A 72,089-nucleotide genomic window follows, 5' to 3' on the forward strand; every position below is an offset into this window, starting at 1 on the left:
AATTTCCAAAACTAAACATAGAAGACCAATTCCTTTTCCTTCAATAGATCAGTTCCAAGCAACACAGAGGGGGAAAATACTGAGAACGACATAAATGCAAGTAAACAAGGCTCCAATTAAGCACATTCCATAATCAAAGTTTACCAGTGGGCATAAAATTGGAATACAACCTAAAACATTTTGGAATAAAAAGATAGAACGAGCAATTTATAAAGCAACAGGAATACACAAAACATGAGATAAAAGTGAAGGAGAAAATGTACAAACCGAGGTCAGTTCCAGCTTTCAGTAAAGTTAGGGTTTGCCTACTACAATCAAAATTCCTTCTATAGAACAATAATTTGAAGAAAGAAAAACAAAAATGAGTTTAATAACCTCACAGAATGCTCGATGCGTGTGGGGAGATCTTGAACAAAAAACATAAAAGAACTCGAGAGAAGTGAAAAGCTTACCCTTTCTTAAGTTCTTCTACAGATAAATGGAGCAATGTTTCGAAAGTTCTTGAGATTTTGTTCCTCGCTATGGTCCCAAAAAACATTTAAAAAGAAAAACAAACAAGCAGAAATCCGTAATTCTGAAAAAGAAATTAGGGATTAGGGTGGAGAAAAATTTGTGTGTGTGGGGGGGGGGTTTATAAAACTTTGCGGCGTTTTTCAAACCAAACGCCACTAACGGCTCAACATAAACGTTCCAAACTATTGCGGCATTTGTTAGAAAAACGCCAATAAAAAATGATTCTATTGCAACATTTATTTAGAAACGCCATTAAAGTATTAGGTTTTATCGGCGTTTGTCTAAAAATGCCATAATATATGTACTCTATTGCGGCGTTTGTTTAAAAACGGCACTAAAGAATGATTCTTTTGCGGCGTTTTTTTAGAAACGCCACTAAAGTAGGACTTTGTTGCGGCCTTTGTTTTAAAATGCCACTGAAGTACTTATATGTAGTGGCGTTTGTGAAATAAACGCGGTAAAGTATGAGTTTTAGCCGCATTTATGGGAAAACGCCGTCAATGTTACTATTTTGTGGCGTTTTGGATTAAAATGCCGGGATATGTATAAATTTAGTGGCGTTTGCTTTGAAAACGCCGCGACAAACGCCGCTATATACCTATTTTACTGTAGTGAATATCAATGAATTGCACCACACCAAAAGAATTAGAAAATGGTGCACATCTAGATATAGCGATAAAGCCGTTGGGAGATTTATTAGTACTTCTAAATGAGTTTGTACACATCCTTGTCAAGCTCTTTTCTTATTTAATATCATTTCACATGTTTTTGGATAAAGATTTATATTCTCTTTCCATTAAGAAATAAATTAAACGAATAAAAGATAAATTTATAATAAAAGTATTTATTTTCTCAGTTAAATTTTGTTATTATAACTTCTCTATTTAATTTATTCTGAATTTTGATGAAAGGTTTGCAATAAAAAAATTACTATACAACTAAATATTTACTCAATCAATTAAAACATTCTGTGGCGTTAACAATTACTTACATGAAGATTGTTAAGTTAATTCAATAACAATCAAAGAATTATTTATTAATTCAAAACTGATATTTTATGAATCTAGATTTGGAAAAGCAGGGGTGGAAATCACAAAACGAGTTTAGTAATCATCTAAAGTACGAATCAACGAAATTTTTTTAAAGATTTCAAGGCTTTGTACTATGTTGATAGAAACAATAAGGTTATGCTAGGCATACGAGGTTCAACCCTTCTTATTAGGATGGAGAGTCGCAGTCAGTTAAACTTCCATCGTTAAATGATGATGTTAAAGATGAAAGATACTTGGGAAAAATTCTTGGGAGAATTCTTCCAAGTAGGAGAAAAAACACTCCAAGAAGAAGTCTCATCTTCTTCTTTTTTTATTGGTGTTCATATACCAACTCTTTTTGCATGCTAGTGTCAAGTCTATGATTATCAATGCTATGTATAAGCCAGCTAAGTATAAAATGGCCGCCACCAGTTAGTAGGTTTGGTCCTAGTAAATTTCGCAATTTTATCAGTGTTCTCGTCGATGACTCTCTGGACTGGTGTCAACGTATTTCATGCAAGTATACACATACCATTCAAGTAATGAAATAAAGACTTATAAAGCATCAAATGTCAAACCCACGTACACTAGTTACCTAAAAATCACGACTAATGCAAAAAGTTAGAATTAACAAATGAATTGATTAATGTGATGGAATCGTTAGAAGCAAAAAAATTACAAAATCAGAATTGGATTCAAACATTTGAGGACATTTTCATGATAATAATGAAAGAACTAATAGTATTGTATTACTTAAACTGAAACTCTTAATAATACTAAGACAATTCAAATAATGCAATAAATTATACATCATCATTTGACATAGCATCTTCGCATTCCCGTGTCTGTGACGACATTATACAAGAACTCAAATTTTCAGTGCCTCTAGTGGTCACCTAGTACTTGAAGAGATGGTGTCAAAACTTGCGGCACTCGATAATGCTCTTGCAATTATCGTATGAAATTCGAAGGTTTTTTCCTTCGATGTGATGACAATGCTATTAGAATTGTCACTCTACCTTGATCTCCCTCGATGCTCAAAACTAATTAAAACAAGAAAGGATGGAAAGCTTTAAACAAAATTGAAACTATATTAATAATAAATAAATAAATAACATGTAGATGTTTAACAAGTATCCAATCAATCAACTCTTAATAAAAAAAACAATTATATAAAGGTTTAACAAATGACAAAGCTAAAAGAGAAAACTATCTTAAAACTGTCTGGTCTAACTTGCTATTTCAGATCCTAGCTCATGGCCAGGCAATCACTCCGCGTCAGTGAGATCAGTGGGAGAAAAAAGAAGAAAAAATATAAAGTGGATGAAAATTCCAAAACCAAAATTCATCCTATCACATCAAGTACATGACTGGGTCTTAATAAATTAGAGATGTCAACATAGTAATCAACGGAGTAATTTCTTTGAATTTAAAATATAAAATAGCAACTCTAATAAATTTACCAACTTTTCTTTATGAAATCTCGTAACTAACAAACTCTAGTTTACATTGCATCGAACTGCAGAAGCATTTTCGTACAATCTATTGTGGTGACCAAGTCTTATTCTTCAGCTACCATGAACACACAATATTACGCAACTCTGTCATGACATTGAACTTTAGTAAAATTAGACAAGAAATATTCAAAATTTACTTTATTAGATGTAAAGTGAATTATGATGAAATATGGTGATAAACCTACATATTTACACTAAACTAGCCTAAATCTACGCAAATTCCCAGGTGTAGAGTCAAATTTTATATGTAAGATTTAGGAAATATACCTATGTCGGAACGGTCCTTAAGTTTTTTGAGGTCATTTCGGGGAACGATCCAACTTAATCTTGGGAAAGGTTGGGTTTTAAAATAAATGTAAAAATAATTAAATTTAGAGTCGTAATCTATCTTGGGGTTAAGTTGGTCGAATACCTAAAAATATCTTTTAAAATAATTTTAAGAAAAACAATTTTAAAAGATAAAAAATGATATACGTTTTACCATAAATTCGTTTTGAAAAGGGTTCAAGGTTCAAGAGTCGATTACGTGTGAAGAAGGATTAGCACCCCCACAACGCCCGAAATCGGTACCTAAGCGGTTATATGTCATCTAAATATTGAAATTGGCAAATTCAAATATACATTTAAATTATAATCCTTTTTTATAAAAATATAAGGGGTATTATTTTGTACGAAAAATTCTCGAAATACCTTTCTTGTCAGTTAAGGGGACATTTCCATTTATTCCCCATACAAAATAATATTGCCCAAATTTTTAGATAAAATACATACATTAATTTCATAAAAAATAAATGCATTCGAATATATAAAATATATTATTTTATTCGAACAATTCTTGGAAACACATTCTTGTCTGTTAAGGCGCGTTTCTATAAATTCTTCGATTAAAATAATATTTGAAAATATTACAATTAGCAAGAAATTAACAAAATTGTAAATGATGGATCAAAATAATAAATATGAAAACTTTAGGGATTAAACTATAAAGCTAACAAGATATTGAGGCAGCTATTGCAAATTAAATAAATAACAAAGCATATAATACAAGAATCAAATATTACAAGCATTGACAGTGTAATAAACCCATACGTTTGGGACCAAAATCAAATAATTCAATATTACATGCCGAAAATTAAAACAACCAAAAGTGCATAGCTTACGGTGACCAAAATACAACACACGTAAAAAGGACAGACTAAATCATAAATTTAAGAAACACGAAATAGGGCTAAAATAGAACATGCAGAAAATAAGGAGCTCGAAATATAAAACGAAAAAACTACATTGAGTGACTAAAATAAAATATTACAAAACATGAGACCCTTCTCTCTTAAATAACCCATGTGTTGATTTTCTGAAAACCCTAAGGCCTTAAAATGACGCCTTTTTGAGTGGGGTTTAAATACCCCCTTATAGCTTTTGGGGAAAATCTAAGCCCCATTTCATCCCTCAATCAAAAATAAAGAAAGAAAAAGAGAGAAAACTATCTCAAATTACTCTCATCGGGGAAGAAAACAACCTCTCGACGGTGGTGGCCCACGGTGCCCGGAGGAAGTGAAACCCTCCCAAAAGCTCCCTCTCCTCTTCATTAACTCATATTTGAGTCCTGATCACTGAGAAAACCCCTAGAAGCCTAGATCTAAGGATTTACCTTCGGGTAACTCAAACCTCCAACGACTTCTTGGCTTCCTAGTGACCGATGACAAAGGTAGACTTTCTACTCTCTCATTTTCTTCTTCTCTCGAACCTAACCCCACTTCGAACCCCACTATTTTCGAACCGAACCCTTTTTCTAGTTCTCTTTTTTTTAATATGGTTCGAACTTTTTTTCCAATTCCCCGAAAATCTTCTCTTATTGTTCGATTTTTTCCCTCTCAAACTGAATGCTCTCTGTTTTTTGTTTCTATCTCCCCCCCCCCGAAAAATAATGCTTCATGTTGTTTTTATGGTTGATTTCAGACAATAACAATGGGTTGTTGGTAGGGGCATGGTTTCTTTGCTAATATCCCAGATTTGGAGGGATTTTCGATTTTTATATTGGGTTTTTTTTCAGATTTGGTTGTTGATTGATTTGTGTTTGCTACTGTTGATGTGAAATGATGATGATTGAACAGTGGCGATGATGGAAAGGAGCGGTCGAAACAGTGGCAGCGAAATCGACGACAGAAGACGACACTCATGGCTAACAGCGACGGCGGTTGAAACCTTAGGGTTCAAAAACCCTAAAACATATGGGATAAAGTTTGGGCTAAGTTCATTTGTAATTGGGTTGGTTTGAGCCTAGATCATTTTGGTCTGTAAAAAATATATAATATAAATTAATAATATAAATAATAATATTAAATATTAATAATAACCTGGACAAAAATGGGTATCTACAACCTACACATACAACTATAAATTCACTCAAATGGACACAAATTTAAATATTTAATCACACATATTATAAATGAGTTTACAATATATCTCGAATATTCGAGTAAATATGTTAATATGATTAGGGTTATTCTTAATTTCCAATATTTTTATTAATTAAAAGTTGATATTATGTGAATCTAGACTTTAAAAATCATGGGTGGAAAGTAGCAAACAAGTTTAACAATCACCTTAAGTGTTAATCAACGAAAGAATTCTAAAGACTTCAAAACATTGTACTATGTTGATGGGAACAAGGTTATGTCAGTCGTGGCAGGTTCATCCTTTCTTATTGCCGTGAAGAGTTGCAGTCAATGAAACATTGATCGTTAGATGATGATGTTAGAGATGAAATATATTTAGAAAAAAATGTTGAGAGAATGCTCCAAAATAGAAGAAAAAATACTCCAAGAAGAAGTCCATTCTTCTTTTTCTTATTGGTATTTATATACAGACTCTTATTGGTATTTATATACAGACTCTCTTTGCATGCTAGTTTTAAGTCTACGGTTATTATTGCTATGTATAGGCAACAAACTGTAAAATTGCAGCCACTAGTTAGCAGGTTTGGATAAATCTCGTTTTATCAATGAGCTCGTCGAGGACTCTCTTGACTGCAATGAATCCCTCCAAATGTCATCATAGTAGGTTGGCGATGCATCACGTGACGTATTGAATAGTGTCGCGGTATTTTGTGTAAATATACACATTCCATTCAAGTAACAAAGTGAGGACTTGTAAATTGTATCGAACGTCGAACCTATATAAACTAGTTACCTACAAATTAGATATAATGCAACAAGTTAGAATTAACAAATGAATTGATTTATGTGATGGAATCATTAGAAGTAAACAAATAACAAAATCGGAATTGGAATCAAACATTTGAGGACATTGTCGTGACAATAATGAAAGAACTAAGGGCATTGTACTACTTAAGCTAGAACTCGTAATAATACCAAGACAATTCAAATAAGACAATCAACTATACATCGTCATTTGACATTGCATCTTTGGATTCCCCTCTCTATGGTGACATCATACAAGAACTTGACTTTCCAATACCTCCACTGCTCACCTAGTACTTGGAGCTCTCGATTTCTCGATAATGCGCTTGCAACTCGAGTATGAAATCTCAAAGCTTTTTCCTTACATGCGATGACAATCCTATCAGAATTGTCACTCTACCTTGATCTCTCTCCATACTCAAAGCTAAGTAAAACAGTAAACGATGGAAAGCTTTGAACAAAATTGAATTTATATTAATATAAAAAATGATTCACTGTTTAACAACTATTCAATCAATCTGTACTTAAGAAAAAAAAAACAACTAAATAAAGCTAAAAGGGAAAACTTCCCTTAAATTATCTCGTCTAGCTTGCTATTTGTGATCTTAGCTCGTTGCCAGCAATCGCTCCACATCAAGATCGACTGGAAGATGCTCACTTCAGTGAGATCCATTAGTGAAGAAAGATGATAAATGTCGTAACCGGTTTTCGTCCGGGCACGAAATATTTATTTGGCGGGAAAATTGATGTGAATAAATGGTTTTGAAAATAATTTGGGAGTCGCCATCGGCCTTTTGGGTCAGGTAGGTCGAATACCTAAAAATTATTTTTTAAAAGATGTTTTAAGAAAACATCAATTAAAAATGAACTGATCTGCGTTTATAACCAAAAATTCTTTCTTTTTAATAATAAAAAGGGATTCGTGGTCGGTTACGTTTAGGGAAGGATTAGCACCCCTACAACGCCCAAAATTGATACTTTTTAATTATAAATTGTCTCTATTATTAAAAAATTTTAAAAATTCAAAATATATTTAATTTATAATCCTATTATTTCGAAATTAAAAAAAATATTTAAAAATATCAAAAAAGGACTTCTAGGTGCCTTAAGACAGCTCTTTTCTTTGATATTGATAAATATTAATTATAAATAATATTTTAATAATTTTTGATTTTAAAATACCAGAATAGGACATCCAGTTATATTAAGATTGTCCTTTTCTTCTTCATTGAAAAATAAATATTAAAATAATTTATTTAAAATAAATATTTATTTATTATATATATATTTATGACTACATAATAAAAATATTTAAATATATAAACAAGTAAAATAAAAATACAATTAGAACTATATATTTAAAAGCAATAAAATAAATAAAAATATTTAAAATTATTGACTAAATTATAGTAAAATTAAAATTAAAAACCTAATTCATAATTAATCAAAATTATAGGGATTAAACATGCTATTTCTTTATTTAATAATTTAGTGACTAAAATAAAACTATATAAAATTCGGATATTAGATTAAAATAAATTAAAAATATGAACTCAGGATTAAAATATTATTTATTAAAATTAAGGGATTAAATCTGTTATTTATCCTAAATATATTATTTTAATATAAAGGACTAAAATAAATAAAATTAAAATTTAAAGATCAAATTAAAAGTATTATAAACTTGATTTAGTGACTAAAATGGAAATTTTACAAGTTTAGATGGCTTCGGACGGGGTTTAACTATTATTTAATTACACGCATAGTCCTTCCCGAAACGACGTCGTTCGGGAAGGCTATTTAAGGTCCATAATGGCTGGCCCGAAGGGCCAGCTCTCTCATTTCTCAGTTTACTCTCTCTCTCTAAACTGAGAAAGTTTTAAAACTCTCTCGCCTCTCTCTAGTTTCCCTCATCGGAGGGAAGCCGGTCACCGGGCGGCAGCCGTCTGCCGCCGTGACCCTCACCGCCGGCCACCGCATAAGGTGGCCGGAAAATTTTATTTTTACACCAGTAGATAGATCGGACCGTCCTAAGGACGGTTCCGGTGCTCTTTTCTCCTAAAAAGCTCCCAATCGGAGCAAATCTAAGAAAATACATTCGGTTTTCGAAGGTTGTTGGTGACGTTTGGAGGGTTCCGGTGGTCGTGGCTTCCTCGGTAAGCTTCTCTCCTCCCTTTTCTTCTATTTTTGGTTGATGGTTGTTGTGATTTGGTCTCTGTTTTTGTATCTTTTACTCTCGGTTTTGTCTCTCTGGGGTCTGTTGTTCTCCTCTCCTTGCTCGCAGATGGGGTGATGGCTTTATAGCCATCACCGGTGTGGTCATCGGACCGGGTAATAGACTACCCTTCGGTGAGTCACCGGACTACCAGTTGTGACTCACTACTAGAGTAGCAACGTGGGTGGCCATCTGGGTCTTCTGGAGGCGGCTGGAAGCTGTTGAGGCGGCTGGAAACCATTGAGGCGGCGGCACACGGGATTAGGGTTATGAAACCCTAACTGAAACCCTAAATGTTTTGGGTTTTAGTTTGATTTGGGCCGGAAATCTGGCTTGTAATTTTTTATTATTATTTATAATATTTAATGTATTTAATAATAATAATAATAATAATAATAATAATATTTATAATAATTATAATAATAATAATTATAATTATAATAATAATAAATAAATTAATATGGGTAAAAAATTAGTATCTTTAGCTGCCCCTCTTTGCTCATTCTTGTGTTAACAAGAATAGGGCAAAGATGAAAAGATAATAAAATTTTTTATCCATTTGGCTTCACTTGATTATTGTTGAATAGATTCTTCTCTTTCTTCATATGAGTTCTTCTTATTATGAACTTTCCACTGAGGATGATGTTGACCTCTTTCCTTCTGTGACAGAGTCAAAAGGTTGAATAAGCTCTTCTTATTATGAACTTCCTCTTCTTCAGATGAGTTCTTTTTATTAAGAACTTTCTCTGGAAATTTTAATCCATCAAGTGATAGATTTGAGCGAAAGGTTGAATAAATTCTTCTCATTATGAATTTCTTATTCCTCTTCAGATGAGTTCTTCTCATTATGAACTCGAACTGGAAAAGATAATCCATCAAGTGATAGATTTGAGCGAAAGGTTGAATAAATTCTTCTCATTATGAATTTCTTCTTCCTCTTCAGATGAGTTCTTCTCATTATGAACTCGAACTGGAAAAGATAATCCATCAAGTGATAGATTTGAGCAAAAGGTTGAACAAATTCTTCTCATTATGAACTTCTTCATCCTTCTTCAGATGAGTTCTTCTCATTATGAACTTTCTCTGGAAAAGCTAATCCATCAAGTGATAGATTTGAGCAAAAGGTTGAACAAATTCTTCTCATTATGAACTTCTTCATCCTTCTTCAGATGAGTTCTTCTCATTATGAACTTTCTCTGGAAAAGCTGATCCATCAAGTGATAGATTTGAGCGAAAGGTTGAACAAATTCTTCTCATTATGAATTTCTTCTTCCTTCTTCAGATGAGTTCTTCTCATTATGAACTCGAACTGGAAAAGATAATCCATCAAGTGATAGATTTGAGCGAAAGGTTGAATAAATTCTTCTCATTATGAATTTCTTCTTCCTCTTCAGATGAGTTCTTCTCATTATGAACTCGAACTGGAAAAGATAATCCATCAAGTGATATATTTGAGCAAAAGGTTGAACAAATTCTTCTCATTATGAACTTCTTCATCCTTCTTCAGATGATTTCTTCTCATTATGAACTTTCTCTGGAAAAGCTGATCCATCAAGTGATAGATTTGAGCAAAAGGTTGAACAAATTCTTCTCATTATGAACTTCTTCATCCTTCTTCAGATGAGTTCTTCTCATTATGAACTTTCTCTGGAAAAGCTGATCCATCAAGTGATAGATTTGAGCGAAAGGTTGAACAAATTCTTCTCATTATGAATTTCTTCTTCCTTCTTCAGATGAGTTCTTCTCATTATGAACTCGAACTGGAAAAGATAATCCATCATATGATGAATTTAAACAAAAGGTTGAACAAATTCTTCTCATTATGAACTTATTCTTCCTTCTTCAGATGAGTTCTTCTCATTATGAACTTTCTCTGGAAAAGCTGATCCATCAAATGATGGATTTAAAGCTTTGCTAAAAATCTTTGGAATTCCTGTTAAAAATTCATTATGGATGAAAATGAATGAAAATGCACCTATTTTTGCAAACACCTAAATATGATGCATGAATGTTGAGTTATTTGATTTCAGATTGGTGAACTGAGTATTTCTTCAGTTGTAGAAACCCAATAAATCTTTCTTCTTCAAATCAGAGAATCTATCATCTTTGACAAATGTAGATGTAGATATAATGTCAAAAAACCTCTTGAGAATAAAACTCAATAGTATAGGCTCTTGAAAAGCTTGCCTTCATGTGACATGTTGATTCTGATAACAACTCATCTGATTATGAAATGTTCTTTCAAGATGATTTCACAGATATCGATAGTTCTTTTAATATCGAGAAATCTTGAATTCTGATTCTGATGAGGAGAATAAACTGTTATACTTGACAAAAATGGGATTCTCAGAGGCTGAAACTACAATAGCTATGGAGAGATGTAGTTCAGATTCATCAATTGCAGAATTGACAAATTTTATATATGCTGCTCAAATGACTAAGGCTGCTGACGCATTTCTTCCGGTAAAAGATGGAAAGCCATTATGCAATGATCCCAATTACAAGTAAAGACGAATCTTGTGCTATGATTTTTGGGAAAATAATAAACAGAAGAAGCTTGAAAATAAGCTTCTTAATGAAGACGATCATGCAGTTCATCTTTTAATTCCAATGATTGGTTCTGTATTTCCTACCAAACCAGATCAGATAACTCAAAGAACATTTCCAGAAGATGCTATTGAGTCTCCTTATTTCTACTATGAGCAAATTCATCTTCCAAATTCAATGATTGGTTCTGCCAAACCAGATCAGATAACTCAAAGAACACTTCCAGAAGATACTATTGGCACATTCATCTTCTAAATTCAATGATTGGTTCTGCCAAACCAGATTAGATAACTCAAAGAACACTTCCAGAAGATGCTATTGGAAAATTCATCTTCTAAATTCAATGATTGGTTCTGCCAAACCAGATCAGATAACTCAAAGAACACTTCCAGAAGATGCTATTGGCAAATTCATCTTCTAAATTCAATGATTGGTTCTGCCAAACCAGATCAGATAACTCAAAGAACAATTCCAGAAGATGCTATGAGTACATTCATCTTCCAAATTCAATGATTGGTTCTGCCCAACTAGATCAGATAACTCAAAGAACACTTCTAGAAGATGCTATGAGTACATTCATCTTCAAATTCAATGATTGGTTCTGTCCAACCAGATCAAATAACTCAAAGAACACTTCCAGAAGATGCTATGAGTACATTCATCTTCCAAATTCAATGATTGGTTCTGCCCAACCAGATCAGATAACTCAAAGAACACTTCCAGAAGATGCTATTGGGCACATTCATCTTTCCAAATTCAATGATTGGTTTTACCAAACCAGATCAGATAACTCAAAGAACACTTCCAGAAGATGCTATTGGGCACATTCATCTTTCCAAATTCAATGATTGGTTTTACCAAACCAGATCAGATAACTCAAAGAACACTTCCAGAAGATGCTATGAGCACCTGGCATTTGTTCCAGTTAATGTTTGGACTGTAATATCACAATACTTATTCGATGTAAAGCCAGAATTTGTAGATTCGAAGCATTTTCATGCTACTACACTGAAAAGGGCTATATTCATAATTCTGTCAATTAAGAACAGATTTTCTCTTATTCTGCTTCCTCCATGTGCTGATGCTTTTCCATTGACAAAGAAATGATGGCCTTCATTTGAGTGTCCAGAAGTATGTTCTTAATGAGTGCTGAAAATGGAATCTAGTATGGATTGGAAGGAATAAAGTTGCTCCACTTGAACCTGATGAGGTGGAAATACTTCTAGGTTTCCTTAAAAACCATACACAAGGATCTGTATAGAGACATGTTTCCCAGTGATATCAATGTCTTGTTTCTTTTTGCTGGAATCAGTGATGCAAAGATCGTCTTCTACTGTCTTAGTATATCTTTGAAAACAGAGGTGCAAGAACTGAATGGTGATCGATTGGAGCAATTGATGAGTAGATTTGGCGGATTCGACCTTGTTGTCGGTAGCATCCTGTGTAACAATCTTGATGTTCATGGCTTTAAGATGGTGATGATTTGCTTACTTTGTATTCCATGCTTTTAAAAGGTATTAACATAAAGTGATATTCAAAAATCTTCAACTTATTTCAAAATTATGTTAATTCATAGACGAATAAATTGAATTTTCGAAAATAAATTGAATCTCAAATAAATTGAATCTCAAATAAATTGAACTTGAAATAGATAAAATTGTATTCAAAATTTATGAAAAACATAAGATTGATAAAAATTCAAATGTCTCAACAAATTATTAGCATAAGTATTTCTAAATTAATCAAGTTGACACAATTTAGAGAAATGATGTAAGCTTTTGTCTGGAAGATCTCAAACGTTGTCGAAATGCTTGTAGATGTGAAGTTTCTCCCAAACTGTCAAAATCTTAAGAGAGTTCAATTGCCAGATGCCTAATATCAACTTGCATTTGAGCCGCCTTTTTAGGTTTTCAACTCAAATCCTTCCTTTGGTTACAAGATGCCCTTTGCGGGTTTTCACCTTGACCTCCCCTTTTTCTTTTTTCTTTTTCTCTTTTTTTCTTTTTTCTCTTTTTTTTCTTTTCTTTTTTTCTTTTCTTTCTTTTTTTTTCTTTTCTTCAAGCATAATATTTCTTGACAGAATCCGAATTTATTGGATTTCTCAGAATTTTTCCATCCATTTCTGCCAAGATCAATGCTCCTCCGGAAAAGGCCTTTTTCACAACGTATGGCCCTTCCCAATTAGGCATCCATTTCCCGCGGAAATCTTTATGTATAGGCAAGATTTTTTTAGTACTAGATCACCCTCTTGGAATTCTCTTGGATGTACTTTTTTGTCATGAGACTTTATCATCCGTTTTTGATACATCTGTCCATGGCAAATAGCTTTCAATCTTTTCTCCTCAATAAGGTTCAATTGATCAAATCTAGTTTGGATCCATTCAGATTCATCCAATTTTATTTCTCTCAATATTCGAAGCGATGGAATCTCAACTTCAATTGGTAAAACTGCTTCCATCCCATAGACTAAATAAAACGGTGTTGCCCCAGTAGATGTTCGAACAGTAGTTCGGTAAGCATATAAAGCAAAAGGTAACTTCTCGTGCCAATCTTTGTAAGTTTCAGTGGTCTTTGTAATGATTCTCTTGATGTTCTTATTTGCTGCTTCAACTGCCCCATTCATCTTTGGACGATATGCCACTGAATTTGCATGTTTAATCTTAAACTGCGCACAAAGTTCGGTCATCATTTTGTTGTTCAGGTTCAGAGCATTATCTGTAATGATCCTTTCTGGTAGACCATATCGGCAAACTATCTCTTTCTTTATGAATTTGCAGACTGTGGACCTCTTAATATTGGCATATGAAGCAGCTTCAACCCATTTGGTAAAATAATCAATTGCCACAAGGATGAAGCAATGTCCATTCGATGCTTTTGGTGTAATTGCACCAATGACATCTATTCCCCACATAGAAAATGGCCAGGGTGATGTCATTACATGTAAAGGAGATGGGGGTACATGAATCTTGTCTGCATATATCTGGCATTTATGACATTTCCTTGCATAATCAATGCAATCTGTGTGCATGGTAGCCCAATAGTATCCATATCTCATTATTTTTCTGGCCATGGAAAGACCATTTGCATGTGTTCCACATATTCCACTGTGTACTTCTTCAATGATGCTTCGAGCTTCGCTGGTATTTAAACATCTTAATAGCATTTGATCATTGCTTCTTCTATACATAATCTCGCCATCAAGAAAATATCCAGCAGCCATTCTTCTCAAGGTTCTTTTATCAATTTCTGATGCATTTGGTGGATAACTTTGATTTTTGATATATTGCAGAATATCATGATACCACGGTTTACCATCTACCTCTTCTTCCACACTATAACAATGTGTAGGAATTTCATATACTTGCATTTTGATTGGCATCATATCAACTTTCTTAGTTGCCTGAAACATAGCAGCTAATGTAGCCAAAGCATCTTCCATTTGATTTTCTTCTCGAGGGAGATAATTGAAGGTAACTCTCTCAAATTCTTTCACTAATTCGAGGGTAAAATTTCGATATTCCAACAATTTGGGATCTTTTGTTTCCCATTCTCCTCGCAATTGATACACCACTAACGATGAATCTCCATATATTTTGAGACATTTGATTTTTCTTTCTATAGCTGCTTTCAATCCCATGACACAAGCTTCGTATTCTGCCATGTTATTGGTGCAAAAGAACTCTAGTCTACTTGTAAAGGGATAATAAACATTTTCTGGAGAAATTAACACTGCCCCGATTCCTCGTCCCAAAGCATTGGATGCTCCGTCAAAGTAAAGCTTCCAAGATACAGATGTGTCATTTGTTCTGACTTCTTCATTCATGGATATACATAACAAATCTTCATCAGGAAAATTGAAACTCAAAGGTTGATAATCATTTGATACACGACTGGCCAGAAAATCAGCTATTACACTTCCTTTTATTGCTTTTTGGTTGACATATACAATATCAAACTCAGATAATAACATCTGCCATCTAGCCATTCTGCCTGTCAAAGCTGGTGATTCCATTAAGAATTTCAAAGGATCAAGTTTGGATATCAACCAAGTAGTATGGTATAACATATATTGTCTGAGTCTTCGAGTAGCCCACACCAAAGCACAACATAATTTTTGTATTGGTGGATATCGAATTTCACAATCAGTAAATTTCTTGCTCAGATAATAAATAGCTTTTTCTTTTCTTCCAGATTCATCATGCTGTCCTAGTACACATCCCATCGAATTTTTGAAGACCGTCAAGTAGAGAATTAATGGTCTATCAGGCATTGGTGATACTAAAATAGGGGCATTGGATAAATATTTCTTAATAATATCCAAAGTTTCTTGACATTCTTCATTCCAAACTTCAGGGTTGTTCTTTCGAAGTAGTTTGAACACTGGATCACATTTGTCAGTTAATTGAGAAATGAACCGAGATATATAATTTAATCTTCCCAAAAAGCCTCGAACTTCTTTTTTTGTATTGGGTGGTGGAAGATCTTGAATTGCTTTTACTTTATCTGGATCAATCTCGATTCCTTTTTTGCTGACCACAAATCCCAAAAGTTTTCCAGAAGTTACCCCGAAAGTGCATTTAGCGGGGTTGAGCTTTAATTGATATTTCCTCAATCTTTGGAAAAGCTTTCTCAGATTTTGAATATGTTCTTCTTTAGTTCGGGATTTGGCAATCATGTAATCCACGTATACTTCAATCTCTTTGTGCATCATGTCATGAAACAAAGTTACCATGGCTCTTTGATACGTTGCCCCTGCATTTTTCAATCCAAATGGCATTACTTTATAACAGAATGTGCCCCACATGGTTATAAATGTTGTTTTTTCCATGTCTTCAGGATTCATTTTTATCTGATTATATCCTGAAAAACCATCCATGAATGAAAACCATGCATGTCCTGCAGTATTGTCCACCAATGTGTCTATGTGGGGTAATGGAAAGCTATCTTTTGGACTAGCTTTGTTGAGATCTCTGTAATCCACACACATTCGAACTTTTCCATTTTTCTTTGGTACGGGAACAATGTTGGCTATCCATTCTGGGTATTAGATGCCTGTAGGAAACCTGCATTGATCTGTTTCACCACTTCTTCCTTGATCTGCAACAACATTTCTGGCCTCATTCGTCTGAGCTTTTGTTGGACCGGTTTATATTCTGGATTGATTGGAAGCTTGTGTATCACTATATCTGTGCTTAAACCAGGCATATCTTGATAAGACCAGGCAAAGATATCTTTGAACTCTTGAAGGAGATTTGTCAATTCTTGTTTTATCTGGACTGTCAGAGTAGTACCAATTTTCACCTCTTTTATTTCTTCATCTGTTCCCAAATTCACAGTCTCAATCTCTTCTTTGTGGGGTAGAATTTGTTTGTCTTCTTTTTCTACCAATCTTAATAGTTCAGTAGGAACATCACATTCCAGTTCATCCTCACACCCATTGATTTCTTCCAGACATATAGGTTGCTCTAAATTTATCTCTTGATTAAATTTAGGAATAAACATGCTATTAACATGGTGACACCTATAAATTTAAGTCGAACATATTTCCGAAAGAATATAGTAAATTTATGAAATAAATAAATGTATAAATGTAAGAAAATATAAAGAATGATTGCCATCTGAAAATTTTAAAGAAAATTCCTTATATTTAACATAATTTCTTTTACAAGATAACAAAAAGTTTTCATATTTTTGAGCTAAACATAAAGATTAGTTCTGAATATTACTCTGCGTTAATATTAAAAACTATAGGAAGATCTTCAGTGGTCTAATTTTTGAGTGTTTCTCCAGGAAAACATGGGCAAATCCTATCCAAGTATTTGCCAGTCTTGTTGTCATTCATGATCATGTTGATAAATAATCCATTCATAGCTTCTTTAACTATGTTTTGATCTTTCGTCAACTTTTCTTCTTTAAAGGCTTCAACAAGCTGTTGTTCTACATTAATCGTTCCCCCTGATCTGAATGTGGTCTTCAACTGTGGGAAAAACATGTGTTCCCAAAGGATTTCTCCCCCTTTCAACCTTGTCTTTCTGTCTTCACATCTTCTTTTCATCTCTTTGTTCTTTTGCTGAAAATTGGGCTTAAATCCAAGCCCAAAACGATCCTTCTTCATCTGTATATTGACAGGAACTGAAATCCCTTGAAGATTCTTTCCTAAACCTTTCCCAGCTTTAGCTCCGATGCCTAAAGTTTGTTGTACCGTCATCTTTGTGCAATCAGACCATCTGGGATATGGAATTTTGCTTCCTTCTGCAATAAAGGTTGCATTTACAAATTCAAGAGCTCAGAAAGAGCATTCAAGAGCATCATCATTGGTGTCGATATATGGAACATCACTTGTTACCGACGCAATGATTTCTTCTTCAGCTCCTACGCATATTAGTTGTCCATTAACAACAAATTTCAATTTTTGATGTAATGAAGAAGGAACGGCTCCTGCTGAATGAATCCATGGCCTCCCTAATAGACAATTATATGTAGGGTGGATGTCCATCACCACAAAGTCAATATTGTACACGACTGGTCCAATTAACAACGGTATTTCCATTTTCCCAAGCACCTCTTTTTTAGTACCATCAAATGCTCGCACTACATTCTGATAACTCTTCATGTGTGATTGATCCAGAGGCATTCTTTGAAGTGTGACTAGAGGCATTAAGTTGAGAGCGGATCCATTGTCAATCAATACTCCTGGCAACACATGACCATGACAATGTGTCGTGATGTTCAAAGCTTTTACTGACCCTATTCCGCCTTCTGGTATTTCATCATCTGTGAATGTTATGTAATTGTCAGCGGCTATATGTCACACAATTCTGTCAAGTTTATTGAGGGATATATCTTCAGGGATAAATGTTTGATTGAGAATTTTCATCAAAGCATTTCTATGTGCTTCTGAATTCATCAATAGATCAAGAATAGAAATTCTCGCTTGTTGTTTGTGTAGTTGTTCAACCACACTATACTCACTATGTTTCAAGAATTTCAAAAATTCTTGAGCTTGTTTTTCTGTCACAGGCTCATTAAATGCTGGAAGGGATTCATCCTCAAATACCTTCTGAGGTATTGACATGGCTTTTCCTTTTGCTTTCACTTGTTCTGAAGCATTGGATGTTTCGGGAGAGTAACATCTCCCACTTCTTGTAAAGAAACCGACTTCGCTCACTGCTTCAGACTTCGATGTTGTACCCAAACTCTGTTTTTTCTCTTCTGTTTTTTCTAGAGAAACAGATCTTCCTACCATTGAAACATTGGTAGTATAATTCCAAGGTACCCTGCGGGTATCTTTGTATGAAAATGGTAGAGGAGTGGTGATAACTACTTTCGGCTTTATTGGTGCAGGAATTGCCGTAGATGATTTCACATTAATGATCACAGGATCATTTATTCTTTGATTAGGTTTAGAATCCTCTGATGAGCAAACATCATCTTTTTTTTCCCTGGTTCTTCTTCAAAGAATTCTATTTCTCTGTTGTTCATCAATTTTTGCACCAAATCCCTAAACTCAGGACATAGTTGAATTTTATGCCCTTTCTCCTGATGATATTCACAATAATTCTTGCCTTCATTCTGCTTTAGCCTGAATTGTTGTGGAATTATACCGGCTAAAGAGAGTTGTTGGAATACCCAAACAAAAGGAGATTTTATTTCAGAAATATCAGTTTTTGCTTTCTTTCTGTTCTCTTCCTGAATTGCATTCACGTTTTTATCTCCATGATTTGGCAATGGATGATTTGATGCAGATGGTGTATTGAATTCCAACTTTCCAGTGTTGATCAAATTTTGGACCACCCTTTTGAATGCCAAACAGTTTTCAATAGAATGACCCGTGATTCCTTCATGGTAAACACAGTGTGCCTTTGTATCATACCAAGGAGGGAATGGTGGTTGCATGGGAACCAAAGGATAGGGTCGTATGACATCTGCTTTTAACAGCGAATCATAGATCTCCGCATATGGTACTGGTAAAGGTGTAAAAGACAACCTTTCATTTTCTTTTCGAGATCCTCTGGACTCTGTTCGATTAGTGTTTGTTTCCTCTTTCTTAACCCTTGGCTGGGTTATTGTAACACTTTTCGATGAATCCTTGTTGTAAGAGTTTGCATTGTTGACTTCATTCTCTTTTTTCCGGTACATAGGTCTTTTGGAACTAGACCCCTCATTTGATTCAATTTTGCCACTTTTCAAGACATTTTCAATGAGTTCTCCAGAAATGACCAAATCTGCAAAATTTCTGGTTGCATTCCCCATTAGATGATTTAAATAAGGAGCCTTCAATGTATGGACAAACATTACTGTGGCCTCTTTTTCTGACAAAGGTGGTTGAACTTGGGCTGCCGTGTCATGCCATCTCTGGGCATACTGTCTGAATGTTTCATTATTCTTTTTCTCCAAATTTTGGAGAGTCCATCTATCAGGAACCATGTCTGTTACATGGCGGTACTGCTCTAAGAATGCTTTAGCCAGATCTTTCCAGGATCTAATGTTGGCTTTGGTCAATTGAGTATACCATTTTAAAGCCGGTCCTGTCAAACTATCCTGAAAACAGTGAATTAACAATTTCTCATCCTTCACATATCCTGCCATTCTTCGACAAAACATAGTAATGTGGGATGAAAGGCATGTAGTACCATCATATTTATCAAATTCAGGAGCTTTGAACTTGATGGGGATGATTAAGTCTGGAACCAAACTCAACTCGCTGGCATCAAACCCATAAAATGATTCAGTTATTTCCACGGATTTCATTCGTTCTTCTAAGCTCTTGATCTGTCTGGTCAATTCTTCATTTACTTTTTGTTTCTCATTCAGCTCATTCAAATCTGGGATTAAATGTTCAGTATTCATATCCCCTATTTTCACATCTGATATAAGCGGATTTTTGCTTGAAGATGCAGGATCCACTTGTTGATCTTCATGTGGTTTGGCTTCTTGTAATGCAGATGTACAAGCATTGATTTGTATAGGTGTAGTACCAGAATGATAAATTGGTTCTGGTGGAAAACCTAGAGGATACATAGGTTCTTGGTCGAAAGATACAGGATTTTCATGCATTTTTCCAATGATAGCCTGCCTTTTAAACATGTCCTCTATTTTCTGCATCATACTGTCTTGTGAATTTGCAATATTGGCTTCAATTTTCTCCAGCTTCATTCTCATTTCTGCTTGTTCTTTATTATGTTGTTCCTCAATACGTTGTATTTTATCCTCCATAATTCTCTTAGTAGCTTGTCTAGTACCGTAGTGATGTTGTATTTCTCTTTTGGCCAGAATAACTGCGATTGAAAAATCTTTTAATATTATTCTTTCCAAATTTTAATTAATAAATTTTATCTTAATAAATAAAATAAAAAAACATATTCATAAAGAAATTTATGAAATGAATGATGAATGTATGCAAAATGTATGTATGCAAAAAGATATTGATCCCAAAAAGTTAACTGTCATAGAACAACTTTCATCGGCATACAAAAGTTTCTTTATAATAGTTCATAACTACAGATAAGGCGTAGCTTTCCTATTAAGCTCTATAATTTCTTTCATTAACCATGACACCTTCTTTCCGCACTTAGAAACTGGATCAACGTGATGCTCAATTATTTTGGCTTCAACAGCTAGTTCCCCAACATATCTAGCAACTTCACTCATTTGTACCATGGCCTCGAACACCATATTACTTCTTTCTTCACTTCTTTCAACATAGAAATCAGTTGACTTTTGTCATTGTTCATTCGTTCCTTCAAGAGTTTGCTCTAACTCAGTGATTCTGACTTGACAATTATGTAGAATTTTTTCAAGATCTCTAATGCGTCTTCGCAGTGAAGCATTTTCCTCATTACTTTCTTTGAGATCATTAGGTCCTAGACGAACCTTTTCTTGAAACAACGATTCTTCAAGTTGCAAAATGTAAGCATTAAACTCTGAGTTTTTGTTTCTAGACTGATCCAGATCTTCTTCAAGTTTTGTTCGTGCTTCTTGCGTTCTTTGATTAAGCTTCTGGATTTGAACATCCTTGTTTCTGCATCTTTGCATCCAATTGCTAGCTACTTCCTGCTCTACCTCAAGTCTGGTGTTGAAATTTTTTCTTTCTAGCTCCCATTTTTCTTTTTCAATATTGGATTCTTCCATCTTTTGGCCTCTGACTTCAAGTTCAGCAATCAACTGGTTCATTTCAGATTCAAATCCCTTGAACATGATATTTTCTCACCTTCAAATTTATTAAAGATGTCATTCTTCATCTCTTCTAAATCTTTGGCTCGATCTCTTTCTCTTCGCATTTCATTCATGATCTCACGGTGTTCAGCCTTGTGTTTTATAATTCGCTCTCTTCTGTCGACCTCAAAATCTTCCATTTTTTGCTTTCCTTTCTCAAGGCTTTTGAGTAGATGGCTATTCTTCCCTTTCAGATGTTCAACTCGACTTTTCTCGATGTTCAATTCTCTGGTCATTTGTATTGTTGCCTGGCTTGATCCTGATGCTTTCCGGGATTTATATAACTCCTGGTAATTTTTTTGTAATGCTCTGAATTCATCATCAACTTTTTCTTTATCTTTTCTCAACATTGCACATTGTGATGAATGAAAGTCAATGTCAACACCCAACATAGCTTTATCTTGTCTCATTTGCTCTAATTCTTTCGACCAGCCTTCTCTTTCTGTTTTAAACTCAGCTCTCAGGATTTCAATCTCTGATGGAACCACCTTAATGCGATCTTCCATAGAGATATCCTCTTTTTGATCTGGTAGAGGAATATTTTCATTTTTCCTGGCAGATCTCCATTCTTCATAATCAGGAGTTAGCATTTCTTTTGCTGCTTTAGCTCGGATACAAAAAGTTGTTTTCCAAGCTGTAACGACTTCCATGATATTTCTTTTATAATTTTTGCTGTGAAATGCGAACTCAGACGACTGTAATCCAGCAGTGACAGGTACAAATTGACGACCTTCATACTGTCTTATGACCAGAAGTGGTGCATATCCAATTCCTCCCCATAATCCGAGCAGCATTATCCAGTTGTAATCTCCACATTTGTAAAAGAATTCTCTTTGTATTTGCCACGGGGCTCGCCAAACAATGTCATTGCTTTGCAGATTTCGAAAGGCATTAATCCACATATCTTTCTTAATTTCTTTCGGCCATTCCTGCTCCAGAAATTCTTTTAATGGTGAGTAATTCATATTAAAGCGTCGGTATGAAACCTTTTCTGTCCTCCAGAAATGACTACGGATCCAAACATATAACAACTGGGTACACCCTGAGAATCGTCCACCTCCTAGCTTTCTACAAGCATTTAACGATATGAAGGTCTCTGCTAGGATTGCAGAAACAGGATTAATCTTTTTCGGTAGCTGTTCAAACAAATCTACCACTGCAGCTTCAACATATCCCACTACTTTTGGGAAGATGACCATACCATACATACCCAGAGCAAATAAATCGAATCGTACTTTAATATCTGGATGACTCTGAATAAGTTCTTTAATGTTGGTCCAAGCAATGCCTTCGCTTTCGCCTTTTTGTTTTGTACGGGATGCCACCCATTCTTCTCGTACCCCGACAATCTTTGCTAATTTAACTCGAAATGGTTGAGTTTTAATTGACTTTGAATAGATTCGATTCTCCAAAGCCCCTTCGATATGTAACAAAGTTGTGTACTCTTCAATAGTAGGGACCAAATCTTCTTTATTGAGAGTGAAGCAATTGAACCCTGGATTCCAGAATTGAATTAGGGCTCTGAGCAATTCATCATCAACTTCAACATATAGCAAATATGGGATGTCTCCGTAAGTCTGATAAAACTGCAATTTTTTATTTGAATCCCAACTTTCCCAAATACTTCGCAAATCTTGCATATCATTTCTTTTTAGCGAAACTGGAGCATAACTGGCTAAGTCAGATACATAATCATCCTGCAGACTGTCTCCTTCTTGTCTTTGTAAATCCTCAGCCCACTGTCTTACTTCTGAGTTTAGAATTACTTGGTTTGAACACTTTTTATCCATGGATGAAGGCTTTCCAATAAGACAATTAACACAAGGATCAATGCCTTTTATCCTGTATGATGCTATGCAAACAGGAAAATAAAGAACACACAAAAAGAAAATAAATTAGTTTACATAATAAAGAAATTTAATAATAACATTTACATAAATATTTTTATTTAAACATGCTTTTTCTAAATTTAAATAATTTAAATATATATGTAATTTAATCAGTAAAGAAAATAAATAAATAAGAAAATTAGAATTCATTTCTCCTGTGTGTACACCTATTTTGGCATGACTTCGGATCGGAAGAGTTTCTAGGGTTTTTTATATGCAGGGCTTCAGATCTAAGAATAAAGGTACCCGAATTGTCCTTGTTAGTGCCCCCTTGGGTTGCTAACCCTCAACCCCAGTCCATCACAGACTAAAGTGGATCGAGTTCAATTCGAGGGGATACATTTCTCTATGCCTGACACGGAGAATAAATTCTCACGAAGACATAGAGCATATGAACCCCGAAAGTTACTTGCTAGGTCTGACACGGAGAATAAATTCTCACGAAGACGTCGCTTTCACTCCCACTTAAAAGGGACAACTCAATTATAGAGCTTTATGTGATGCAATACAAGTGTTGTGTGTGAGGAGAAATGCTCAAACCTTTGACAGAAAAATAAATAATGAAATAAAATACTTGCAAATAAAATAAAACATATAAATATTATGAAAATAATAAGTAAATATAAAAATTTTGAAAAGAAAGAATTAAAAATTAAATATATAAACTTTTAATTTTTAATTAATAGAGACAATTTATAATTGATTTTTAAAAGTTTGACCTGGTTCCCAGTGGAGTCGCCAAGCTGTCGCAACCGGTTTTCGTCCGGGCACGAAATATTTATTTGCCGGGAAAATTGATGTGAATAAATGGTTTTGAAAATAATTTGGGAGTCGCCATCGGCCTTTTGGGTCAGGTAGGTCGAATACCTAAAAATTATTTTTTAAAAGATGTTTTAAGAAAACATCAATTAAAAATGAACTGATCTGCGTTTATAACCAAAAATTCTTTCTTTTTAATAATAAAAAGGGATTCGTGGTCGGTTATGTTTAGGGAAGGATTAGCACCCCTACAACGCCCAAAATTGATACTTTTTAATTATAAATTGTCTCTATTATTAAAAATTTTTAAAAATTCAAAATATATTTAATTTATAATCCTATTATTTCAAAATTAAAAAAAATATTTAAAAATATCAGAAAAGGACTTCTAGGTGCCTTAAGACAGCTCTTTTCTTTGATATTGATAAATATTAATTATAAATAATATTTTAATAATTTTTGATTTTAAAATACCAGAATAGGACATCCAGTTATATTAAGACTGTCCTTTTCTTCTTCATTGAAAAATAAATATTAAAATAATTTATTTAAAATAAATATTTATTTATTATATATATATTTATGACTACAAAATAAAAATATTTAAATATATAAACAAGTAAAATAAAAATAAAATTAGAACTATATATTTAAAAGAAATAAAATAAATAAAAATATTTAAAATTATTGACTAAATTATAGTAAAATTAAAATTAAAAACATAATTCATAATTAATCAAAATTATAGGGATTAAACATGCTATTTCTTTATTTAATAATTTAGTGACTAAAATAAAACTATATAAAATTCGGATATTAGATTAAAATAAATTAAAAATATGAACTCAGGATTAAAATATTATTTATTAAATTTAAGGGATTAAATCTGTTATTTATCCTAAATATATTATTTTAATATAAAGGACTAAAATAAATAAAATTTAAATTTAAAGATCAAATTAAAAGTATTATAAACTTGATTTAGTGACTAAAATGGAAATTTTACAAGTTTAGATGGCTTCGGACGGGGTTTAACTATTATTTAATTACACACATAGTCCTTCCCGAAACGACATCGTTCGGGAAGGCTATTTAAGGTCCATAATGGCTGGCCCGAAGGGCCAGCTCTCTCATTTCTCAGTTTACTCTCTCTCTCTAAACTGAGAGAGTTTTAAAACTCTCTCGCCTCTCTCTAGTTTCCCTCATCGGAGGGAAGCCGGTCACCGGGCGGCAGCCGTCTGCCGCCGTGACCCTCACCGCCGGCCACCGCATAAGGTGGCCGGAAAATTTTATTTTTACACCAGTAGATAGATCGGACCGTCCTAAGGACGGTTCCGGTGCTCTTTTCTCCTAAAAAGCTCCCAATCGGAGCAAATCTAAGAAAATACCTTCGGTTTTCGAAGGTTGTTGGTGACGTTTGGAGGGTTCTGGTGGTCGTGGCTTCCTCGGTAAGCTTCTCTCCTCCCTTTTCTTCTATTTTTGGTTGCTGGTTGTTGTGATTTGGTCTCTGTTTTTGTATCTTTTACTCTCGGTTTTGTCTCTCTGGGGTCTGTTGTTCTCCTCTCCTTGCTCGCAGATGGGGTGATGGCTTTATAGCCATCACCGGTGTGGTCATCGGACCGGGTAATAGACTACCCTTCGGTGAGTCACCGGACTACCAGTGGTGACTCACTGCTAGAGTAGCAACGTGGGTGGCCATCTGGGTCTTCTGGAGGCGGCTGGAAGCTGTTGAGGCGGCTGGAAACCATTGAGGCGGCGGTACACGGGATTAGGGTTAGGAAACCCTAACTGAAACCCTAAATGTTTTGGGTTTCAGTTTGATTTGGGCCGGAAATCTGGCTTGTAATTTTTTATTATTATTTATAATATTTAATGTATTTAATAATAATAATAATAATAATAATAATAATATTTATAATAATTATAATAATAATAATTATAATAATAATAATAATAAATAAATTAATATGGGTAAAAAATTAGTATCTTCAATAAATATACAGTGGATGAAAACTTTAAAACTGAAAATTCCATCCTCTTGTACCCCAAAATTTTGGCTAGTGACCAAAATGAATAATTTGAAAGTTTAGTGGACAAAGTATAAACTTGAGAAAAAAACTTAGGGATTAAGTTTATTTTTTAAAAGTTACATATACTAAACCAAAAAATGAATAGGTTACCCCGAAAATGATATTTTCGTGTCACTCAGATTTTTTGTACATATATAAAGCGATAATGTTCGGAAATATTTTGGATAATTTGATTGAATCGGATTTTCAAGATACTTTGAAGGATAATAAGGCAAGGATAATAATGTCATTCCCATGCCTTGAAATGGAAGGGTTTAATATGGATCATTAGATTTAAGCTGACTTTTCCATGTTAAATGTAACACCCTAAATTTCGGGCTAGTAGTTTCAGGTTTACCCGAGAGATTTATAGACCTCATGGAGTTCATAATTAAAGTCATTGGAACGAGTGTGAGCTTAATTGGGTTGGAAATAAGCCTAATTGGTCATAAAAGGGGATTTTTTGAATATTAAAAAGATGAGAAATGACCAAATGTGCAATTTTACCTTTTTAAAAAAATGAGGCCTTTTATATTTTATTCCATCTTCTTCTCTTTATTTCATCCCTCTCAATTCCTTCTCCCATTTTTCCTCTCCTAGTGCCAAACTCAAAGGTAAGATCTTGAGAACCTTGTATACTTGTTTTAAGCTTCAATTTCATCCTCAATCCCTCGAGTAAACTTGTTTTGATGTTTCAAAGCCTTGGGTTCTTTATAACTAAAGAGAAAGTGGGGGGTTTTATCCAAATCTTAGAGGAAGGGAGTGTGGCTAAAAAAGGAGCTTCATTTTTGGATTCTAACAACAAGGTAGTGTATTTCTAATCATTTGGAGTGTTAAGGCTTTCATAAATATGAAGAATTGTTATGATTTGTGTAGTTGAGCATTTTAGGGTTTATATTTGATTTTGTGATTAATGGCATTTTAGATATAAAGAAAGTGTTTTATGTCACTTTAAGACACTAAGTAACCGTTTAAAACTTTAGCACCTGATTAGGAACCAAACTAAGACATTTACGATAATTTTTTGGTGTTTCTCAAGCTTAAATAAGACATTTATAGGTTCCAGTATCGATACTGGATCAACAATATCGATATTGGATGAATCGGAACAAAATTTGGGCATTTTTAGCTGAGAGTATAGATACTTCTAGTGTGAAATTCGATATTATCCATACATTATAGATACTCAAGGTACCTAGTATCGATATTGGGTGAAATTTTTAGCAACATAAGCCATTTTTGGTATCGATACTCATAAGGGTATCGATACTTGACCCTAGGGTATCGATACTGCAGGTAGAGTATCAGTACTACCCACTTAGGATGGTTAAATTTGACATCTTTAAGGCCCATAACAGCTGAAGATGATTTGTATTGGTAGAACATAGTTCGTGAGGGACGTAAAAGGCCAAGGGGGCCCAAACACACTTGTAAGAGTTGCGTACAATCGAAGTAACCATAGTATATTCAACTGAGCACGTTGCGAGTATCTAAGAATAAAGGATCTTTGTAGGGGATGTATCGACAAGCAGTGTGACAAATTAATTAAATTACAAAATAGTGGAGTTACGTATGGTAAGAATGTCAACATATGATGAACGTACAATTATCCCTCCAATTTAAGGGTGAATTGAGGGATAATTTTGGTATTTTTGATAAAATAAAATGTTTTATTAAAATTACTCAATTTTGGTGTTCCAATCACACCTTAAAAATGATTGGTGGGGACTTCAAACTTTACATTTCAAAATCACTTCAAAAACTCCATCGTTGGATCTAGTCGGCTTTCTCCCCGAAGGGTCGATTGTGACAATTAGGACCAAACTAAAAGAATATATAAATATTAAGGACTAAATATATAATTATACCAATTTTTTAACGGTCATGCCAGTATTTTCGTCAATTATTAATGTTTAGTGGCTTAATTGATAATTCTCTCTCGATGCACATTAGCTAGATTGATGGCTTGATTTGATTTTAGGTTGTCTTCGATCTGATTGGGTTCTGTATTGATTGGGTTTTTCTTTTTAATTTTCTTTATGTTGATTTTTGTTGTTTGCTCTCTGTTTTGGACCTTGTTTTTTCATGAATTGGAGATCATTGTTTGGGGCGAAAGAGAATTAGTCTTGAAGTATGTGTTGCTTTGGTTGTGAATGGTGATGTTGTATAGCTCTATTATCAAAGGTAATGATGTTTTGATGGATGATAATGTAGTTGTTCTGTCTTTGTCTACTGTGCAGGATAAGGGGGATATTGTTAAGGTAAATCCTCTTGGACAGGCTATACCTGAGGATATCTTGATGCAAGATATGAATGTCGCCAAGGTTGTTGTTGTGGGCGTGCCTTCTAAGAAGCTTAAACAACTTGCAAGATGAGGTAGAAAGAAGGGTAAACCAAACCAAAATAGAGCCCCTCCTTTTCTACAAAAACCCTATTTGAAAATTAGAGACCAAGACCTTATTCCTAAATGATTCAATAATCCCTAACTCTTGATGTCTTGTCTATCTTCAATCCTCGATGACCTCCCTAACTCACGACGATGAATTCTCCTAATCTCAGGTAAACGAAGTTAACCCTCCCCTTTTCTACATTTTTTCTTTGAAAATATTGCTGGAAAAATCGAGAAAATGAGCATAAAATCTTGAAAATACTCGTTTTTATTTCCTTGAGAAAAAAATAAGAGAGTCTTATAATTATTTTATTCGGATTTTTAATAATACACCCAAGCGTTAAAAACGAAAAACCTAAGAAAAATACGATTTTTTACAATATCATTTGTTTTGTTTCTTGCATGTGGCTGAGTTGGGGCTGATTGGAGCTAACTGGTTTCGTTTGAAGCTGTCGTGGAGGTCGTTCGGGCAAGGGACCTCCATTGGGTTCTATCGTGGACTAGGGAGAGCGAGGGACCATTGATACGGGCTTAGTGATGAGGTAGAGGAGGGGACCACGAGAGCAACGACGGTTGGAACTTCATCTAGCTATGGTGGTCAAAACCCTAAACACCATCCGATTCAATTTGAGTCGTTAGATCGAAGACTAGATCTAACAGTTAAAATGGATATGTTTTTCTTGGCTACTGGACATAACTATGGATAAAACCCTAATTTTATAATTGGGTTTCTAATTTGGCTGTTGGGTTGGAGCTTGTTGGATATGTAAATGGGTTTAGTGAGAGGGGGACTAGACATAACAATCTGGGCTACATAAGGCTTTAGTTGGATCTGTTGGATAAAGGGTTTTAGGTTTAATTGTAATGGGAATTTTGGGTTATAAATAAATGTTGGACATTTTTTACCTTGGGTTTGTATTTGGGCACTTAATACTAAACGTTTAGATGTATTGAACTTTGTCTGATTTACCTTTTTTTTATCAGAATGGGTAAAAGGATCCCCTCAAAACTTGAATGAAGTTTACATGGATCCCTATCATTTTAAATAGTTGAAATTTCGATGATGAAACTAAATTTTCCTTCATAAGCCCCGTAAGATTCAAAATGTAAATATCTCCAACGTTTTCCAGTGTCAGTTAGAATTCGTCGAATCACTTTGCAAATGATCCCAAAAAATAATCTCCTCACATTTAAGTCAAATTACTCGAACAAAATTATGTACTACAGAACAAGAGCAAGCATTCAAACAGCCACTCATGCATCATTTATTATTAGAGGGTTAATTTGCATAACATATCAAGTATAAGAACCTTAATGATAATAAACAAACATTCAACATTCGGAATTGTTTTTCGTGTACAAGTTTTTAGATTTACGAGTCTGAGGATGAAGGCATCTGCATGAGTTTCAACAGCACTTTATCTTGAAAAAACTAATCAAATGAGGAGTTGGAGAAAAGAGATAGGCTCCTATAAGGTGATGGGTGAAATATTTTTTTGAGATGATGTGACTGTCACAATACCACGTCGAAAGCACAATGCGTCTTCAAAAAGACAGGACGACCACAATGCATCTTTTGCTTTACTATTTTGTTAATCTTATTGTTCCAATTGCATGAAATATGGAAACGGTACCAGGTGATCCCTGTAACTTTCCCAACACTGTACAAATCATCCCATCTCAATGATCCAAACCTTTTTCCAATGCCCCATTTGATAGATTTTTCCCATTATCATAATACGATTTTGCTGGGTTTTTTTTTTTCAGATTAGGCATCATAATGAAAGAAATAAAAATTTATGATCAGAATGAAGAAAATGAAAAAAAGGGCTAAATATAAAAATTATATTACGAATTTTATTCAAAAAGAAATGTTTATGACACGAGTCAATTGACAGTGATATTGTATGTGTATAGGCAATGTCTTCAATTGCACAATAATCATATGTTAAAAAGATTTAGGCATGAGCACGAACGATGGTTTGCTCATGTTCGTTTAACTTTAACCAAACAAACAAACGAACACGAACAGCTAAACAAGTAAAATTTATTGTTCGTGTTTGTTCGTTAAGGAATGTAGCTTGTTTGTATCCATTCATGTTAGTTCGTTAAAATAATAAATGAACACAGATGAATGAACTTAAACAAACACAACTGAACGAATATAAACAAATAACCATAAAATTAATTAGGTTTATATTTGATAATAATTTTTTTTCTATATAATTTTAGGGTTTATATTTTCTTTAACGATTTGGATATTTTTTATTTGGTTTGAAAATTAATTGAATTTTAAAATATTAGTAGATTTAAAGTTAAAATTTATTAGTTCATAATACTTTAAACGAGTTTGGAGATTATATTGAATATAAACGAATGAATACAAACAAACAAAAATGAACAAATATAAATGAATAGATTATCGAACGTTCACGAACGTAAATGAGCAAATGAGTCATTTGTTCGTGTTTGTTCATTTAATTAAACGAACATAAAATCTTTTTATGTCCGTTCATTTAATAAATAAATTAACATAAACGAACTTATTGCCGAACGATTTAAGAACGGTTGGCTGAAGGTTTGATTCATTTATAGACCTAAAAGGACTATACTTAAACAACTGAAAAAATTAATATCGAAACAATCTGAGATTCAAGGAATGTGTTATAATTTTTTAGGCCTAATGATCGACCAAAATGAACCAAGAGAGGGTGAATTAGCCCTTAAAAATATTGGGTATGAAGGAAAGAAAGATAGACAATTTGCACAAACATTTAAAGTGGTTCAACTTCCTAAATGAAGTCTACATCCAATACCTTAGTTCCACACTAAGGATTTTTAACAAATTCACTAACTTGTTTTTTCTTTTCCTAGGCTCAAGATTAACCTTTACAATTTCCTAATTTTTCAAGCCTAAATTAGAATCACTCCCCTTTTTACAAAAGGATAAAACAAGTAAACAAGAAAACCTCACAATGTAGGTGTTAACAAATATAAACTCACAAGAAAAATATTCAAAAGATTTGCAATGAGCTCAAACACTTATGTACAAGAGAAAAAGGAAAATAAAGAGTATCATTTACAATTCCTTAGTTTTCAAGGCTAAACTAGAATCACTTTTTTTTACAAAAGGATAAAAGAAGTAAACAAGAAAACATAACAAGGTAGATGTTTACAAATTTAAGCTCACAAGAAAAACAATCAAAAGATTTGCAATGAGCTCAAACATTTATGTATAAGAGAAAAGGAAAAATAAAGAGTGAAAGAACTTTTCTCTTGATCTTTATTGCTTGGATAGGTGTTGTAACCTTCTTCAAGTGTCATTGATTTGTTATTATAAGTTGGAATGTATTTGTGGTCGTTTCTACTGTTGGGGATGATTTGGAGCCGTTGGGGAATTAATTTCTGCAAAAACAAAGAGTCCAACACAGGGAGTATCGGTATTGTATAAGGGAGTATCAGTACTTCCTTTATAATTATTAAATACACTAGATGTTAGTAATTGTTGGGCTTGACCAGTATCGTTATTAAGATTTCACAGTATCGATACCACTAAGTAAAGTAGCATCAGTACTCCTAGAGTATTGATACCAATTTTGCATTCTATAATTTGAACACTTTGGAAAACAATAGGTAGTATTGGTACTACCATGGGAGAGTCGATACTTCTTTTAACTTCAGTATCAACACTGGAAGAACAATATTAGTATTATTCATGTGGTATTGATATTGTAAAAAGGGTGTTGATATTGCTTACCTAGGAAACTATTTTGTGTTCAAATTCTTATTTAATAGACTTTGAATTATTTTTGAAATGAATAAATTCAAGTAAGTCCAAAAACATTTTTCATTAATTTGTTATATCAAAATACATGGTCCGTTACCAAATTTGTTAATTTTGAAAAGTCAAACATATCATGAACTTTGATAATTACCAATGCGATAGGTAAAGTCAAAAACATATCCAAGATTTCCTTTAATTATCGCATTCACATGAGTTTGATCAAAGGTCAGGACATGTCTTTGACAACTCCAAACTAGGAACATTGGTCTTATATATATATATATATATATAAATATAAAAAAGCTAGTGACATTGGCCATGAGATACTTTGAATCTCATATTATTTAGATATTTATTTTTTAAGTGTTTAAATATAATATATTTTTTAATTTAAACATACACTTATTAAGTGATTGAAGATAAATTATACATATATGATTTAAGGTTTAGTGTGTGTGTTTTTTTTATAAACGTCGATTGGCTTAACTTCTTCTATAAACGCGTGTCTTCGACACATGGTATTTCTCCTTTCTGGATAAACTCGTAACAATTTTTATTTTAATTTATTTTCACCACGTGATTGATGAAAACATTTATTCTATTAAAATAATAAAATTAATTAAGAAAATTTCTCCATTCAATTGATGATATGGTTCACTGGTAAAATGCATCACAATAATGTTATATGTTATACCTCTTAATTGAAAAGATTATTTTTTAAAATTAAATTAAAATTAGAGAAAATTTGATAAAATATATAAATAATAAAAATTAAATGAATAATTATATTAATTTTATTAACAGTCATGTTAACACTCATCAAACATAAGTGACTTAATTAAAAATAATAAAATAGTCAAATAATTTGATTAATAAAATAGTCAAAATAAATAAATACAACCAAAAAAAACTAAATTTTCAAAAATCAAATTTACGAGATAGCATTTCCTCAGCCAATGAAAACCATTTTACTAGAAACATGTGTTGAAATGTCGACTGAAAATAAAATTCCTAAATAAACCAACATATCATTCGGATGGAATTACACCCAACAATGTTAAACATAACATAGCTATCTTGTTCCACAAACAACCAACATAATACAAATACACCAACTGTTAGCCCTAAACGCTACTAGCATAACATAACAGAACGCATTGCCATTAGCAGCAGCAAAAATGAACCACAAAATAACTTAAATCCCAAAATTTTAATCAACTCTAAAGCAGTTTCAGTTAGGATTTAAGGACAGTATTCAAGATAAGAGAGCTCACAATTCCATCTCAAGATAAGAAATAAAACGGGTTGAACAGATAATCAACACTGGAAATATCCTAGTTTACTGTCTAAACTATGCTCGGGAAAGCTAGCCTCAGAATTTAAGTTTCAACGGTGATCTCTTGTCATATAATTTGTGTATCCAACACCTACCCCTTCTGTTCATGTACGACTCTCACTAGTCTCACTCGGTGAGGTTAATCATATAGCTTATCCTAGACAGGCATGGCTCATAATGCTTCCTTGAGATGGAACCTCCTTGCTATATCCCTTGCATTGTCGAATTCATTTAGCTCAACCAATATTTTCTTCAACCGACGCGCTAGTCCACCTGCCTCACCTTCACTCACACCTGATGTATGCCTTCTCTCCAACGCTTTTCCTAATGACAACACACAATCCACCAGTGGTTGCAACTTGACACTGCACATTCAAGAGGAAAAAATAATGAGACAGGAGCCAGGAAGCCTTTTATGTTATACCAACGCACATATAACTTCTAAAGATTGAATGGAAGTTGCATGGATGTTTGCATTACAAGAGTATGCATAAATTTGAAAAGTGGAGAGTAAAATAATGTTCATAGACATAGAATGAGGGAACAAAATATAGACCAAACAGAAAATAACCCAGAGGGGAAGTGACTGGGGATTACAGGAGCTAAAAATTACTCAGTTCAATAGCATGCACATATGATCATAGTTGATTAAAGCAGGTAAGGAGACAGCATTCAACGGAATTTATGAACCTGGGTAATCCACTAGGTATAAACCAATAGTACCTGGAATCTCGTGAGACATTTGTGCCTGTCCACAACCCAGATAAAGAAGCTACAATACGTTCTGTTCTTGTGACAGCATCATGAACATCTGAAGTAATGCATCGAATATGAGGTAAGATTTTTCCACACAAAAGTTCATCGAGGGCAAGCTTCTCTAAAACTGGCAATGCCAGAATATCCTTCCACAAGCAGATATTTCTCATCAACCGAACAGACATCCCAAACCGATATGCAGTAACTCGTGCAGCATTTGGCACAACCTTCATCACAAGTGGGGTCCATGTTGGAACCTGTGAAGTAAAGATCAAAGAATAACAATAAAAAAAATAGTTATGAGTTAACATGTCCATAGTCACTTATATGACACACGGAAGCACAGATGCCTCTCGGCCTATGTGCACACACAGAAGAAGATAGATTGATATTGATATATAAATGTGTCTGCTGCTGTTGAAAGTGTGTATGTATAGAGAGAATAAATACCATAATATCAGTGACAGCCTCTTTAAGACGAGTGCGGATAGTAACCAATAATTCTGCTAATGCCTCACTAGAAGCGGGAACATAATCTATAATCAAACTTGTGGCAGAAACAGCATTCTTCGTTTCTTGTGAGCTAAGCATGTCCCAGCAATAGGAAATTTCATGATGCAATACTGGAAGTGCAATCTTTTCCACTAGTGCAGGAACTAGGTTAGCATCAGCATCATCAGATGCAAAATTTCCATCTTCAGGAAAACCATAATTGAATAGCAAATTATGCCTGCAAAAGTGAAATCATTTCTTAGTGAAAATAATAATTGAAACAGATACAAATAACAATTAACATTTTTTTGTTAATTCAAGCATGCACCTCAATTTGCACCAATCACAGTAAACAAAGATAGCCAAGCACATATCAAAAGATTCAAAACAAGCTATTTTAGTTTAAATTAGCAACACAAAGTTCTTTCTTTCTTCCTTTCTTTCATTTTTTTGGGTACCTCTCAGAAAGGCACAATAGAACTTCAGTTTAGAACCCTTACCATTTCATATCAGAAAAGTCTTCATCACGGTGGAGTGGATCCCACTTAAGAAGCTCAAGTCTTACATATGGAGAGAAGATAGCAGGAATACTTAATGACATGTAAGCATCACGGTAGCTCGAAGAGTAATCCTTCTTCAATTTTTCAAACTTCTGTTTAACAGCAGAAAGTTGGGAATATTCCTCAGATGCATCACTGAAAACTTGATCCGCTGTTTGAAGCAACAAGTCGCGATTTGACTGATATGCTGTACTCTCACTATCACTCTCATCAGTGCTTGATTCGCCTTCTATTTTCTGATAGGAACTGTCAATATCCATGGATGATAATCTCTTAGAATCAAATCGAGCTTTCCTGCGATGACGAGCCTCAGCCCTTCGTTCCATATCCAAACGTTTCTGCCGATTCACATCTCTACCAAATTCATCCAACTTCACCGGTAAATTAGCTTGTTCTTTAACTGCACCAGATGCAGACTGAGCTGCATTTGTGGCAACTTCAATCATTGCGGCACTACTTCCACGTTCACTGAAAACCAACATTGCTGCTTTCACAGCTGCTTCAACCTCCACAATTTCATCATCATTATCTGCAGTTCTTCTTTCAAGTACAACCAATGTACGTTTTTCATTAAGTTTTTGCATGCGCTCTTCAAGTTCCTCTATAAGAGGAGCTTTATGCTGCATAGAAAACCATAGTAAAACGTAGGCATCAATATACAAACAGGCAACTAACATGAATGCATAAAAAAGAAGCCTCAACACAACTGATAACAAGAAGTCGTTCAAAAAAAAAAATTCTTAAGGCCACATTTACATGCAAAAATGAAGTGGTATATCACAGACCATTTAGAGGCCAACCAAAGGGCATTACAATACTTCATTATGCTTGTACAGTCTTCTACCATAATTTCAAATATTTAACTTATTTTCTGGTTATGCATTCATACAGTTTAAGTGGTAGCTTATAAGTCCTTTTCGTTAATTCAGTTTCTCATAGCTGTTGATGATTGAGAACTTGATATTTGTGCTCAAATTTTCTGTTAGTCTTACAATTTTGACAAATGAAATTTCAGACTACTTATACAGTACTTATTTTAGGATCATTCATACTACAGAAAGAAATCTAGTCTAGCATAGTGTTTGTGAGCCTATGAGCAAAAATGTGTTCATTTTCGCAAGTAAAGTGCATCTTTAAATTATCCTTTAACAACTTTATTTATAATAAAAAGGTATTGCAAAGAATTAATTTCCAGATAGTAATTGAGATGGATATGAATCGAATTCAATCAAAAATGATTTTTTTCATTTTCAGTTTATGTATTCCTGCTTATTGTTTGTTGATGTTGTTGTCGTGCATTAGAGTGATTATTAAATACTTAATCACTTATAATTTATAAAAATAAAAATTAAGATATGCACGCTCCAAAAGAGACAGAGACAGAGACAGAAACAGAAACAGATATCCACTCAAGGAGTAAAATGGCAAATAGAAAAACAGGGTTTAGACTCAGATAAAGGCGTACCTGCAAAAATTCACATATAACAGAAACAAAATCACGAAGCTTTTGCATAAAGATGAACTTCTCACCAGCAGCAGACAGAGACTTTTCAAGAGCAGTGATATTGAAAAGTGAGGCTGACAGATTCTCATCAGCCTTCGTTAATGATGAAATGGTTCTGGCATGAGATTCCTGGCAAGGACATAGAAATTGATTAGGTACAAAACAATTCAAACATTTTTAACATTTATAAAAGGATCATAGTTTCTTGATATAGTGGTCTAGCTTATGAAAGAGACCTTCTACTTGAACATTTAAAAGCTCCAGACAAATCTATAAATCAATGTTTCTCCAAAAACTATTGCAGCATATCAACAAAGATTTTATTATTTCATATTCTTTATTTGGTCCAATTTTCTACTAATTTTATACGTCTAATTAACAGTTCCTGATTTAGATTTGATGAAGTTGGGTATTTTTTTCATTAAAATTTTGCAAAAATACTACTATCATTTCTGCTGCACTTCTGCACTAAGTTGCCAATCATATGAAAATTTAGATATCCTATCATTAATGATTCTCACATATCCATAGAACTATAAATACTGAAATATATCTACAAACTCCATCAGCAATGTAATGACCAGACAAAAGAATGTCCTAGTTCCCACACATCCTATCATTACATGTGTCTACAGTCTGGGTATCGGTTACTTCTAGATTTCTTATCATGTTACTTAAGAGAAATTTGTTGAGGTTAAAATGACCCACATCTCTCAAGTCTTAAGTACTTAGAGAGTCTAATCCATATTGACTCCCTGCCCAAAGAGTTTTCTCTCAAGCCAATTCAGGCTGCAATTAGGGATCACTGAAATACTTACATCTCAACTGATCAATTTACTCACATAATTTACTCGAAAGAAAAAATTATAAATAAATCTAAAGTCAGAAAAGCTAAGCGAACAACAAAAAATCAAAAGATCACCTGGAAAAAGCTTATCAAGCTATACATTTCAAAAGCATTGTACAAAAGAGATCTAATTTTTTTTCTAAAAGGATTCCTAAGCGAAGAATACTTATTAAAGAACAGAAGCACCGAAGGGAAATAGGAGTGGCTAAAAACTTCTGAGGGCATCCAACATACAGCTTCAAATTTGATTTTTCATTTAACTTCAAAAGAAAACAAAATAGTAATTTTGTAGCAGAAAAGAGGCAAAATAAGTCTGTTTATTAGCGGATAAAGAACAATATCCAAATTCATTCATCACCACAAATCTGCCATGCATTCTTGCTTTACTTTACAAGAAAAAGCTACTACTTCTCAGAAATGTTCAATAGGAACGAGGAATTTTAACCACTAAAACTCAACTAATAACCTTTGAGAAAACATATAACTTGAGCAAACTATATCCCTACAGATTAAAGACCATAATTTAGGCAACTTGATGGGACAAGTACCTCAACAGGCAAGTTTATAACTAAAAAATTAACTAATAAAGTGTAGAACAAGGACACAAAAAAGACTGAGCATTCAGCAAATAGCAGATATTAACAATAGAACCCTTGACTTGAGAGGTCATTCTGCATATGAACTTTACTCTTGTAACCAGTAGCAAAATAGTAACGTCACGCTCATTATGCATGTTGCAGATTTGAAGTTAAAACCTGAACCTTGATGTGTATAATTAATCTGTTAAGTAATTATGTAGTTGTAGAAAACCCATCAAGAAATTGATGCAATAGTTAAGCAATGAAGGTTGGAGTTCTTCCGTTCAAATCTTAACTGCCAATCGAATCTCATTTTGGAACCAAAGAGCTATTTACGAGTTTCACACATCTCATCTTCAACAAAATCCCATAGGTTTCAAGGAAATAATAAATACTCCTCGAAATAAGCCATCATCCATAAGCAGTGGAAAGCTCAATGTCAACACCACAACACTACCTAGGCATAAAATTGATAGGAACTCAAGTATACTACTATGCAATCCTGCATTCTGGTTTAAACGGGAAGTTATCAAAAGTAGATCTATCAGAAATACATTTATTTATTGTGATACTGCTAAGAAACGTGACATCATCAACTGTTAAGAAAATTATCAACATTTACCAGACGTCATGTAAATCACAAAATAATATCAGACATCTAGAAACACCTTTGATGCAAACCTACTAAGGAAACAACGATCACAGCAGCCATTCCATTAGAATGTCGCACCAATTAAGTTTCTAGATGACTAAAAATTAGAAAACAAACCAAACCAAAGAAGTTATAGTTTCTAACATACTTCCAGCTTAAGAAAGCTTGCAAAATATCAAAATCATGTTTTTAATCAAGACAATGGCACAGCCTATTTATGGAAAATGATATGCCTAGAATTGTCCCCTAACACAAGTAACTATTCTTATCACGTGTTTCCCAACTTTCTGTTAATTTACCCTTTAGATTCAGTTTAAAGCATGCTTCTCATACAAACTGTTGGCAACCACAAAATAAAAAACCTCCAACTCATGACCCACTCCTAGGTAACCATAGATTACTCTGATTTCTATTTCATACTTTCTTATTTTACAAGCATAGAACAGAAGGATACCTTCAGCCGAATCACATTCTCTTGTAAAGCCTTCCTAGCGATTTCAGCTTGTTGCGATATTGATGGAACATCTAAACCTTGAGAAGCCCCAGCTGCTCCAACAATGCTTGAAGGCAGAGCAGGCGACACATTCGGCACCACTGAACCATATGAAGCAATTGTCAAATACCCAAACCTTTTCTGGTGTTGCTGAGGCATATTATGAGCCATAGCAACTCCAGCAGTGGTACTGCTACTAATTACGACCCGATTCGAACCATCATCCAACCTCTTCCCCAATCCTTTACGGAACTGCTCTTCTTCCCACAACTTCTCTTCCTCATCGTCATTTTCCTCGTCATGGATCTCATCTTTCCTCGAAACTACACCCATTGCTCTCTCTTCAACCTCAAACACACCCTTCTTCCCACTTTCACCGAACAACAGCCCTCGGAACTCTAGTTCCTCCTCGTCACTTAACTCCTCCATGCCGCCATGATTACTCCCACCATCCAATGATATATAATCAGGAGCAGGCCTTCCAAAAGACTTCCGAGCCCTGTCCTTCTTTGCCTTGATAGAATCAATAGTTGCCTGGTCAGGAAAAACTGAAGAATCTAAATCCACTTCTTTACCAATCGCCATCGTTGCCAACCTAGACTCCGTGTCGTCTTTATCAAGTTTCTGTGTTGGGACATTCTCTTGCTGGGAGTTTGAATTTTGGGATTGGGGCTTGAGAAGGCCTTTAAGAACAATCTTAGGCTCAGATGAAACGGGGGTGGGGCGTGAAGAAGGGGCAGCAAGGGTGCGCGTGTTCTTTTGGAGCTCAAGTAGTGCTTCTTTTGTGTAAGTACCGGCTTGGGGTTGGACATTGGAAGGTAAAGAAGAAGAAGAAGGGTTTTTGCGGCCTTTCACGGTGGTAATCTTGTGCGCAGATGAGGGTTTGGGGAACCGAGAGGAAATAGGTTTCCCCCTTTCTTTATCTCTGTTCTTGTTTGAGGATGACTTGGTTGTTTCTTCCTCGTTTTCATCGTCAGCGAAACTGAGGAGTTTCGGGGGTTTCTTCGCGGCGGGTTTGGAAGATGATGGATTTTGGGTGGCGGTGGTGGGGTTATTGCTATTATCTTTTCCGCTGTCATCTTCTTCGGCATCATCGCCACGGCGGCGGAAGTTTCTGGCTCTGGTAACGCTGCTCATGGTCAAGGGAAATCGCCCGAACGCGGTCGAGGAGAATTAAAGGGTTTTTTTTTAAATTTGTCTATAGCTTCAGAGGCAATTCAAAAATCCGCTTTGAAGGGAAAAAAATTAAAGAAATTAAAGGAAAAAGGAGAGCAGGTGTTGGAAGGAGAAGCAAATCAACCGAAAGCGGCAGCCGCAGCGGCGGCGGAGCTAGAGCAGAAGAATCAAAGTTATGGTTAATAATAACGGGGTGTTCCTCGAATTTGTACACTGCAGTTAATTATAAAATGATTTATTTGTAATTGACCCTTGAACTAATCACTAATTCTAATATTGCCCCTTAATGTACCGTTACGTTTACTGCTATCACACAAATTGGTGCAGACGTTAAAAAAAAAATTAAACTGAAAATAAATAAATTATGTTTTTTAGTATTTAAATTGTTTTTTTTTATTAAAACAAGTCTATAAGTTATAAGGATCGGCACGGGGTCGGGGTGGGGGGGGGGGGGGTGGGGTCGGGTATTACTTAAACCCCACCTTGTCTCACTCTGATAAATTTTAATATTTCTCTCACTTGGATCTCGTCCTGATTTTTAGATTAAAAATTTAACCTCGATCCGATTTAAATATATTAATATTTTAAAATAATATATTTTATAAGAATTTATTTATAATTATTTAATATATTTTAAATTATTAAATTAATATATTGTATAATAATTTTTATATTTTTAATAATTAAAGAATATATTTTAATAATATAAAAATAAAAAATCCTTAAAATCTTAAATACATTATATAAATATAAAGAAAATTAATAATTTAAACCTGGTTAGATCAATTTTTTTACCTTAAACCTGACTATGACCCGTCTCGAAATTATTTGCCATATAACCCACCCCGCCCCACCTCGAACTCTAAAAAAAAAATCACCTTTATAAGGTTGGGTCGGGACCCGTCAGATTCGGACTTTTTATCACCCCTAATAAATTATGCTTTAATTTGGATTTTGGACATTTTCTTAGATGTAATTTTATGTTTGATTTAGTTTAAACTTTTGACTTAGTGATTTGTGACTTTAACTCTCTTTTTTTCTAGTTTATGAATGTCAATCATACTAAGTATAATCATGTCGAATTTTCATATGTTATGTTTTGTGTTGGTTTAGACAAATAATATAATAAAAATATGATACGTCAAACATGTTAAACTTGATAAATGGCTTTAATTGTTTAAAGTGACTAAAGAAATGCCTAAAAGTGACCTTTAAAGTCTAATTATATATTTTATTATTCTCAAAATATGATGGATTGTTAATTGAGTGCATGATTTGATTATAAATTGTTATTCTTTTTAATGTTTGAAGTATGTTTATGCATGATCAATGATTGTAACACCCTCAATCCGATCTAGAAATCAAATTTGAATCGACGATGTCGCATTGGATCATCGAAGTGGCCCTATAAATCAAAATTCAGAAAAATACAATTTACTTACAAGTCAAAATCCAATAATGCCAGTATATAAAAAATAAACATTTATGAAAGGAAGAGCTCCTTTATTTGAAAACCAAAATACTCAAATAAACAATTTATAGCATACTCAAATAAAATTATAATCTCTACATGCTCACTCAAGTCGTCATCGTTGTACTCTAGTACTCCCACTAAGACTCCTCTGATAACATCGTTGTCTCATTGTGATCCTCGAAAATTGAACATGTAGAGGTAATAATTAAAAGGGCGAGTTATTAAGCACAGTGAGTACACATCAGCCCTATTATATTTCATGAGTCTCATAAAGTCAACATGCTAACCATTTATGAACTTAAGCTATTAATCAATGATTCTCATAGTCTTATCATTATTAGTTAGGTTTGTTATACTTACCCATTATACTTACCCAAGGTCTAAAGGATACCGTGTCTTTTCTCATCAAATTACTTTACTCGTACTATCGTATTTGTGGTCTTACTAACTCTAACTTCATTATGCAGTAGGCACAATAATTATCCAATCTAGGATATTCTTTTGATTCAATGAAATATTTCCATCATATTAGTCTCATCATTATGAATTTATCCGACAATTGTCTTATCATGAATAATGTATTTAGTTCAATCATCATGGGTAAAAGATCATGCTTATAATCATTATTTACAAGTACATGAATATCATGCAAATAATCATTACCAACAAGCACATGTATCATCATGGATTATTATCAAGGGCGTCCGAAGTAAACTCTAATAGGGATCTATCTAGGTGACGAGGCCAAAGTGTTATACTAATGAGGAATCACTCCGTTATAGTGGACGAACCCGAAGGTCCAAATGCACCAAAGTGCTATAAACCCGAAGGTCCAAATGCACCAAAGTGCTACAAACCCGTAGGTCCAAACGCACTGAAGTGTCAACACCGTCACAGAGTTACTCCGCCAAGGTGAACAGTTTCGAGAGACCAAGGCGTAGTTGCTTGACCTTAAGCATGCCATTGTACCAATGAACTCTAACAAGTTTACTTGGGCAATAACAATATTAGAATGCATGCAATGCACCCACATCGGTATAATCAATCATCAATAGAAATAAACAGGAAAGCTTACCTTAAGCCTCCCTATCATCGTACATCACTGTAATAAAGAACATGTCGACTTGTCTTAAGCTTTCCCAGTATTATTCACCAAGTCATGCAACATATCAATCATTTATGCATCACATAATACATATTTTAATCGTTTATAAAGTCCATAAAACATTTCTTACCCATAGGATATTTTGGTTATTTCACCTCTAAGCCCTTTTTTCCTTTGTTAAGATTATTTCATGTAATTTACGACTTAAAGTATTTTGTTCTTTTGATCATATCATTAATTGTTTAATTATCTTGCCTTTAAGGTATCTAAGGACTTTTTCTAATTAATCCCTTTAACACTTATGGGTATTTTAAATCTTTCAGCACAGAGGGGTCTCGAATCACTGTTATACTTAAACAAATATTCTTATTCATTTATCTTGTATTATTTTAGACATATAACCAATTAAGAGATACCATATACTTACATCAGTGAGAGTAACACATAATCTCAGCACCAACTTGAACAAGTTTATACTAGTTAAATTTAACATATATTTCTAGCAGGGAACCTACCATATACTTACACTAGTTAAATTTGTCACATAATTCCCACAATAAACTCATAACAGACTTACACTTAAAGATATGGTTCCTAATCTAAAATTTGATTTCCAACCTGAAATATGGTTCCTAATCTAACATTCGATTTCCAACCTGAAATATGATTTCCAACCTAAAATTTGGTTTCCAAACTCAAATTCGATTTTCAACCTAAAATCTAGTTTCTAACCTAAAATATGGTTTTCAACCTAAATTTTTTTCCAACATGAAATCTTTTTCCAGCCTAAGATATGTTTTCCAACTTAAAATCTGTTTTCCATCTTGAAATCTGGTTTCCAACCTAAATTTTGTTTTCCAACTTGAAATATGGTTGGTAAAATCTGTTTTCCAACCTGAAATCTGGTTTCTAACTTGAAATCTATTTTCCAACCTGAAATTTGGTTTCCAACCTAAATTCTAGTTTCCAACCTAAAATATGGTTTCTAACCTAAAATCTGGTTTCCAATCTAAAATCTGTTTTCTAACCTGAAATCAGGTTTCCAACCTAAAATCCAGTTCTCAACCTAAAATATATTTTCCAACCTGGAATCTTGTTTCCAACCTAAAATATGGTTCCTAACGCATTTTTACCAATAGTGAAATCATCATATAACAAGGTAGACTAAGTATGCTCATAATAGTTCTACCTAATCAATTTATTGTCAAAGTAAGGCTTTTAGGAATTACTACCCAAACCTTAAATCGAGTATCCATGTTTGACAAACAAGGCATCGAGATTATGAAAATCATGAAACAATCCGAAGTTCAAGGGGTACTCACCTCAAGCAAGCATCCAATAGCTTCATTGAAGATCTTACACTTCTCCCTTGAAAGAATCACATTTCTCCTCTTCATTTTGATCTTCCATAAGACTCTTTGTACAAAATCAACCAAATGTCACTAAATATATTCTAGCATCCTTAAAACACTAAGATATAACATGAATAATTAGATAAGCATGAAGACTCTTACCTTTGGTCTTTAAACTCTAAGATTTACCTCTCTCATAACTTGATTTTTTTCATTTATCTTAAGAAAATATAACATTAGAGGTGGAAGAAAATCACTCATCACTCTCTATTCTATCAAAATATCTAAACCCATAAACTCTCTCACTAAAACTTTCATGGACAAACTTAGGGTTTGAATATAACTCATTCAAAATCTTCATTCTTGTATTCAACTTGAAGGAAATTAGAAGATGAACATTTTTATCTCTTACAAGAAAACATCAAATATAACTAGAAATTGAGGAAATGAAGAAAAGAGAGAGCTTATCTTGCCTTTTTCTCATGTTTTCTTAAGGAAAAAGAAGAAGATAATCTTTTCATCTTTCTTCATCTATTTATTTCTATATATAAACATATTTTTCTAACAAAATAACAACCACACAATTCATTTAGATCCAATGGTCTGAAATGAAGATGGAAAACCTGTAATACCTCAAAATTTAGATAGTGACCAAAATGGAAAGTTTAAAAGTTTGGTGACCAAAGTATAAAATTTAAAAAAATTTAGGGACCAAAATGGTAATTTTAAAAGTTGTATTTTGGGTCTCGTAAATAAATAGTTTATTTCAAGGATAATGTCTTGGTGGGAATCAGAATTTTAATCAGAGATTGGTAATAAAAGTTATAGAGCAAGGAAGTTGAGGAACAATTCGGTAAATCGGATCGAATAGAAAATTAAGGAAAATCTGAAGGATGATACCTTAGACCGAAAATATTATTTTCACATTAGTAAATGTTGGAAAATAATATAAATATTTAGATTTAAGAGTTTAATTCCATGTTTAATTTGGACCGTTGGATTTAAAGTGACAAGATTATGATTTTTGGAAAAAAGCAAGGGCAAATCGGTAAAGTAAGATTTTGTTTGTTCATCTTTGACTAAAGGAAGATAATAAGGTTGAGGTTTCTTTGTTGGAAAGATAATAAGCATTAGGTGTCTTGGTTTAATGGTAATTATGAAGTTTCATTAAGGGTAAATTGGTATTTTCCTAGTTTAATGAATTTAATATTCATTAAAGGTGAATTAAAGGCAAAGTTAGCATGAAAAATATCTAAAGTTTCATGCCAAAGTGTTCATCTTATTCTCCATTTCCGTGAGTTATAGCGTTTCTCGACTAGATCACTTTCCTATTTCACGGCATAACTTGAAATCCATAAGAAATGGCTTAAAAATGGAAAACAAGTATTTTCCCCTTAACTTGTTTAATTTCTAAGATCCCAAATCTTACGGTTTATGTTCATGATATGATTCAAGAAATTGATGATGAATATTGATATTTTTGAGGTTGTTGATTCATTTTCAAGCTTGATTTGTGATTAAAACATGTTCAAACTTCCTAGATATGATTCTATAAATTTCACTCAAATGAAGAAATTATAGAACTTGGTGTTTTGATGAGAGTTGATTAGGGGATTTGATTTTAGAGATGTTATAAGGTTGATTGGAAGTTGATTTCATGCTTGAATTGAATCAAAATTGAGCAAATCATGAAAAATTAGTTTTTAAGTTTAAAGTATTCAACCATTAAGTAATTGAGTAAGAAAAATTATGGAAAAATTATATAAGGACTGGAAATGATGTAGGAAGTATTCTACAAGCCTTAGAAAAAATTAGGACCATTTTGTAATTTTTGAAAAGTTGAGGGACTAATTTGATAATTTTGGAAAAGTTGTGATTGGTGGTATAATTGTTCAATAATGGATATACTATGATGGAAATTATTGTTTTGGGATTGAAATGAGTGTTTAGATGTGAAATATGACTATTTTGGAAGTTTAAAAAGGTTGGTGATTTAAGTATATCATTCGCATAGTTGGAGTACTTAAATGTAATTATACCTTTGTAAAAACATTTGAATGGTAATAATTTCAATTCTGGATTTTTTCGTATTAGGAATCTAAGTGATAAAATAGTGAAGGACCATTTTGTGTAAATTGGAAAAGTTAGTGCCAATGTTAAAAAGGAATTATTAAGTGTTAAGTATTTTGGTATAAATTGAGTTTCAAGTATATTATGGATTTTATTTTGGGATGTATTATGTTAGTACAATATTAATATAAGAATTGTTATGAATTTGCGATATTATACAGATTGTGATTGAATTGTGATTGAAACAAATCAAGTATAAAGAGTTATTGTGGACCGTAGTGAGGCAAATATTTTGGGATTTATAAAGTGTCGAGGTGAGTGCAATACATGCATGACATGGTACATAGATGTTTTATACATCATGTACATAGATGTTTTATACATCATCAAGAAGACTTGCAATAAGTCGACCTTGTTTTATCAGCATGAGATTTTGACATGGATGTTATTTTGGGTATGAACTGCCCTAATGTTTATACATGGTTATACGTTTCCATGGATGATTTAATTTATGACTATATGCCCAAGTATGTTATTGAGGTTCAGTGGTATTAATGGCATGCCATAGAGTCTAGCAGCCGAAGAATTAAGTAGTACTATAGTGTCAAATAAGATACATAGTACAAGTCAGGTGGGTAAAACCCGACCTCAGCACTATGGTGCATTATTAGGTGAGCAAGGCTCGACCTCAGCACTTTTGTGCAATATTTGACTCCTATACCGGATTCCTCATGGATTTAGAATTTTGGGCAATAGTTGTTAATAAAAATGATTTTATCTATATTATGTTGTTTTGATTTTGGTATTTGAAAATGATCTTAAATTCATGCATGATTTGCATTGCACTGTTTATTGTTTTAAATTGCCTCACTAAGTATATACTTAGCGTGTGATGATTTTCATGCATAGGTAAAAAGCAGTAGTAGAGTAAAGAGTTCGGAGCAATATCAAGCATCACTGAGTATATTTCCATATCAGTAAGACATCCTATAATGTGATTTTGACTTAGTTAGTGGTATGTACTATAAATGTCCTAGTTGCTATGTTGAACTGGTTTGTAATATCTAAACTAAAATGTTTTACTCTATTTTCAGTATGTGATAGTTTGATGTGATATTATATTTTTTATTATCAGTATCTTTTTAAGAAAATAAATTTTAAAGCAGTTTTGAATTGGAAAATATTTTGAGAAATTCAGGTGACATCTATAATCTATAAAAGTATAATTATATGGGTTTTAGGTGTTACAAAACCCCATGCAATCTAATCTAATGGTTCATAATCACCCAAGTAAAAATATATTATAACTTTTGGGGATAACTAATTCATTAAAGAGTCCAACTCTTCCTTTGTTTTCATTTTAGAGATGCGTAATTCCTTTATTTTAATTTAATCACTAATCTCCTACAAACTAAATTCTAAGATTTAGTTCTTCATCTCATACTTTAAATTTAATCCCACAACATATAGAAATTGTCTAACTTATCCTCGAAATAAATTTTTTATTTACCAACTTAGTCCTTAATGAAATTTTGGGGCTTTACAATGACTATAGAAACTAACATAAGTTGATTTCTAATTCAATTACAATTTACACATTATCAAATTTAATTTTTTAATTTTACAGAAAAAAGTATACATCTTTTATGCGAAAAGATCGAACTTTTACTGCTAGAATGAAAAAAAAAAGTATTCCTTTTTTAAAAGATCAATCACTTCGATAAAAGACTTGGTCCCTAAAAAATGAAGATCAATCTCCCACGTTTGAATTTGAGTTTGAGTTTGAGGAAACTTATTTTAAATTGTATTTAAAATCTATAAAGTTATTTTCTAACCTTCGGTATTTAGATACACATTATTTTACATAATGATCTCTAAATTTTAAAATTATAATTGATGATGAATTCTATTCCGAATTAAGTTAAACTTTCAACAATAAGATTTTTGTATCTTTAGTTTTACGTATGAACCAAATTTATTAAGTGCATGCAAGTACAAAAATTATTAAAAGTTACAATCTAGTTCTTAATATACGATATTATGAATTAGAGTGAAAAATGTAATCTGATTGGGCTAAAATTTTACATGATGCCTGAAAGTATGTTAATTGAATTATGGTAGTTTAAGTTATCATTTTTGAAATGATTTATATGATGTAAGTGAAAAGGTGAAAATACTTTTTTTTCAATAGAGAAAAGAGAAATACTTTTAAACATGTTATAAATAGCTCTAAATTTTTTATCAAGTCACTTCAATGATTGATTTGTTATATGATATATAAATCGGATTGTTCTGAATTATATCTTGTGTTATAGTTTACCCTTAAATTTATTTAGAGTTATAGTTCCAAAATCTAATCGCCTTGCTGGTAGGGATGGTAACTGATACAATTTCTTGGATTCCGCACCGTATTCGTTCCAATTGGGACAGAGATAGGTATAACTTTAGTGGATAGTGAGCGGGTATAGATTTAGAAAGTGGTACTCGTCGCGGGTAGTGGGCGGGTGATGGGTTTGAGACCTTACCTGCCCGCATCCGCCCGCCCCACATCCGCCCGCCCACTAAATACCTATTAATTTTGGACCATTATAAATTTAGGTATAATTTTAGGGTTTGTCATTTAATGTGCCAAGGAACAAAAATATGATGTGTTTGTCATTTATGTTTATAGGCTTTAATTATATCTTTTATTATGGTGTTTACGTACTTTAAGATCTATGTTAACACTTAACTCTGATAATCCTTGGTTTATTTTATTATGTTTCTTAATGGACGTGTTTGTTTATGTTTGTAGTTTATGTATATAACTTAAGGTTGCTGTAGACGGGTACGTCTCCAGTTGGATAGTGGGTGTGTGGAGAGGATTTAAGAATGTACCCGCGTGGGCGGGTGTGAATTTGAAAAATTTTACCCATCATGGGTGGTGGATTGAAAAATATTAAGCGAGTATGGGGATGGGGAGGAGTATCCGCATCCGACCCGCCCGTTTGTCATTCGTACTTGCTAGTTAGAGAAATTCGTGGAGCCAACCATGAATCTTTTAATTCTAATTCTATGCATAGCCAACCATGATTATAATTTAATCAAATTATCATATAATTTTTAGATTTTGAAATTTCAATCTTGCTTTAAGAAATACATAGATAATATAACCACTATTAGTTGTGACTCATATAGTATGTTTTTTTAAATGAGCTTTTTGTATGAATTTATTAATCCAAAAACATAAAAGAAAAATGATAAGATCTCATTAAAAATCCTAAACTTAGATGGAGGAAAAAAAGTGCGCTCTACCATATCAAAACATGAATCCATAGAACTAGCACCGATAGAAACTCCAAACCACCCCAATTCCACATAAACGCACAATTACCAAACCAAATGGCAAATATCAATCAGACACCCGAGGGGAGTATTAATTCGAAAGAAAACAAAGCTTACACATAGATGGGGACAGAATCGGGCAGCTGCACACCATCCTTGGCAGACAACCTCAGAGCCATAAAGTGATGAGCCCTTTGCTACATCCAGACATAGAGACAATTGGGGCAGATAAGATAACAACAGTCTGGAAAGCACCCACTCAAATCTCATTCGAATAGAACAAGTAACTAGTGATCAACATTTCGTTTTGAGAATGCCTTAAACGAAACAAACTATGCTTGATTAGATCCTAGCTCCACACTTTCAATAACTAGAATTGACCCCACTGCAGCATTAACACTTCACACAACATTGCATAACATAAGTTTGTCTGAATTAACCATCACGCATTTCCATCATAGCCCTAAATACAGTAGCACGCCCTGACCATTAGACCTGCAAAAACCTACTTCCTACCATATACCAAAACAGAAAGAATCACATTAGAGCGGAATCATGAGGACAGTAGAGGGTTGCGAACGAAATCCAAACCTAAGGGGCCTATAACGGCCATTTGCAATTATACCAATGACCAATTCTCATAAGCATCGACTCAACATTTGTGCCTCATTCCAGCATTTATCGTTAAAATAACATTATCCCTACATGACCAAATTGTCCACATTGTACCAAAATAAATCAATTTTCACACCGGTTTACATGTATTACAGCTCGGCGAAGATTCCCACATCATTAATCACTCCTTCACGCTCCTTGGAATCACAACTTTCAAATTCAAGAAATAGCACCATCTTTGCCATATTTTCTATACAATCACACAGTGGCCAAAAAGATGGTTTACTTATTCTATTTCTTTTATGAAAAAAAAACACATAAAAGCTAGCGAAGCTATGTTCGAGACACCACTCTTCGCCAATTCCACAAAAGTTGGCACTCTTTGCTGAGCGACCTTCCAGATGAAGCTTTCAACGTTGGTGGGGCTAATTTCACCCAAACTAATTTGAATCGGTTCACATCAACCCCTTCTTTTAAGCAATTTGTCCTCAAATCGAAAGGCGACTTCTTTTAGATACATTATTTTACATAATGATCTCTAAATTTTAAAATTATAATTGATGATGAATTCTATTCCGAATTAAGTTAAACTTTCAACAATAAGATTTTTGTATCTTTAGTTTACGTATGAACCATAAATTTATTAAGTGCATGCAAGTACAAAAATTATTAAAAGTTTACAATCTAGTTCTTAATATACTATATTTATGAATTAGAGTGAAACATGTAATCTGATTGGGCTAAAATTTTACATGATGCCTGAAAGTATGTTAATTGAATTATGGTAGTTTAAGTTATCATTTTTGAAATGATTATATGATGTAAATGAAAAGGTGAAAATACTTTTTTTTTTCAATAGAGAAAAGATGAAAATACTTTTAAACATGTTATAAAATAGCTCTAAATTTTTTTATCAAGTCACTTCAATGATTGATTTGTTATATGATATATAAATCGGATTGTTCTGATTAAATATCTTGTGTTATAGTTTACCCTTAAATTTATTTAGAGTTATAGTTCCAAATCTAATCGGCCTTGCTGGTAGGGATGGTAAACTGATACAATTTTGTGGATTCCGCACCGTATTCGTTCCAATTGGGACAGAGATAGGTATAACTTTAGTGGATAGTGAGCGGGTATAGATTTAGAAAGTGGTACTCGTCGCGGGTAGTGGGCGGGTGATGGGTTTGAGACCTTACCTGCCCCGCATCCGCCCGCCCCACATCCGCCCGCCCACTAAATACCTATTAAATTTTGGACCATTATAAATTTAGGTATAATTTTAGGGTTTGTCATTTATATGTGCCAAGGAACAAAATATGATGTGTTTGTCATTTATGTTTATAGGCTTTAATTATATCTTTTATTATGGTGTTTTACGTACTTTAAGATCTATGTTAACACTTAACTCTGATAATCCTTGGTTTATTTTATTATGTTTCTTAATGGACGTGTTTGTTTTATGTTTGTAGTTTATGTATAACTTAAGGTTGCTGTCAGACGGGTACGTCTCCAGTTGGATAGTGGGTGTGGAGATGGATTTAAGAATGTACCCGCGTGGGCGGGTGTGAATTTGAAAATTTTACCCATCATGGGTGGTGGATTTGAAAATATTAAACGAGTATGGGGATGGGGGAGGTATCCGCATCCGACCCCCCGTTTGTCATTCGTACTTGCTAGTTAGAGAAATTCGTGGCTAGCCAACCATGAATCTTTTAATATAATTCTATGCATAGCCAACCATGATTATAATTTAATCAAATTAGTCATATAATTTTTAGATTTTGAAATTTCAATCTTGCTTTAAGAAATACATATATAACCAACTATTAGTTGTGACTCATAGTATATGTTTTTTTAAATGAGCTTTTTGTATGAATTTATTAATCCAAAAACATAAAAGAAAATGATAAAGATCTCATTAAAATCCCTAAACTTAGATGGAGGAAAAAAAGTGCGCTCTACCAATATCAAAACATGAATCCATAGAACTAGCACGATAGAAACTCCAAACCACCCCAATTCCACATAAACGCACAATTACCAAACCAAATGGCAAATATCAACAGACACCCGAGGGAGTATTAATTCGAAAGAAAACAAAGCTTACACATAGATGGGGACAGAATCGGGCAGCTGCACACCATCCTTGGCAGACAACCTCAGAGCCATAAAGTGATGAGCCCTTTGCTACATCCAGACATAGAGACAATTGGGGCAGATAAGATAACAACAGTCTGGAAAGCACCCACTCAAATCTCATTCGAATAGAACAAGTAACTAGTGACAACATTTCGTTTTGAGAATGCCTTAAACGAAACAAACTATGCTTGATTAGATCCTAGCTCCACACTTTCAATAACTAGAATTGACCCACACTGCACATTAACACTTCACACAACATTGCATAACATAAGTTTGTCTGAATTAACCATCACGCATCCATCGCCCTAAATACAGTAGCACGCCCTGACCATTAGACCTGCAAAAACCTACTTCCTACCATATACCAAAACAGAAAGAATCACATTAGAGCGGAATCATGAGGACAGTAGAGGGTTGCGAACGAAATCCAAAACCTAAGGGCCTATAACGGCCATTTGCAATTATACCAATGACCAATTCTCATAAGCATCGACTCAAACATTTGTGCCTCATTCCGCATTTATCGTTAAAAATAACATTATCCCTACATGACCAAATTGTCCACATTGTACCAAAAAATCAATTTTCACACCGGTTTACATGTATTACAGCTCGGCGAAGATTCCCACATCATTAATCATCCTTCACGCTCCTTGGAATCACAACTTTCAAATTCAAGAAATAGCACCATCTTTGCCATATTTCTATACAATCACACAGTGGCCAAAAAGATGGTTTACTTATTCTATTTCTTTTATGAAAAAAAAACACATAAAAGCTAGCGAAGCTATGTTCGAGACACCACTCTTCGCCAATTCCACAAAAGTTGGCACTCTTTGCTGAGCGACCTTCCAGATGAAGCTTTCAACGTTGGTGGGGCTAATTTCACCCAAACTAATTTGATCGGTTCACATCAACCCTTCTTTTAAGCAATTTGTCCTCAATCGAAAGGTGACTTCTTTTAGATACACATTATTTTACATAATGATCTCTAAATTTTAAAATTATATTGATGATGAATTCTATTCCGAATTAAGTTAAACTTTCAACAATAAGATTTTTGTATCTTTAGTTTTACGTATGAACCATAAATTTATTAAGTGCATGCAAGTACAAAAATTATTAAAATTTACAATCTAGTTCTTAATATACTATATTTATGAATTAGAGTGAAACATGTAATCTGATTGGGCTAAAATTTACATGATGCCTGAAAGTATGTTAATTGAATTATGGTAGTTAAGTTATCATTTTTGAAATGATTATATATATGTAGTGAAAAGGTGAAAATACTTTTTTTTTTCAATAGAGAAAGATGAAAATACTTTTAAACATGTTATAAAATAGCTCTAAATTTTTTATCAAGTCACTTCAATGATTGATTTGTTATATGATATAAATCGGATTGTTCTGATTAAATATCTTGTGTTATAGTTTACCCTTAAATTTATTTAGAGTTATAGTTCCAAAATCTAATCGGCCTTGCTGGTAGGGATGGTAAACTGATACAATTCGTGGATTCCGCACCGTATTCGTTCCAATTGGGACAGAGATAGGTATAACTTTAGTGGATAGTGAGCGGGTATAGATTTAGAAAGTGGTACTCGTCGCGGGTGTGGCGGGTGATGGGTTTGAGACCTTACCTGCCCCGCATCCGCCCGCCCCACATCCGCCCGCACTAAATACCTATTAAATTTTGGACCATTATAAATTTAGGTATAATTTTAGGGTTTGTCATTTTATGTGCCAAGGAACAAAATATGATGTGTTTGTCATTTATGTTTATAGGCTTTAATTATATCTTTTATTATGGTGTTTTAGTACTTTAGATCTATGTTAACACTTAACTCTGATAATCCTTGGTTTATTTTATTATGTTTCTTAATGGACGTGTTTGTTTTATGTTTGTAGTTTATGTATAACTTAAGGTTGCTGTCAGACGGGTACGTCTCCAGTTGGATAGTGGGGTGGAGATGGATTTAAGAATGTACCCGGGGCGGGTGTGAATTTGAAAAATTTTACCCATCATGGGTGGTGGATTTGAAAATATTAAGCGAGTATGGGGATGGGGAGGAGGTATCCGCATCCGACCGCCCGTTTGTCATTCGTACTTGCTAGTTAGAGAAATTCGTGGCTAGCCAACCATGAATCTTTTAATATAATTCTATGCATAGCCAACCATGATTATAATTTAATCAAATTAGTCATATAATTTTTAGATTTTGAAATTTCAATCTTGCTTTAAGAATACATAGATAATATAACCAACTATTAGTTGACTCATATAGTATATGTTTTTTTAAATGAGCTTTTGTATGATTTATTAATCAAAACATAAAAGAAAAATGATAAAGATCTCATTAAAAATCCCTAAACTTAGATGGAGGAAAAAAGTGCGCTCTACCAATATCAAAACATGAATCCATAGAACTACACCGATAGAAACTCCAAACCACCCCAATTCCACATAAACGCACAATTACCAAACCAAATGGCAAATATCAATCAGACACCCGAGGGGATATTAATTCGAAAGAAAACGCTTACACATAGATGGGACAGAATCGGGCAGCTGCACACCATCCTTGGCAGACAACCTCAGAGCCATAAAGTGATGAGCCCTTTGCTACATCCAGACATAGAGACAATTGGGGCAGATAAGATAACAAGTCTGGAAAGCACCCACTCAAATCTCATTCGAATAGAACAAGTAACTAGTGATCAACATTCGTTTTGAGAATGCCTTAAACGAAACAAACTATGCTTGATTAGATCCTAGCTCCACACTTTCAATAACTAGAATTGACCCCACTGCAGCATTAACACTTCACACAACATTGCATAACATAAGTTTGTCTGAATTAACCATCACGCATTTCCATCATAGCCCTAAATACAGTAGCACGCCCTGACCATTAGACCTGCAAAAACCTACTTCCTACCATATACCAAAACAGAAAGAATCACATTAGAGCGGAATCATGAGGACAGTAGAGGGTTGCGAACGAAATCCAAAACCTAAGGGGCCTATAACGGCCATTTGCAATTATACCAATGACCAATTCTCATAAGCATCGACTCAAACATTTGTGCCTCATTCCAGCATTTATCGTTAAAAATAACATTATCCCTACATGACCAAATGTCCACATTGTACCAAAATAATCAATTTTCACACCGGTTTACATGTATTACAGCTCGGCGAAGATTCCCACATCATTAATCACTCCTTCACGCTCCTTGGAATCACAACTTTCAAATTCAAGAAATAGCACCATCTTGCCATATTTTCTATACATCACACGTGGCCAAAAAGATGGTTTACTTATTCTATTTCTTTTATGAAAAAAAACACATAAAAGCTAGCGAAGCTATGTTCGAGACACCACTTCGCCAATTCCACAAAAGTTGGCACTCTTTGCTGAGCGACCTTCCAGATGAAGCTTTCACGTTGGTGGGGCTAATTTCACCCAAACTATTTGAATCGGTTCACATCAACCCCTTCTTTTAAGCAATTTGTCCTCAAATCGAAAGGCGACTTCTTTAGATACACATTATTTTACATAATGATCTCTAAATTTTAAAATTATAATTGATGATGAATTCTATCCGAATTAAGTTAAACTTTCAACATAAGATTTTGTATCTTTAGTTTTACGTATGAACCATAAATTTATTAAGTGCATGCAAGTACAAAAATTAAAAGTTTACAATCTAGTTCTTAATATACTATATTTATGAAATTAGAGTGAAACTGTAATCTGATTGGGCTAAATTTTACATGATGCCTGAAAGTATGTTAATGAATTATGGTAGTTTAAGTTATCATTTTGAAATGATTATATATGATGTAAGTGAAAAGGTGAAAATACTTTTTTTTTTCAATAGAGAAAAGATGAAAATACTTTTAAACATGTTTAAAATCTCTAAATTTTTTATCAAGTCACTTCAATGATTGATTTGTTATATGATATAAATCGGATGTTCTGATTAAATATCTGTGTATAGTTTACCTTAAATTTATTTAGAGTTATAGTTCCAAATCTAATCGGCCTTGCTGGTAGGGATGGTAAACTGATACAATTTCGTGGATTCCGCACCGTATTCGTTCCAATTGGGACAGAGATAGGTATAACTTTAGTGGATAGTGAGCGGTATAGATTTAGAAAGTGGTACTCGTCGCGGGTAGTGGCGGGTGATGGTTTGAGACCTTACCTGCCCCGCATCCGCCGCCCCACTCCGCCCGCCCACTAAATACCTATTAAATTTTGGACCATTATAAATTTAGGTATATTTTAGGGTTTGTCATTTATATGTGCCAAGGAACAAAAATATGATGTGTTTGTCATTTATGTTTATAGGCTTTAATATCTTTTATTATGGTGTTTTACGTACTTTAAGATCTATGTTAACACTTAACTCTGATAATCCTTGGTTTATTTATTATGTTTCTTAATGGACGTGTTTGTTTTATGTTGTAGTTTATGTATAACTTAAGGTTGCTGTCAGACGGTACGTCTCCAGTTGGATAGTGGGTGTGGAGATGGATTTAAGAATGTACCCGCGGGCGGGTGTGAATTTGAAAAATTTTACCCATGGGTGGTGGATTTGAAATATTAAGCGAGTATGGGGATGGGGAGGAGGTATCCGCATCCGACCCGCCCGTTTGTCATTCGTACTTGCTAGTTAGAGAAATTCGTGGCTAGCCAACCATGAATCTTTAATATAATTCTATGCATAGCCAACCATGATTATAATTTAATCAAATTAGTCATAATTTTTAGATTTTGAAATTTCAATCTTGCTTTAAGAAATACATAGATAATATACCAACTATTAGTGACTCATATAGTATATTTTTTTTAAATGAGCTTTTTGTATGAATTTATTAATCCAAAACATAAAAGAAAATGATAAAGATCTCATTAAAATCCCTAAACTTAGATGGAGGAAAAAAAGTGCGCTCTACCAATATCAAAACATGAATCCATAGAACTAGCACCGATAGAAACTCCAAACCACCCCAATTCCACATAAACGCACAATTACCAAACCAAATGGCAAATATCAATCAGACACCCGAGGGGAGTATTAATTCGAAAGAAAACAAAGCTTACACATAGATGGGGACAGAATCGGGCAGCTGCACACCATCCTTGGCAGACAACCTCAGAGCCATAAAGTGATGAGCCCTTTGCTACATCCAGACATAGAGACAATTGGGGCAGATAAGATACAACAGTCTGGAAAGCACCCACTCAAATCTCATTCGAATAGAACAAGTACTAGTGATCAACATTTCGTTTTGAGAATGCCTTAAACGAAACAAACTATGCTTGATTAATCCTAGCTCCACACTTTCAATAACTAGAATTGACCCCACACTGCAGCATTAACACTTCACACAACATTGCATAACATAAGTTTGTCTGAATTAACCATCACGCATTTCCATCATAGCCCTAAATACAGTAGCACGCCCTGACCATTAGACCTGCAAAAACCTACTTCCTACCATATACCAAAACAGAAAGAATCACATTAGAGCGGAATCATGAGGACAGTAGAGGGTTGCGAACGAAATCCAAAACCTAAGGGGCCTATAACGGCCATTTGCAATTATACCAATGACCAATTCTCATAAGCATCGACTCAAACATTTGTGCCTCATTCATTTTATCGTTAAAAATAACATTATCCCTACATGACCAAATTGTCCACATTGTACCAAAATAAATCAATTTTCACACCGGTTTACGCTATGTTGAGACACACTCTTCGCCAATTCCACAAAAGTGGCACTCTTGCTGAGCGACCTTCCAGATGAAGCTTTCAACGTTGGGGCTAATTTCACCCAAACTAATTTGAATCGGTTCACATCAACCCCTTCTTTTAAGCAATTGTCCTCAAATCGAAAGGTGACTTCTTTTAGATACACATTATTTTACATAATGATCTCTGATTCTATTCCGAATTAGTTAAACTTTCAACAATAAGATTTTTGTATCTTAGTTTTACGTATGAACCATAAATTTTAAGTGCATGCAAGTACAAAATTATTAAAAGTTTACAATCTAGTTCTTAATATACTATATTTATGAAATTAGAGTGAACATGTAATCTGATGGGCTAAATTTTACATGATGCCTGAAAGTATGTAATTGAATTATGGTAGTTTAAGTTTCATTTTGAAATGATTATATATGATGTAAGTGAAAAGGTGAAAATACTTTTTTTTTTCAATAGAGAAAGATGAAATACTTTTAAACATGTTAAAATAGCTCTAAATTTTTTTATCAAGTCACTTCAATGATTGATTTGTTATATATATAAATCGGATTGTTCTGATTAAATATCTTGTGTTATAGTTTACCCTTAAATTTATTTAGAGTTATAGTTCCAAAATCTAATCGGCCTTGTGGTAGGATGGTAAACTGATACAATTTTGGATTCCGCACCGTATTCGTTCCAATTGGGACAGAGATAGGTATAACTTTAGTGGATAGTGAGCGGGTATAGATTTAGAAAGTGGTATCGTCGGGTAGTGGGGGGTGATGGGTTTGAGACCTTACCTGCCCCGCATCCGCCCGCCCCACATCCGCCGCCCACTAAATACCTATTAAATTTTGGACCATTATAAATTTAGGTATAATTTTAGGGTTTGTCATTTATATGTGCCAAGGAACAAAAATATGATGTGTTTGTCATTTATGTTTATAGGCTTTAATTATATCTTTTTGTCGCAACCGTCTTTCGGTTGGGCCCCGGAATTGGGCTTCGACTTGAAAAATGTGGATTGGAGTCGCCACCGATCATTATTTAAAAATAAATGGGTTGATCGGATACCTATTTCTTACCTGATCTGCTCTTACCAGAAATATGTCGGGTTCGGGAGTCGGTTACGGTCAAGGAAGGATTAGCACCCTTGAACCGCCCTTTCGGTACTACGTAATTTCCAGTTGTCTTAATTAAGAAAAATAACAAGTTAAATTAAAAGGTAAAGTTTCGATCCTAATTACTTACCCTTGATTGATTTGAAAAAAAATCGAGAAATGTGTTAGATAAACAAGGTAAAGAAAACAAATAAGATACAAGGGAAAAATAAAATAAATAAAATAAGTAAGTAAGATAAGAAAAAATAGTAAAGTAATAATTATATATAGTAATATTTGAAAAAAGGAAAAAATATAAATATATATATCAAAGTATTAATAAAATAAATAAGCTATATGTACACCAAATACTTAAAAATAGAAAAACTACCCTCCCAATTCACCGAAAATGGGGGGCTCTAATAATAAATAAGACAAAAAAATGGGCCCTCTAGGTTAGTAGTATATAATAATGTTTAATAATGATAATGATAAAGACACAAGGTTTTTTTTAAAAAATAATAATATAATAATAATGAATAAAAAAAACGAAAATAATAAAAAATAATATAAATATATAAAGTTATAAGATATTACATAAATAAAGAAATAATCAAATAAAAATAATTAAGAATATATATATTTAATAATATGTATAAATAAACTATTAAAAGTATAAAAATATATACGACTAGATAATTTAATATATAATATATATATAATAGACTTATAAGTAAAAATATAAAGAAATATTATATATATATAATATATAAATAATATATAATAAAATAAATAAAAAATCAAATGAAAATAATTTAATATATATATACATATAATAATAATACATGAATAATAAAATAAATGAATAAAATATCCATATAATAATAAAGGGACTAATATAGATTTTTAAAAAGCTCTTTCCCTCCTTTAACCGAAAATCAAACCGGTTTTTAAAAATAAGCCTCGAGGTAGATCTAGGTTCGAAACTTCGAAACCCCACCCATTTTGGTCATCGGCGCAACCCACGTTTTGGGTTATTCGAACCAAATCTCAAAAAAATAACGTGCACATGCAAAAGAAAGAAAAAAGAAAATACTACCTTTTATTTTCCTTTTCGAATCCTTTACAATAGCTTTGCCTTTGTATCTTCCCGTGCTTTCCTCTATGTTTTGTGTATAAATCGTGTCTTACAATAGTGAGTTACAATGGCTATTTATAGTGCTTGTGGATCCTATCTTTAGGAGTTTAAATCATAGTAGAACTCTATCATATTTTTTGAATCCTAGCAAAATTCTATCCTATCTTTTAGGAGTTTGAATTCTAGTAGGACGAAAAGGTGTGTTGACAGCTGCCCCTCTTTGCCCATAGTCGTGTAACGGGGATAGGGCAAAGATTAAAAGACACACTTTTCGTTCGGTGGAGTTGAAAATTGACTCTGATGTTTCAATAACTCCCTGTCGAATTGAGTTACGGATGACTCCTCCGTCGTGAAGCCGAGTTCATCTTGGAATGATATGAAATTGAAGCCGTAGTTCGGAATTTGAATCAGAACGAGGCTTCTCGTTGCCCTTCGGTCTTCTTCTCGGTTTAAAGACCTTGGATCGGAATCGAACTCAGAAATCTTCATTGACAGATAGCTTTTTCTTGACTTAAGCTATGCTGTTTGAAAATGGTTGCTTGTCACTAAGGCACGGCTAACCCAGGTCCTCTTCTCGACTTGAAAACCTCGACTGCAATCGGAAAGTAGTGTGATTGATGTGTCATCGAGCTGAATGGAGTCGAACTCGACAATTTGATGGTAGATAATCTTTCTTTGAGTTGGATATCCTTCGTCGTGAAGTTGAAATCCAAGTAAGTAGCATTGTTCCAAGTCCAATATCCTCCGTCGTGAAGTTGAAATTGGCTCTGGAACCGGGAAATTGTTTGTTGACAACCAGCCGTCCCTTCGTTGTGAAGTTGAACTTGTGTTGTCTCGAGTCCAATATCCTTCGTTGTGAAGTTGAATTTGAATCTGAATGAAATTTTGTTGACAAGCAGCGGTCCATTCGTCGTGAAGTTGAACTTGCGTTGTCTGGAGTCCAATATCTTTCGTTGTGAAGTTGAAATTGGCTCTGGGATTGGGAAGTTGTTGTTGACAAACAGCGGTCCCTTCGTCGTGAAGTTGAACTTGCATTGTCTGGAGTCCAATATCCTTCGCTGTGAAGTTGAAATTGGCTCTGAATGAAATTTTGTTGACAAGCAGCGGTCCCTTCGTCGTGAAGTTGAACTTGCGTTGTCTGGAGTCCAATATCCTCCGTTGTGAAGTTGAAATTGGCTCTGAGATTGGAAAGTTGTTGTTGACAAGCAACGGTCCCTTCGTCGTGAAGTTGAACTTGCATTGTCTGGAGTCCAATATCCTTCGTTGTGAAGTTGAAATTGGCTCTGAGATTGGGAAGTTGTTGTTGACAACCAGCGGTCCCTTCGTCGTGAAGTTGAACTTGCGTTGTCTGGAGTCCAATATCCTCCGTTGTGAAGTTGAAATTGGCTCTAAGATTGGAAAGTTGTTGTTGACAAGCAGCGGTCCCTTCGTCGTGAAGTTGAACTTGCATTGTCTGGAGTCCAATATCCTTCGTTGTGAAGTTGAAATTCGCTCTGAGATTGGGAAGTTGTTGTTGACAACCAGCGGTCCCTTCGTCGTGAAGTTGAACTTGCGTTGTCTGGAGTCCAATATCCTTCGCTGTGAAGTTGAAATTGGCTCTGAAATTGGGAAAATTGTTTATTGACAACCAGCGGTCCCTTCGTCGTGAAGTTGAACTTGCGTTGTCTGGAGTCCAATATCCTTCGTTGTGAAGTTGAAATTGGCTCTGAAATTGAGAAGTTGTTTGTTGACAACCAGCCGTCCCTTCGTTGTGAAGTTGAACTTGTGTTGTCTCGAGTGCCACGATATTCTCCGTCGTGGAGTTGAAATCGCGGATGGCCCCTTCGTTGTGAAGTATAGCTTCGAGCTAGATATCATTCGTCGTGAAGTTGAAATCCACTCTCGAGCAAATTGTGTCACTTTGAGTGCAATATCCTTCGCCGCGAAGTTGAAATTGACTCTAGCTAAAACCTGAAAAAGTTATGCATATATGTGATGCTATGGATGCAATGCTCTTAGGTGTGCCTAAAATGCATATGCAACATATGTTATCTTGGGGCTCTGGAGAGAAATCTCGATCTCCAGTTGCCTGTCTGGAATCTTGATTCTTGAATCTTCAAATTTTGATCCCTGATCTTGAATTCTTCAAATGTTCAAATCTGATGTGCACATTCTATTTTTGATTTGAGAAATGCTTCTCGACCATCTCAAGTATGTGCCTGAGCTGAGTGTAACAGTTCAGATGATGCTTCAAAAGAAGTTGTCTTGAAAGAGATAGAATTCGTTTCAAGGGAAACGATCTCAAAGATATCTGTTGTTTCAAGGGAAACGGTCTTAAGGGAGACAAAATTTTGTTTTAAGAAAAACTGTCTCAAGAGAGATAAAACTTAGTTCCAAAAGAAATTGTCTCACGGGGAGATGAAATTAGTTCCAAGGAAAACATATTCAAAGATGACGCTTCAAGAGAAATTGCCTCAAAAGCGACATAATTCGTTTCAAGGGAAACGATTTCAAAGATATCTGTTGTTTCATGAGAAACGAAATTTTGTTTTAAGGGAGATAAATTCAAAGATTTTGTGTTTCAAGAGAAACTGTCTCATAGGAGACAAAATTTGTTTCGAGGGAAACAATCTCAAAGATTTTGTGTTTCAAGAGAAACTGTCTCAAAGGAGACAAAATTTGTTTCAAGGGAAATTATCTCAAGAGAGACGAAATTCATTTCAAGGGAAATGTTTTCAATGTTTATGTTTCAGGAGAAACTGTCTCAAGGGAGACAAAATTTTGTTTCAAAGGAAACTGTCTCAAGAGAGACAAAGTTTGTTTCAAGGGAAACTGTCTCAAGAGAGACAATGGTGAGCACGATTCCCTTCGTCGTGAAGTTGAAATCGTGGGTGGCCCCTTCGTCGTGAAGTTGAGCCAGGAATTGGATATCCTTCGTCGTGAAGTTGAAATCCAACTTGAAAATGCGAACTGGATCGATTTTGAATTATCTCTCGAACTCGTCTGAAGTTGATTCTAAGATCTGTCGATCTTTCAATATGTCAAATTGGTTGAAGTGTAGCTTCTTGCTGCTGAGTTAAGCAACCAACATAAATCTTTAAAGGTGCTTTTGATTCGAGTATCCTTCGTCTTGAAGTCGAAACTTGACTCTAAAATCTGCAAAAATTATGTATGTGGGAAGAAAATGATAGATATGACACTCTAAAATGTATACATAAGATGCATGTAACATGAATTGGTTATATTTTATCTCCTGAAAAAGGTCTGATAATTCGCATTAGGATGATGAATCCCCAAAGATGCCTCAATATCCAAAAATGCCCCAATATTTGATGTTGAATCTTCAAAGATGCCCCAAATGTTCCTCATTTCTTGCTTCATCATTGATTATAAGCATGAGCTTTGTGTTTGAGAGTCACATGTCATTTACCAAGATTCACTCTAGAGAGACTGTCTTGTTTGAAAAAAAATGTTTTTCTTTCTCTTTTATTTTCAAAGTCATGAAAATATCAATTAAAAGAGTTTCAAAAAATGTTTAATCTCAAGTTTTAAAAATATTGCCCCTATCACGGTTTTACAATTGAGACGAATCATAAAACTAGAGTTAATCGGATATCAAAGAATTAATTACAATGTTAATCCTTCAATAAATTATAGCTATTTGACAACTGCCAAGATCCAAGCTATCTTTGGGAGATAGTCAAGTAAGGAAAGGATAAAAAGTCTCAAGTTATTGTGTTTGGTCAAAGGTTTGGCATTTGATGCTCAAAGGTTTAACATTTGATGCTTAAAGGTTTGACATTGGATGCTCAAAAGATTGATGGGGTAGCTTGCATGCTCCTCTGCTGGAAGTGTTCCCTGACTCCCAACCTTTGTTGTCACACTCGGATTGTGCGATGCCTTATCAAGGAATTTGTGTGATCGCCTCAGTTGCACAATTTTTATATTCGAGCCGCCTTTTCAGGTTTTCAACTCGAACCCTCCTTTGGTTTCAAGACGCTATTAAGGATGTACGTCTTGAACCCCCCTTTCTTATTTTTCTCTACCATGCATTAATTACATTGTTTTTTGCAAACAAAGATTAATCCTGATGGGCGGGATGAAATCTGAAGATAGTCTCTTCTGTTTAGAAATCCATGTATGATTAGAAGGGACTTTTAAGGCACGTAATGTAGGACAGGGTTCGTGGTTATGAAAGAAAAGGATAAATAGGCCCAAACAAGTGTTTCAGGGTATTGAACCAAGGATCAATTCATTCTGATGCCTTCAATCATGTCTTGCTCAATTTGGATCTGCTCATATGTGTTTCTCATGGATTTTCTCTGGATGTTCCATGATCTTCGAGTGAAGTGATTCAGAGATTCGGGAATGATTGTGCTTGATCAATCTTATAGTTTGAAGCTTGATGTGCCATTTGTCTTTAGGGAATCTTTGCATGTGCTTTTTGTCCCTTTTTCTTTTTGATTTTTGCTCTTTTTCCTTTTGTTCTTGTTTCTCTTTTTCTTTGTTTTTTTTTTGCTTTTTTGCTTCTTTTCTTTTTTGTTCTTGATTAGATCTTCGCACTTGCCATTTGGTCCACCTTTTGGTGTCTCCTTTTGATTGATGTCTTCACTCATGTGAGCAGATTTCTTCCACCTTGCCCCCCAATGTGGAGGGTGATCCTTGGTTAGGGTTGGATCAGAAGAAAAATACTACAGGCTCAAAAGGGGACACAAGGGATATATATTTTCTCCTGTTGTGAAGGGATAAAGAAAGAAAGCCGTTCACCATTTCATACATGGAAGTCCTCACAGAAAAGGTATCCCCAGGGGGATAGATTTTCAGGATTAATTCTATTCACATGAAAACAGTGTAATTAACGCGTGATAGAATTATTTAGGATGAATTCTTCTTTTTTCCCCAGATGTCTCAATGTTCAAGCTCCCCGCAAGATGCCCCAAGTTGTGTCTTTAGAATAAATCTCATGTTCAGATGAACAACTCAATGCCTTGGGTTAAAATGTCAATTTTGAGTCTAAAAAGGCAGTGGTGTGATCTTATTGACTCAAAGAAAAGTATGGGTGTATCAAAAAGATAAATGCAATGTTCAAGAATTTCAAAGAGAGGTAATGTCAAAATTTGGTTTTTTGGTAATGGTCATGAGTTATTTTGGGTAAAAAAAATCGAGGTATTTTATTTTGGGGTTTGAGATAGGGTAAGAAAGGTCTAATCTTGCCATATGTCAAAAATCTATAATTCTTGAAGAATTAAAAGAATCCTTAATTCATTTAATATTCGAAGAACTAAAGATTAAAATTTGCTCAATTGCTCCACCTTAGAAAGTAGCATAACTTCAATCGTTTAACATGAAAGATCAGAGGCGTGTTCAAACAAAACAATCTTCTAAGTGCAAATGGTATATGCCATGCCCCCTTCTTCGGCTGTCCATGCCCCTGAATCCATCAGAGTTTGGATCTTGCGCTTCAGTGCCTTATAATTTTCAGAGGAATGTTTGGGGATCCTTATGTGGCAACAACTTCAACATTGTAGCCCTTAGGAGATGGGTACTTTTTTCTCAGATCATCCTGGCAGGCTTAGTCCTACAATCAGCTGATCCAGCTCCCCCTGTACTGATTTCAGTTTTTCTTTAATTGTTAAAATCTTGCTTTCATGTGGTGTAATATGGTTAAGACCACTTCATCGAATCCTCCGTGACTTAATTTCATGTTTATGAAAATGCTTAAAAATGTAGATGAAGATGCAAAAATGCATGAAATGTTCGAGGCATTGATCCAAGAAATGTGCCTGTTATTATGAATAATCCTTATTGGGGACAAAAATGTTTTATCTTTTAAGAGACAAAAATATCCTGACAACTTCTGACATGTTGACTAATCTTCTGCTTTCGTCTTTCACCGGTTGAATAACCTGTCGAACCGCTCCGACCTCTCTGGATGAACCGTGAAAATGTTGAGTTGTTTTTCGTACTGGTCCAAGAAGTCTCGAATGATCGCATCTCGAGCATTTACTTTTGTTGAGCCTGTTCCCAACGAATTCGTCATTGGAGCCCTTAATTGATAGGAACTATGTGAAGTTCATTAATATGTTTCTTGAATTCGCCAGCAATGGTCTCCAATTTCAGCTATCATTTTGCCATTGTCGTGTTCAAAGGGACTTCCAAGATACATAACCTTCATCCTGCCCCTGCAACCTCTGCCAGTCAGTTCTTCAAAGATAAGCTTTCATTGTTCTTGATGTAGACCCTGTTCATTCTGAGTCCTTTATAATGCAGCAGAGTGATATACTCTTCAATTGTGGGCACCACGTCTTCTGGATTGAATGTGACACATAGTCGCCTTGTAGACTATCCTCTGTATTTTCATCTCTTGTATTACAACACCTTTGTTCATGGATTCAGATTATTCGAGTTTTAACAAACACGTTTTAGTGGATCAATACCTCTTTTAAATGATGCAAGTGATGAAAATAAAAGAAAAGAAAAGAAAGATGAAAAGAGTTAGTGAGGTGAAAAATAATAAAAAACGATCATGAAAATGAAAAATCCTACCCCACATGATATCTACCCCACATGCTTATTATTCCTACCCGGACATGATCTCTATCCCGCATGCTAATCTTAAACAAATCCTAATCGCATATTTGTCTAGTTCGCATGCTTTGAACATAAAGTAAGACAGGAAATAAAATCAAAGCAGCCTAAGGTTTGGAATGAGGCTTTGGGGTGAGCTCTAATTCTCCATCATCTCCCGGTTTAGGTTCTAAAAAAACGGTACCCGAGTTCTCCTTGCCGGTGCCCCCTTGGGCTTGCCAGACCCTTAGTCCTAAACCCATCACAGGCTTGTATGGACTAAGTTAAACTCGAGAGGACACATTCCCTTATGCCCGCACGGTGAATAAATTCACACGAAGACATAAGGTATATGAATCCTGAAGGCTACTTGCTAGGCCCGCACGGTGAATAAATTCACACGAAGGCGTCGCTTTTACCCCCACTTAAAATAGGGTTTGGAGCTCGGGTATAGAGCCTTAGATGAAAAAAAACTTTGAAGGCTGAAATCATGAGAAAACGATTAGTCCAACTATTTACTCGAAAATAATCAAAAGTAAGTAAAAAGGATCGAAATATTACCTTAAAATCTAAACTTACCCTTTTCGTTAAAAAGACAATTAGAAATTACCTTAGCCTGACTCACTTACCTCCCCAGCGGAGTCGCCAAGCTGTCGCAACCGTCTTTCGGTTGGGCCCCGGAATTGGGCTTCGACTTGAAAAATGTGGATTGGAGTCGCCACCGATCATTTATTTAAAAATAAATGGGTTGATCGGATACCCTATTTCTTACCTGATCTGCGTCTTACCAGAAATATGTCGGGTTCGGGAGTCGGTTACGGTCAAGGAAGGATTAGCACCCTTGAACCGCCCTTTCGGTACTACGTAATTTTCAGTTGTCTTAATTAAGAAAAATAACAAGTTAAATTAAAAGGTAAAGTTTCGATCCTAATTACTTACCCTTGATTGATTTGAAAAAAAAATCGAGAAATGTGTTAGATAAACAAGGTAAAGAAAACAAATAAGATACAAGGGAAAAATAAAATAAATAAAATAAGTAAGTAAGATAAGAAAAAATAGTAAAGTAATAATTATATATAGTAATATTTGAAAAAAGGAAAAAATATAAATATATATATATCAAAGTATTAATAAAATAAATAAGCTATATATGTACACCAAATACTTAAAAATAGAAAAACTACCCTCCCAATTCACCGAAAATGGGGGGCTCTAATAATAAATAAGACAAAAAAAATGGGCCCTCTAGGTTAGTAGTATATAATATAATGTTTAATAATGATAATGATAAAGACACAAGGTTTTTTTAAAAAATAATAATATAATAATAATGAATAAAAAAAACGAAAATAATAAAAAAATATAAATATAAAGTTATAAGATATATTACATAAATAAAGAAATAATCAAATAAAAATAATTAAGAATATATATATTTAATAATATGTATATAAATAAACTATTAAAAGTATAAAAAATATATACGACTAGATAAAGATAATTTAATATATATATAGTAATATTAGACTTATAAGTAAAATATTAAAGAAATATATATAATAATAATAAAAATATAGTAAAAAATCAAATGAAAATAATTTAATATATATATACATATAATAATAATACATGAATAATAAAAATAAATGAATAAAATATCCATATAATAAATAAAGGGACTAATATAGATTTTTAAAAAGCTCTTTCCCTCCTTTAACCGAAAATCAAACCGGTTTTTAAAAATAAGCCTCGAGGTAGATCTAGGTTCGAAACTTCGAAACCCCACCCATTTTGGTCATCGGCGCAACCCACGTTTTGGGTTATTCGAACCAAATCTCAAAAAAATAACGTGCACATGCAAAAGAAAGAAAAAAGAAAATACTACCTTTTATTTCCTTTTCGAATCCTTTACAATAGCTTTGCCTTTGTATCTTCCCGTGCTTTCCTCTATGTTTTGTGTATAAATCGTGTCTTACAATAGTGAGTTACAATGGCTATTTATAGTGCTTGTGGATCCTATCTTTAGGAGTTTAAATCATAGTAGAACTCTATCATATTTTTTGAATCCTAGCAAAATTCTATCCTATCTTTAGGAGTTTGAATTCTAGTAGGACGAAAAGGTGTGTTGACACTTTTATTATGGTGTTTTACGTACTTTAAGATCTATGTTAACACTTAACTCTGATAATCCTTGGTTTATTTTATTATGTTTCTTAATGGACGTGTTTGTTTTATGTTTGTAGTTTATGTATAACTTAAGGTTGCTGTCAGACGGGTACGTCTCCAGTTGGATAGTGGGTGTGGAGATGGATTTAAGAATGTACCCGCGTGGGCGGGTGTGAATTTGAAAAATTTTACCCATCATGGGTGGTGGATTTGAAAATATTAAGCGAGTATGGGGATGGGGAGGAGGTATCCGCATCCGACCCGCCCGTTTGTCATTCGTACTTGCTAGTTAGAGAAATTCGTGGCTAGCCAACCATGAATCTTTTAATATAATTCTATGCATAGCCAACCATGATTATAATTTAATCAAATTAGTCATATAATTTTTAGATTTTGAAATTTCAATCTTGCTTTAAGAAATACATAGATAATATAACCAACTATTAGTTGTGACTCATATAGTATATGTTTTTTTAAATGAGCTTTTTGTATGAATTTATTAATCCAAAAACATAAAAGAAAAATGATAAAGATCTCATTAAAAATCCCTAAACTTAGATGGAGGAAAAAAAGTGCGCTCTACCAATATCAAAACATGAATCCATAGAACTAGCACCGATAGAAACTCCAAACCACCCCAATTCCACATAAACGCACAATTACCAAACCAAATGGCAAATATCAATCAGACACCCGAGGGGAGTATTAATTCGAAAGAAAACAAAGCTTACACATAGATGGGGACAGAATCGGGCAGCTGCACACCATCCTTGGCAGACAACCTCAGAGCCATAAAGTGATGAGCCCTTTGCTACATCCAGACATAGAGACAATTGGGGCAGATAAGATAACAACAGTCTGGAAAGCACCCACTCAAATCTCATTCGAATAGAACAAGTAACTAGTGATCAACATTTCGTTTTGAGAATGCCTTAAACGAAACAAACTATGCTTGATTAGATCCTAGCTCCACACTTTCAATAACTAGAATTGACCCCACACTGCAGCATTAACACTTCACACAACATTGCATAACATAAGTTTGTCTGAATTAACCATCACGCATTTCCATCATAGCCCTAAATACAGTAGCACGCCCTGACCATTAGACCTGCAAAAACCTACTTCCTACCATATACCAAAACAGAAAGAATCACATTAGAGCGGAATCATGAGGACAGTAGAGGGTTGCGAACGAAATCCAAAACCGAAGGGGCCTATAACGGCCATTTGCAATTATACCAATGACCAATTCTCATAAGCATCGACTCAAACATTTGTGCCTCATTCCAGCATTTATCGTTAAAAATAACATTATCCCTACATGACCAAATTGTCCACATTGTACCAAAATAAATCAATTTTCACACCGGTTTACATGTATTACAGCTCGGCGAAGATTCCCACATCATTAATCACTCCTTCACGCTCCTTGGAATCACAACTTTCAAATTCAAGAAATAGCACCATCTTTGCCATATTTTCTATACAATCACACAGTGGCCAAAAAGATGGTTTACTTATTCTATTTCTTTTATGAAAAAAAACACATAAAAGCTAGCGAAGCTATGTTCTAGACACCACTCTTCGCCAATTCCACAAAAGTTGGCACTCTTTGCTGAGCGACCTTCCAGATGAAGCTTTCAACGTTGGTGGGGCTAATTTCACCCAAACTAATTTGAATCGGTTCACATCAACCCCCTTCTTTTAAGCAATTTGTCCTCAAATCGAAAGGTGACTTCTTTTAGATACACATTATTTTACATAATGATCTCTAAATTTTAAAATTATAATTGATGATGAATTCTATTCCGAATTAAGTTAAACTTTCAACAATAAGATTTTTGTATCTTTAGTTTTACGTATGAACCATAAATTTATTAAGTGCATGCAAGTACAAAAATTATTAAAAGTTTACAATCTAGTTCTTAATATACTATATTTATGAAATTAGAGTGAAACATGTAATCTGATTGGGCTAAAATTTTACATGATGCCTGAAAGTATGTTAATTGAATTATGGTAGTTTAAGTTATCATTTTTGAAATGATTATATATGATGTAAGTGAAAAGGTGAAAATACTTTTTTTTTTCAATAGAGAAAAGATGAAAATACTTTTAAACATGTTATAAAATAGCTCTAAATTTTTTTATCAAGTCACTTCAATGATTGATTTGTTATATGATATATAAATCGGATTGTTCTGATTAAATATCTTGTGTTATAGTTTACCCTTAAATTTATTTAGAGTTATAGTTCCAAAATCTAATCGGCCTTGCTGGTAGGGATGGTAAACTGATACAATTTCGTGGATTCCGCACCGTATTCGTTCCAATTGGGACAGAGATAGGTATAACTTTAGTGGATAGTGAGCGGGTATAGATTTAGAAAGTGGTACTCGTCGCGGGTAGTGGGCGGGTGATGGGTTTGAGACCTTACCTGCCCCGCATCCGCCCGCCCCACATCCGCCCGCCCACTAAATACCTATTAAATTTTGGACCATTATAAATTTAGGTATAATTTTAGGGTTTGTCATTTATATGTGCCAAGGAACAAAAATATGATGTGTTTGTCATTTATGTTTATAGGCTTTAATTATATCTTTTATTATGGTGTTTTACGTACTTTAAGATCTATGTTAACACTTAACTCTGATAATCCTTGGTTTATTTTATTATGTTTCTTAATGGACGTGTTTGTTTTATGTTTGTAGTTTATGTATAACTTAAGGTTGCTGTCAGACGGGTACGTCTCCA

At 33.9% G+C, this 72,089-nt stretch overlaps 1 protein-coding gene and 1 long non-coding RNA gene across 3 annotated transcripts; one reads left to right on the forward strand and one right to left on the reverse strand.

Moving 5' to 3' along the window:
* Window positions 1-4,496: 4,496 nt before the first annotated feature.
* On the forward strand, window positions 4,497-5,411 carry LOC120191258. The gene is made up of 2 exons (XR_005522676.1): window positions 4,497-4,769; window positions 5,176-5,411. It is a non-coding gene; the product is annotated as an uncharacterized LOC120191258 (long non-coding RNA).
* A 27,823-nt stretch (window positions 5,412-33,234) lies between these two features.
* On the reverse strand, window positions 33,235-40,705 carry LOC120191314 (transcriptional repressor ILP1-like). 2 transcript variants are annotated; one of them, XM_039194285.1, is made up of 7 exons: window positions 39,311-40,705; window positions 36,741-36,908; window positions 35,216-35,895; window positions 34,674-34,953; window positions 34,191-34,480; window positions 33,621-33,829; window positions 33,235-33,590 (listed from the first exon to the last, which is right to left on the reverse strand). In XM_039194285.1, the coding sequence occupies exons 1-6, from the start codon at window positions 40,484-40,486 to the stop codon at window positions 33,640-33,642; spliced, it is 2,784 nt and encodes a 927-aa protein (XP_039050216.1). In that variant the 5' UTR covers window positions 40,487-40,705; the 3' UTR covers window positions 33,235-33,590; window positions 33,621-33,639. The 2 variants fall into 2 exon arrangements, with proteins under 2 accessions (XP_039050216.1, XP_039050215.1); XM_039194284.1 differs by having other exon boundaries at window positions 33,237-33,590; window positions 33,621-33,832.
* Between the last annotated feature and the right edge of the window lie 31,384 nt (window positions 40,706-72,089).

The sequence above is a fragment of the Hibiscus syriacus genome, unplaced genomic scaffold (assembly GCF_006381635.1).
Source record: "Hibiscus syriacus cultivar Baekdansim isolate YM2019G1 unplaced genomic scaffold, ASM638163v2 tig00116965_pilon, whole genome shotgun sequence".
Lineage (NCBI taxonomy): Eukaryota > Viridiplantae > Streptophyta > Magnoliopsida > Malvales > Malvaceae > Hibiscus > Hibiscus syriacus.

Bases quoted from the DNA above. Each gene is read 5' to 3' on its own strand.
- LOC120191314 (XM_039194284.1), bottom strand. From the start codon at position 40,486: ATGAGCAGCGTTACCAGAGCCAGAAACTTCCGCCGCCGTGGCGATGAT. The intron at 36,909-39,310 runs GTATCCTTCTGT...TGTCCTTGCCAG, and splicing joins AGAATGTGATTCGGCTGAAG to GAATCTCATGCCAGAACCAT. The intron at 33,833-34,190 runs GTACTATTGGTT...TTGAATGTGCAG, and splicing joins AATGTCTCACGAGATTCCAG to TGTCAAGTTGCAACCACTGG.